This window comes from Acomys minous (assembly GCF_964271855.1).
Source record: "Acomys minous genome assembly, chromosome: 12".
NCBI classification, from domain to species: Eukaryota; Metazoa; Chordata; class Mammalia; order Rodentia; family Muridae; genus Acomys; species Acomys minous.
In genome coordinates, this window is record NC_140493.1 from 43,962,237 (window position 1) to 44,034,325 (window position 72,089).

At 38.9% G+C, this 72,089-nt stretch overlaps 1 long non-coding RNA gene across 1 annotated transcript; it reads right to left on the bottom strand.

Annotated features, from left to right (window-relative positions):
• Positions 1 to 2,762: 2,762 nt before the first annotated feature.
• On the bottom strand, positions 2,763 to 55,153 carry LOC311578720. Its single transcript, XR_014772942.1, has 5 exons — positions 55,107 to 55,153; positions 53,800 to 53,946; positions 53,030 to 53,209; positions 52,214 to 52,275; positions 2,763 to 2,979 (listed from the first exon to the last, which is right to left on the bottom strand). It is a non-coding gene; the product is annotated as an uncharacterized lncRNA (long non-coding RNA).
• Positions 55,154 to 72,089: the final 16,936 nt, after the last annotated feature.

The window sequence follows — 72,089 nt, forward strand, 5'->3', positions numbered from 1 at the left end:
AGTGCTGGGAAGTGGAGACAGGTAGATCTAAAGGACTCACTGGATAGCAAGCCTAACCAATCAGTGAGCTCCAGCTGTATCAAAAAACCAACATATTGACGTGACTGAAAAGTTACAGGATGTCAACTTTTGGCTTCTCCATATATACATATCTGCATGCATAGAAACATGCACACACACACACACACAGAGACAGAGAGAGAGAGAGAGAGAGAGAGAGAGAGAGAGAGAGAGAGAGAGAGAATAAATAAATATATGTCCAAATGTCTATTATAATATGTAGCTTATAAATAAGTCTTTTTGACTACCAATGTTTTCTATCCTCCCTTCTCCCTCCCTCTCCTATACTTACTTATATTTTTCTCTTTTCTTTTGTCCTTATGGCCAGATAAAAACATATAAGTCCTCTGATGAAAGAAACAATGAACACAGGTATTCTGTAACAATACCATTAAGAGTTTATTCAGAATAGGTAGCAAATGAGACATAAGGAGATCATACAGTTGTGTTGGGCAACAGAGACATTAAACTTGACCATTCTTCCTATTGTGAGCATCTCCTGTTTCTTTCAATCAAGCTGCCAGCCAAGCTTTTCAAATCATGCCGGGACTACAGGGCAACTGAAGACAATACAAGTAAAGTGGCCCAGAAGATGCTTGTCCTTCAATAAACGTAAACATAAAGACCTTGTCTTCCTCCCTATTCATATACTAAGGAATTTCAAGGTTTTTTTTTTTAATGACAAAGAATTTCAAACTTCTCTTTCTTTTTCTTTTTTTCCCTTTTCCCCCTCTCTACTCATTGGTTTATAGCTGCAGCTTCCTTGTGAGTGTCTCATCATCTCTTTGGTAACTTATGCATGTTTTTGCAAAACATATTTCCTTGGAAAGTGCTTCAAGCAAAAAGCAGAAACTTCAGTCATTTTGGGTAGAATTTAGATGATCTTCTTAGACCATCATCTGGCTTAAAGACAGAGGGCCCTAACATCAAGAGAGGTGTCACTGTTTTCAACACAAACTCAAAGCAAGCATGGCATCAGGCCTGGCTCACTGGTCTACTGGTGCGAGGCTGGCATTGCGCATATGCATTTCTGTTCTGTCTGTCAGTGATGAAGAGGAAATGCCAAGGAAAGAGGCTTAAAAAATAAGTCAGAAACTGAAAAGGATAAATCACCGTGGTAGTGTCATAACACTGGGACTAAAATATTAAGGATTCCTGGACAGCGTTCGGCAGATCAACAAGTATGAAGTGAACTCAAGCCACAGAGAGAAGGCTAAGAACAGGGACTTGGGTCCCAAACTGGTTTCAAACTCAGCTAATGGTGACTACTATACATGTTTGTTGGCACTTGGAATGCCCTACTCTGCGGCACCTTTGTACCCTGAATAGTTACCTGAATGGCAGCCTAAAAAAAATATTAAAAGCAATATCTTTCTGAACTTCTGCCTTTCTCCCTATCCCTTTCCCCAAGACAGTTTCTAAAGCCAGAGCTTCTTTGCCCAACGAAAACTGAAAAGTAGTATTCTAACCTTGTCTTGTCTTCCTTTGTGAGAACTAACCAGGAAGAAATTCTCAAACACATCCTTGTGTGAAGAAAGGTCATAGATGCGTTCCTAAAGGAGTCCTGTCATATACCTAAGATGAAGGATAATAACTTATGCAGGTCAATAAGAATATGAACAGACTGGGTAGTCAATAAGAATATGAACAGACTGGGAACACTGAGTTTCTTGCTTAAGTCTGTTACTACTTTTCCTGCTAGATCATGTGTCCACCTGGATGACTGTTACATTCAGCCTAAGCACAAAACAAGGAAGAGTTGTGGGGTTTTTTTGTTGTTGTTTTTTTTTAATCTTTGGGTCTTCATCCTAAAGCCTTCTACATCATATACAATTCTGACTGAGTAAGTGTGCTATGGTTTTCTCCAGTAACTTTGTCTTTTTCTGTTTTTGTTTCCAGCCAGCCAGGAACCCGAGAAGACTCCTTGTCTCCTACTTATGACATTGGACTTCATGACCTTATGTATAAAATAGAAGTGCTAATGTAGCAGAATTAACCTTCTGGGGTTATCAGGGAACTTAAACAAATTTGTTCATGCAAAACATTTAGAAGATTGCTTGCCACTCAATGCCGTCTAATTGCCACCTGTAATAGTAGCATTACTATTAATATCTTCCAGACAAGGTTAAAAGAAGCTAGATTATGAACAAAGGTTCTATAAGGGCTTGAAGTTTTTGTTGATGTGCTACCGCCCTCTTTTTTCACTCTACTTTGCTCCCACAACTTAACACTTTGATACTGGATCTAAAAACATGAGAATTGAAGAAGTAAGTTAGTGTTTTTAGTGTTGCTTATTATCCACTGCACTTACCTATCCTCACCCCACCTCCAAAATAAAATAAAACCATGTGTGCACAGATCAAAACCCTGCAATTAGTTTCTATAATATGGGCACATATATTTGAGTTCTTTACTTCCTTTAGTCTTTAGACGAAGTCTGTGAAGGACACTGGACAAAGGAAAAGAATTTGTCCAAGTATATCTAGCCATACAAATCAGAAACACAATTCCATCTCCACTCCTTTGTATCAACTTCAGACTTTACTCTCTCTGTGGTACATCACACACTATAGAGGATCGTTTATGGTCCAGCTGCTTGGATCTTTCTAAGAGGTGGCAATGATCTAGAAATAGGCCATCCATCAGAGAATGCCATCTGCACATCTCAGTGCAATGTTCAGTTCCAGTTGAGAAGTTTAGGTCCTGAAAGATCCTTGGCTATTCTTTTCCCATCTTCCCCAAGCTCTTACAACTGCTTCCATAGAGCTCCATCTAGTGCCCTAGGGCAGGGTGAGGCACAGGGGTGGAGAGAGGCAGAGGTCAGGATTCCTTTGATAATCCCAGGCTTAATGGAAACGCTGGATGACATGGGCAGCCTGGGCAAGGAGAGGGTATGGCTTCTACTTCCTGGTTTGTTTCCTGAAACCAGAAAGAAAACAAATTTGGATTCAAAACACTAATTGAGAACATATGTATTTGATTACTCACATCAATAAGCTACCTATCATCTATCTATCCCCAAATGTCTTTGTCCGTGCTATGTACTCCCTTATCCTGGGACAGTGTTCTTACCATAAACTTTTCATTCTTGGGGATTCTCTAAGCCTTAAGACTGTCTTCAGTGGTGCCACTCTGTAGTCATTAAGAGACACCCTGTTCTCTTAATCATTACAGAACATTCCATGTTGCAGGTGACTAAGTATTGTAAGCTTTCAGATATAGAAGATAGTCTAGAGACAGAATATAATTCCATTTATTACACAGATATGAAAAATGAAAGCCAGACAATTTACACTGATAGTCTTTACCTTCTTTTAACATAATAATATTGGTGTGGGAGAAATGACAGGAGTAGTAGGCATAAATAGTAGGCAGAAAAGTCCTTGTATTCTGTATTAGACTTTTTTCTTGTATGGTATACAAACACTGTTGCTGGCTAAGTCACACCTGTATTGGCATATCAAGGAACAACTAGGAATGTGTTTCTTCTGACTCTAACTGAATAGTTACTTGTATTTAGGTAAGGCCTATCACTGTCTCTGTGCAATTGATCTCAATAAATAGGCATTGTATTATATTAGACTATCTGTTTCATAGCTTTTTGTGGAATTACAGGTTATAAAATATTGATTAAAGGTATATGAAAATAAAAATACATAAGAAAAGTCAACAAAATAGTGACAAATGGAATCCAATACAGAATAAAAATAATTACATAGGTTAGCCAAGTGAGATTTACCTATACTATACAAATTAGCTTAACATCTGAAAATCAAATAATGCAAACTATGAGTGACATCAACCAGCTAAAAAAAGCAATCCTGTGATCATAACTGACAAAGCAGAAACATTTGGTGAATTTCAGTACTCATTCATAATACAATCTCAGGAACCTAAAACAAGAAAAAATCCACCACCTTTATAAAGGAAATCTACCTTTAAAACCCTTTATTATGAATTCTTTAAGAACTTCATAAAATGTATTTTGAACTTCAACTGCTACCATATCCACTTTCATTACCCTTACATCTCTAACTACCAAATCCTTCATTTGAGTGCTCTTCTCATTGACGCCTATTGTGTCTAGTATGTGCTGCCTAATTAGTCCTGGAAGTGAGGCTGTCCCCAGAGTGTAGTCCATCTACCAAGGGTCACATCATTAAATAATGCTACCTCTCCCTCTACTAACCACTATCAAATGCCAATAGATCTTGAGCTACTAGTGAGATTTTTATAACTGCCTCCCTGTCTCCATGCTGAATTTATTCTGGCTTAATACTGTGCAAATTTTGTGCATGCTGTCACAATGTCTGTAAGTTCATAAATACAAATGCATCAAGGGAAAAAAAAGCTAGTCATAGCTAATAGTGATACGTTAGATTCATCTCCTTAAGTTTGAGAACAAACCAAAATATCATTCCCCCTCAACATAGTATGAGATGTCCCCAAAATGCAGTTAAGGCATGAAAAAGGTCAAATATGGGGCACCAGAGTTCGTGTGAAAGTCAGTCTCCACTCTCCACTCACTGTGGAGAATGTTCTCTCTGTTGGCTAGATCTGGGTAGGGGTTTGAAGTTTTCTGCATGTATTGTCCTTGGCTGGTACCATAATTTGAGCAGGACCCCTGGGCCTAGATCTGTCCATCATAATGTTCTTCTTGTAAGTTTCTAGGGCCCTCTAGATCCTTCTATTTCCCCATTCTCCCTTGCTTCTCTCACCTAGAGCTCCAATAGGATGTCTTCCCCTCTGTCCCACTTCCCTGGTAGGTGAAGACTTTCATGGGACATGCCCCTTGGGCTAGTGTCCAGTTATAAGTGAATATATACCACGGGAGTCTTTCTGCTTCTGGATTAACTCACTCATTATGATCATTTCTAGTTCAATGCATTTGTCCACAAATTTCAGGAATTCCTTGTTTTTAATACTATGAGCATATACAGGGGGAGGAGGTCCCCTCAGTCACAGTCATAGAGGAGGGGAGTAAGGCAAAAATGGGAGGGAGGGAGGGAGGAATGGGAGGATACAAGGGATGGGATAACAATTGAGATGTAATATTAATAAATTAATAAAATATATTATAAAATAAAAAATTAAAATAGCTGCAGAAAACAAAACAAAACAAAAAGACATGAAAAAGGAAGGAAGAAAAGAAGGGAGGGAGACAGATTGAGAGAAACAGAGAAAGACAAGCACAAACACATAAAGAGAGACAGAGAGATGTACTTGAACAAAAAAAACCAACACTATGTTTGCAAACGAAACTACAAGATTATAAAATCTAATGCACAACAGTCAATTTCTATTGGAAATAAAAAATGCAACTCACATTTATATTTGCATAAATCAATGAGATACTTGAGTATATATAGCAACACATAGTAAAAAGTCAGATCATTCTAATAAATAATATCAAAGAACTGACTTAATAGAAAAATTTCTTTTAACATAGAAAGCTTTTATATTCTTAGTATCAGTTTTCTCAACTTCATCTAGACATACTCATTACAATTCCAATAAAAACCTAAGACAGTTATTTTGTAGATATTAGGAAATGATTTCTAGAGTTCATATGGAGATGAAATCTCTCAGAAGTCAACACACTACTAAAGCACAATGCCAGTGAAATAATACCACCTAATATAGAAATTTACTTTAATGATCCAGTGATCAAAAAGACAATGTGTTATTGGAAAAATAACTGACAAATGCAGTAATTAAATAGTTTAGGACCTTTGAAATCCACAGTGTAGTCAGTTGACCTTCAACAAGAAAAATGGAGGCAATTCAATGGAAAAAGCATTCTTTCTAATAAATGCCACTGGAATAAGTAAATATAAACCTAAGCATTCAGAAAAAGATCAATGTAAATAAGACAAAACTTGCTTAGCTGTCTCTAAGCTCCAAAGAACCTTCTTGCCATGGTACAAGCTTCAGGCAAAATTTAAAGAAAGAAACCCTGAGTCATAGAAACATTGCATGCTTATGAAAAACTAACCCTTATCAAGCCTTGTGCTTCTCCTGCATTGGTCAGGTAGCCTCAAAATCCACTCTCAGCATGTTTCTCCAATAGTTTCTGATATATGCAGCTAGGTCCTGAAAAACCATCGGTGAATGATCCCTTTCCTCTAAATTAGAAACAGTAATTCCTCAGGGTAAGGATGATAAAATTTTAATTATTTGTCTGCTAGAAGCAATGGGAGAAGCTGACTCAGATCTTAAAGACAGGCCCATATGTAGATCCCCTTGCCTCAAGTTTAGTCTGCAAACTCTACAAGCAAAAGGTACCTCTCACCCTTACATTCTGGTAAGGAGGATATTTGATCCATATAAAGGGTTCAAGAGAATCTGGAGATTTAAAGGCCTCAAGCTTTGTTGCCAACACGCCCCCATGCTGGATACAAAATACAAAATATGTAATAACGTAAAGTACACAATTTAATGCAGGGTAGCTGCTGTGGCTTTCGCCTCTATTCTCCTCATTAATTAGCTCCATCATAATCTCATATAGATATATATATATCTCCTCTGTAGAAAATTATCTGTTCAAATGGGGTCACTGAGACCATTCAAATGTCTTTCCATAATCTTAGTGTTTGTGGCTGGTAGGAGAGTGAGCACTAAAATATATACCAACTGAAATGTGTGAATGTGATTCTATTTGAATTTAATGTATTTGAAGATACAGATAAGGATTTTGTATTAGTCATTTCTACATTTAATATGAGTCTAGTCTCATCTAGTACAGATGTTGATCCAAGAGCAGAACACACAATGAGACCTTGGAAAGAAGAACATTTTGCAGCAAAGATGGAGAAATGATCATCAGATCTGAAGATTCCAACCAGGTGCCAAATATTGGAACTTATTTGGGGGAGTCTCAGGAACAAAGTGGGTTCCTTCTGTGAACATCTTCTGTGAGCCTGTGTAGAGCACACTTCCCAGGGTATTACCTTGAATAACAACACATCCCGCAGTCAGCTGTTAAGACTGTTCAGTGATGTTACCTATGCTTTGGTTCCATTTTATACTGTGTTGAGTAGCCAAAATCTAACAAATGATTCAAGTTAGGAAATAGAAAGGGCAGGTAAAAGGTAACCACAATGTCCTAAGTACAAGCATCAGGTGTCTCTCCACCACCCTGGTGGTTGGATTCCAGGATTCCCTGAAGATACCAAGATCTAGTATCTTCTACTTCCTTATATAAATCATATCCAGTAAACCCTTGAACATACTTATCTCCATATTATTTAGAATACTTAATAAAATATAAATTATACATTATGTGTTAGGTATGACGGTTTGAGTGAGAATGGCTCCCATACATTCATATGTTCAAATCCTTGGTCCACAGTTGTAGAACTGTTAGGAAGAATTAGGAGATGTGGTCTTGTTGGAGGAGATGTGTCACAGGGGAGGGGGGTGAATTTTGAGGATTCTAAAGCCCAAGCCATTCGCCATTTCTTTTTTCTCTGTCTACCTCTCTACTTCTTGCTTGTGGATAAGCTGCACATGCTTAGATACTACTCCAGCAACATGGCTGCTCTTGCCATGTCTCACATGATTATGGTCATGGATACTACAACCCTTTGGAACAAGCCTACAGACCTTCCCATAGTAAAGACTTTAAATCATAGAGTGAAGGATCTACATAGGCATCAGCTCCACCTCTGCATGTTCAATGAGTAGTGTGGGTGTTACCTCCAGCAATGGGGTCTGGCTGCGGTTTGTAGAGACCAACATATTCTCTTGACAACAACCTGGATTGTTTAGGGATTTCCATGGGGCCCCTTTGGCCACAACTCAATTGGATGCAACGCAGTCCTGGTACTGAAAGCTCATTTTGGTGACAAGAGATGGTCAGTTGGGACTCTGTCTTCCTGGTTATTTAGAAACTTTATTAGGATCACTTTTCATGTATTTTATGATGTTCCCACTGGACTAGGTTTTCATATTCCCTCAAATAACCCTTGGATCTTACTGTTTCTCCCCACATCCCCTGCCTCAACACAATATCCTTTCCCCCTTCCCACCTGATCCTCCCATTTGCAACCTCCTCATCCCCACCCATAAAATCTGTTGTTTCTCCCTTCCAGGGAGATCTATGTGTCTGTTCTAGTCCCTTCCTCTGTACCTAACCTCACTGAGTCTTCTGATTGTAGCTTGGTTCTCATTTATTTAATGTCAATATGCACATATAAGCAAATACATACCACATTTATTTTTCTGGGTCTGTATTACTCACTCAAGATGATTTTTTTCTAGTTCATGATGCATATTTTTCTAACAGCTTAATAATACTCAATTGTGTAAATATACCACATTTTCTTTATCCATTCTTCTCGTAAAGAACATCTAGGTTCTTTCCAATTTCTGGATATTATTAATAGAGCAACAATGAATATGATTTTTGTCTCTGAATTCATTGATATGATATTCAGAGAAGCAAGCAGTGGATTAAGTGTGTATGTGTCTGTGTGTATTTGTATGTGTGTGTGTGTGTGTGCACATGTGTGTCATGCATAAATGTTTGCAATAGAACAAATATGAAGGAGGTTCAATGTTCAGTGGAGATACATAGAAATTAATAGAAATAAAAATGGAGATAAAACATAACCTGTGAGGGCATCTACGATATTAAATAAGAAGTAGAGTATCAAAAAATAACGTCTGTATGCAATAATTAGAGAATAGCAGCCATTAGTTCTAAATTTTGAAAGTATTTCCATCTTTGGAATGTAAAGTACTATTTAGTGAACTCCAAAATAGAGAACAGCAAATGCTTAATCTCTAGGTTATAGATTATTTTAGATTTTATTTTATCATTTTACTTTTTTTACCCTTTGTTTGTACCTTGGAGTTCACACATGCAAAGCATGTACTCTACTAGTGGGTTGAATTCAGTCTTATATTTAAAATTATTTAATTTAAATGGAGATGAGAGAAGTACATGAAAGGGGTTGGATAGAAGAAAGGGAAAGGATTAATGATGTAACTATAGTATAAAAATAATAAAAGTATAATAAAATGATTAATTAATACAAGTTAGAGATAATTTATCTGGGGAAATTCAGATTGTCCAAAAATAGTCTTATTTTGTACTAAATCTGGACGTTATTTCTACTCATACATTTACTTTCTTGAATAGAACAGAAAGGTAGTGAATAGTGCTCCCATATAGAAAATGTATGGATGTTTCATTCCCCTTTAGCTGTGGCCCAATGTGTCATCTTAGACTGTTACTGTAACCCTCTCAGCCCTAGTTTCCAATTTGGAAAAATAAGACCAAGAACTCTGAACACCTCGTGTTATAGGAGAAATGAACCAAATGTGCTAGTCCATTACATAGTATTACCCATCCTCATATACACAAATGTGCTTCCACATATAAAATAGCCATAACCCTTTACTATTTAAAGGCAATTATGGTATATTTGAAGAAACTATTCAAAAGATACTCATAAGCATTTATAGCCCATTCTAGCCTTGAGAAACTTATAAACTGTGTTCAATATACATGCTGTGCTTCGCTTGATCAAGAATGACTATAACAATTATTATAATTCATTGGAAATGTTGTGGTTGTTGAACAAGGTCTAATGTCTTGTAGGCCAGCTCCAAACTTGATATTCAGCTGGGAATAACTTTGGACTTCTGATCCTTCCTCCAGCTCCTAAGTGCTGGGATTATGTTTTATAGACATACCAATGCCCAGTCTATGCAATGGTGAAGACTAAGCCCAGCGGTTCCTGTACAGTAGACAAGCACCTTAAGTTTTAGTGAAAATTCTTGTGCAAAATATCTTTTATCAATTTCATATTTCTCTAAATTCTAGTCCTATTTTAATAAAAACGAAATTAAACAAATTAGAAACTATGTCTCCTTTTATATACTTTAACCACCTAACTGTAATTTCTTTCCTTCTGAGAATTTTGGCATCCTGCCAACACTTGTATGGTTTCTGCACCCAAAATATTATGATAAGATATATTCTCTACTTGAAAAAAATAATGTAAAATAAAGTTAATTTTACAAGATATACGACACACCAGAGAAAATCTGAGCCATTCATACTTCATTTAGCACAATGGTAGACTATATGCATACTCAACAACTGCACTTGATTTTTTTTACCCCAGTCAGGTTCTGGTTTAATAGGAAGAAATGTGACATTCTAAAACAGCAGGACTCTCTTCTCTCTTCTGTCCTCCTCCTCCTCCTCCTCCTCCTCCTCCTCCTCCTCCTCCTCCTCCTCTTTCTTCTCACCCCACCTCTCACCCCCACCTCTCTCTCCCCTCAACATCCTACACCCTGTAAAGAAGCATCATTTAACCAAGTTGTCTCCATTGACTCCCAAGTCACGCATCTCCCTAAATGTTCTCTTTGATGTTAGACATTACAGTGAGAGCCCAGCAGCACAAGCAACTTGACTGTTTCTTCTTCTGATGCATATATTCTCTGCTATCAGACTTAGCTGTTAGTGTCTCATTTAATTTTCTTCTTTCCAGTCTTGTTGCTGTCATAGTCTTTTCAACCATTATGACTCCCTTCTAGTTGGTAGCAAAAATGTGGTCCAGCATCCTGCTCTAACATGTCTGTCCTAGAATATCCTTCCAGCTTTAATTATGTCTATTAATAGTTACATGTCTAATGTGTTCTTAATTCTTGCTCTGCATAAAAGTAATTGCTTTTCTCCAGGCACTGTGGTGCACACCTGTAATCCTAGCACTTGAGGAGGCAGAGGCAGGTGGAGCTCTGTGAGTTCAGGCCAGCATGGCCTACACAGCAACTCTAGGATAGCCAAGGCTACCCAGAGGAACCTTGTCTTGAAAAACAAAACAAAACAGCAAGAACAACACACGAAACAATGTACCTGCCGAGGGAGGGTAGAGCATCTATCATCAGTGTCCTAACTTGTATCATGGAGTGAGGAAGCTGTAAGCATGACTTAACCAGTTAGTGGTCAATGGGTGCTCTCTACACCAGAAAGTACTACAGGGTAAACTAAAGCCCATACTGTAATCCCATCAAAATTAATCACCCTCCTCAGTCTAATCATGCTTTCCTTATTTTTCCAGGTGCTATCTATTCATGAACATGTATCTCAGTAAATCTCCTGATGGCCAACTCTCTCAGTTTGGGTAGTCCATGGAGCTACCTAGTTCCATTTCAGGAATCATCTGAAAAAAGCAGAAGCTAGAAGACATATCATGGCTGGGCATCCACCAGTTAGCTGACAAGGAGGATTCCACCAGCCATGGCATAGAACAGAAGTGCTCTTGTGGAAGCAGGGAGGATAGAAGGACCCAGAGGGAGCAAGAACTCTACTAGAAGAACAAAAAGTCAATTAACCGAGGCCCATGGGGCCTTACTGAGACTCAAGCACCAACGTAGGTGCTTGAGGTGCCTAGCAGGCATGGACTGAACTAGGCCACCTGCACATATGTAACTGATGGACAGCTTGATCTTCATGTGGGTCTTCTGGCAAGGGAAATGGGGGTTGTCTCTGAGATGGATTAAGTTGCCTGGTTTTTAGATCGCTTGGCCCTACCTGGGCTGCCTTGTTTGGCCTCAGTGGAAGAGAATTCACTTAGCTCTGATGTAACAGGATGTGCTGAGGTGTGTTGGTAAGGAGCGAGGGGGGTGTGGGGGCAGAAAGGGGGCGCATCTGCCCTTTTCTGAATAGTAGGGGAGGTCAAAAGGGGGAAGAAGGTGAGAGGGCAGGACCTGCAGGGGACGAGGGAGGGGTGCTTTTGGGATGTAAAGTAAATAAGCAATTTTGTTTAATGTAAGGAAAAAACTCCTCACTTGTGTAGATTTGGAATGTAAGGCCTGTCAGAGGCAACATGCTGAAGATTTAAGATTCTCATGGGCAGAATAATCAGAAAAACTATAGAATCATATAGACCGTACTGTTGTATATAGGATTGATGTTTTCGGCTTACTTTCCAAATGCTTGCAGCTAGTATTAAAATACATACATATATACATACACATATACATACATTTACATATACCTATACATAGTATATATATGTAGATATATACATGTGTGTGTGATTGAAAACTGAGCTTTACATACTACCTTCCTTGTTACTTCATTTTATATCTACTATGTTATGTATTTTTCAACTTCACTTTATTCTTGAGTGATTGATTATCCTTTATACAATGTACAGTGTAGCCTTGCATTTCTCTCTACTATAAGGGGGTCAGATTTTCAACTCTTTGTAATTCTTAAACTATTACTGTTTAGTGTGACTATTTTTATTTTATTTTATTTTTTATTAATTTATTCTTGTTATATCTCAATGTGGTTCCATTTGTCTACCATCTTATTCTTTTCTCTTTGTGACATCTTGTTTTTCACCTTTTTCTTTTCTGTTATTGAATCATTTGAATGTTTTACATTTTAACCTTAAGCCATCTGTTAAGAATTTTAGCTTTCCTTCTTTGTATTATAACCTAGTGGTGAACCTAGAGGCTGGTCCACACATTAGTATCTCACACTATTCTTTAGTAAAGTGCTACATGAGAGTGTGTAGATCTTCCTCTTTTTTTTCTTTTCTTTTTCCCTTTTATTGAAAATAGATTTTTTTCTCATATAATTTATCCCAATTGCACTTCCCCTTCCCTCAGTCCTTCTTCGTTCCTTCCCAGCCCCTTAACTCCAGATTCATCCCCATTCTGTCTCTCATTAGAAAAATAAACAGGCTTCTAAAGGGTACCAGCCAAATACAACAAAATAAAATATAATAGGACAAAGAAAAAAAAAAACCAAACTCATCACATTGAAGCTGGACAAAGTAACCCAACAGAAGGACAAGCTCCCGAAGAACATGCATAGGAATCTAAGGCCCACTGGGTCACGCAGCGTGATCTTATAATAACCATCTAGTTTTACTTCTCAATGCCTTTGATTTTTATAATAGTCATTATCCTTATCATATCATGGTATAAATTTGAATTAAATGGTCATTAGTAAATCAAATAACTTGATGGAAAAATACTCTTTATTTTTAACTCAAACATTTGTTATTGACCCCTCATTCCATCTTGAAGATTCAAAGTTCACTCTGTCTTCTCTTCTGCCAAAGGTTTTTTTTTTTTATTCTCTCTGGGATGCAGGCTTTCTGCTTACTTAAATATGTTGCTTTCTTTAATTTCCTGGTTCTAAACGAGTGATATTTGTTCACTCTAAGTACAGTTTTCATATATTGTCATGTTCTGTAATATCCCCAATTTGTCTCTATGCATAGTTTCCAACACTCTGTCTGTTTGGAGATGATGTAACCAGACATGAGCCGTCCATGATGACCAGGTGGCAAGCAAAAAGTTGTTCAAGTCATAAACTCAAAGGAGCCGTAAGTTCCTCGGGTAGGAGGAGAAGGGCAGAGGTTCAGTTTGCTTCCCTGGTGATCCACATCCCCTGACTGTGTGGGAAGCAATGCCTTCGACTTTTATGGGAAAGGAGCTCTGCCCATGAGGGGAAGGTACTGGGATTTCCAGCTTGTTTGTTACTGTTTGCTATCACTGCCAAATGTGAAAAGTTGAAATATCACTGATACAAATCTTTAAGCTTGGACTTCATTCTAGATCTAACTTCTGTTCATGTGGAGAAGCCTCACTCTGCCCCTACTCCAGGACCAGCCATTCCTTTGCACACATCTGGATGTTTCTAAGAGCTCACTGGTAAGTGCTCTTCCTTTCCTGTGCTTCCAAGACTCCAAATCCACAGAAGACTCAAGAGTAAAAAAACGACCCCTTGTCTTTTACTGGCTCCTCTTATAAAGGCATACTGCTGCACTGGGATCCTTAACAAATGAAGGAAAGTAGAAAGTTTCATCTTTAAGCCAAATATGAAATTAAGTCCTTTTTAGTTTTTTTCCCTATATTCCCAGATGATACTGCTTTTAGAATTAAAGGTTCTGTCAGAAAAAGCCTTCCCAGATGCACTTGTGTAGGGGGTGTTTCCTCCTCTCAGTGGAGTACAGTCTGTCCCTACATTTTATTTTTCAAAATGGCTAAAGATGTGCTCCTCTTGTAAATAAACTCTGTAGCCTTAGTAACAAGAAGCACAGTGCCCCGGACAGTGATGAGCTCGGAGCACGGGATCTTTGCAAACAGGAGGGAATCTAGACTTTCATTTTTGTGTTTTTGCTCTTGTCTCTTGGCTTATTATGTTTTGCTTTTGGTTAGGTTTGATTTATACAGGAACTTTTGGGTTCACTTTAGGAAAACATAGATCAATGGAACTATGAATCAATGTGTAAATCAGATGAAATAAAAGCGTAGAGGTTTTCCTCATTTCTGAACTCCCTGCATTTGCTGAGGTAACTGAAACCCAGGAAACTAAGATGAGTAGGCCAAGGGGAATGGAATGGAAATGCAAAGAGTCATTTGTGGAGGACTTGATAACAGCTCAGTCCTTCACAATAGCTATCATTTTTAATCTAAGTGCCTTAGGGATAATTATATCTGTTTTCTCTTTAGATATAACATTGAGGCTCAGAGATGCTATGGTCACATACACATAATTCACATATGTATAGTCTGTATATTGTTGTAAGGTGAAGACCAAATCAAATGCAATCTCTGTCACTTGAAAACTCTTGTGTTTTTTTAGGCTTTTAATTTGGTCCTATTGTCACAGAGTTCTGAAATAGCAAAATACATGTTTACTGACTATGTCTTCAGCAATTAGCACAGTGTTTAACTGTGTTTAATAGGTATTTATAAACAGCTCATGAAAGTATACTTTAGATCTTTCAAGTATTATTATAATAGTTTATTCCCACAAATACCTATTATTCTTCTATAGGGAATATACATATTTTTGTCCTCAAGGAACCTAGAAAGCATCCTGCATCAAGCTGTGTTATTAGATATGGAAATGAAGTGAAATCTCAGCAGCTTTAACAAACTTGGGATAAAGTGAAGTCCAAGACAGACACAAATAGGGTGGTAGATAATCCAGTTAGTGCTAGAGATGGGCATGAAGAAGATTTCATGTTGTTATAAACATTTTGAGGTAAAGAAACTGTATTAATTACTTTGTACATTGCTATGACAAAATACCCAACACATACAACTTAAGAAACTTAGTGTAAGGTTTGTTTCGACTGACCATTTGGGAGTGCTCTCTATAACTGAGGAGAAGGAATAAATCAGGAACATTAGATATCTGCTTATATTGTGTGCAAAATCAGGAAAAAAGAAGAGGGAATGTTTGTGTTCCACTTACTTTCTCCTTTTTATTTAGTCATAGATCGTATGCATTAAGTGGTGCCACCATATTCTGGGTCAACCTTGTTTTCCTGTAAACCTTTTAGGAAATACCCTTACAGACATATCCAGCGGTGTGTTGTTTCCATAGTGATTCTAAATCCAGTCGAGTTGACAATAAGTAGAGTAGAACACATAATACTCAGAAAAGTGCTACATGAAATCAAACTGAAAAAAAAAATCAAAGGCATTCATGAAATAGTTGAACATAGGAATTCACAGATTTTGAGACAATGTACACAAAACATGTGAAAGCTCAAGACAGGAACAATTCCAGCATGGCTGGTAAGTATCTGATGCTTCCCAAATCTCTGGGCCATCTCTACACTCATAGGCTTAGCTCTAGTTGAGAAGCAACTGTCGCAGCTGTCCTTCCCCTACCTTCAGTCACAAAGTTCCTGCACTGGCCTAGCCTATGACAGGATAGCCTCTTACACCAGATACATACCCAAACAGTGCTATCCCCATGACCAGGTTACAGAGCCAAACACAAACTACGCAAAAGGTCAAGATTTCATGTCCTCTTTCAGTCCAACTAGTACTATAGAAATACTCTCCAGGGAATATGACCTATATGGACCCCACGGCACAGAATGTAGAAGAGTAATCATGAAGTCTATCAAAGAATATAAAGAGTTAAAAGAAACCATGAAAAGTTGCTTAATGAACTTAAAGAAGATTCAAATTCATGTCTGAAGCTTAGCCAAGAAGATAGAAAATATGGCTGAGTTAAATGATGAAGACAAGCCCAGACTTAAAAATTGAATTCAGGGAGAAAATAGAGATATTGAAGTGAACTAAAGGTGAAAAGCAGATGAAATTGAAAAACTCAATAACTCAAGTAAGAATCTAGAAAAGCATCTTTCAGTAGAAAAAAGGAAAACATAAAATATCAAGATATAAAAATAAAGTATAGAAATAGGGTCATTTAGGCAAAAAGAAAAAGAAAAAAGATAACAGAAGAACTGTGAAATACCACAAAAAGGATAAACCATTGAATTAGAGGCAGAGATGAAAGAGGTAAATGGCACAGACCAGATTATCAAAAACAGTATAGGAGAAAACTTCCTCAACTTAAGGAAAGACATACACAAACAGCTACAAGAAGCAAAAACACCAAAGAGATGGGATCAGAAAAAAAAAAAACTCCCCAAGGCATATTATAGTTAAAACAATAAATCTATAGAACAAAGTGAGGGTAGCTAAAAGAGCGAAGGAAAAAAACACAAGTCATATATAAAGGAGAATCTATCAGAATAACTTGTGATTTCTCAATGGAAACTTTTAAAGCCAGGAGTATGGAACAGTGCACTTTAACTCTGAAAGACTATGGATACCCATATGCTAGAATCAGAAAGGCTGTCATAGCTCAAATAGAAAGAAAAACTTCCCATGCTATAAGCAAGCTAATTCATTTCCACCAAAAAACAAAAAGAAAAACAAACAAAAACAAAACACAAAACACCACCAAGAGCACTGGAAGCAATACTGAAGACTGAGTGGAGGAATAAGCATATCCAAGAGACTATAGCAATGAAGTCCTAGGCTGGAGAGAAGACTCAGCTGTTAAAGGCTAGTCTCACAACCAAAAGTATAAGAAATGAAGATCTATTTATTGAAACAGATAATAGAACTAAGAGTACAAATATCAAACAACAAGAAGACAATCATCACATATCTTCAATAATAGTTTGATGTATTTTAATGAAAAGGTTAATCATAGCTGAATTAGAAATAAAACTCTATGTCTATTGCCTATAAGAAATCTATCCTACATTCAAAGATAGGGTCCCCATTAAATCAAAAAGATAGAAAAAAATAATTCCAAAGTCAATGGAACCAAAAAGGAAATAGATATCATTTTCCTAATAAATGGCAAAATAGGTCTGAAGCTAAAACAAATCAAAAGAAATAAAGGACACTTCATTATACTCAAGGGGACAACAAAACGAAGAAGACATTACAGCCTTACACATACATGCACCACACTCTGCTGCACCTATTCCACAATAAGCACAGTACTGGATTAAGCACACTACACAGATTAAGGCCAACTCAGTAATACCAGGTGAGTCTAATAACCAAGTTATGCAAGAGATGGGCCATCTGGACAAAGACTAAACAGTGAAATATCAGAATTAAATGAAATCATATATCAAATGGATCTAATGGATACCTGAAGAATATTTCACATAAATACCAGAGAATATACATTATACTCAGTAGCGCATAGAAGCATCTCTAAAGAAATGCTTCTATAAAGAAGCATCTCTAAAACCCCAGTCAGAATGGTTAAGAATGGAGAAAGGGGCAGAAAGATTGTAAGGGCCAAGAAACAAACATCTGTTGTGAGGTCGTGTCTCCTAGAAATCTCAGAGAAGCTAAACTCATGGTACTTCATCACTATGGCTACAAAACAAGAGCTGATGATGACAACACAGATATACACGCTGACGTAGAAGGGGAAATCTCAGAGGGTGCTATCCGTGCACAACTATAGTCAACTAACACCGTCTGAGAGAGGGAGACCTAGTCAGATTATTCAATTCTGCCTGGCCGTCCATGAAATCACTAACATACAGAGAATACTGAACAGACTCAGCAGGTGGTAGCTGTTGATGCTTCATTTATACACATATGCAATAACAACAATAGAAGGAAAAGAGATGATGAATTTGAATATATGGAAGAATAGGCGAGATATTTGGAATGGATAAAAGGGAGAAAAGGGGACATTAAATAATTATATTTTAATTTTAAAAGTAAAAGAAAACAATAGACGAAAATGCTGAAAAGAATATGTCCCCTGGATGGGGAGGCCTGGTGGCACTCAGAAGAAGGATAGCAAGTTACCAAGAAGAGACTCAATAATCTTAGAGCATACATAGGGGGAAGAAGTCTCCCTCAATCACAGACATAGGGGAGGGGAGAAGGGGGGAAGTGGGAGGGAGGGAGGAATGGGAGGAAACAGGGGAAGGGCTAACAATCAAGATGTAATATGAATAAATTAATTAAAAAAATAAAATAAAATTAAAAAAAAAAAAAGAATATGATGAAAAAACAAGCTCCTTTCACTATTGGTAAGATTGCAAAATTGTGGCGCTATTATGTAAACAGTGTGGAAACTTCATAAAACCCTAAACACATCTACGTTGTAACTGAGCTACACCACTCTTTAGCATATACCCAAAATATTCAACATTCTACTCTATAGATATTGGATTAGCCACACTCATTGCTGAGCAACTCACCATAACTGGGAAATGAAAACAACCTTAATGTCCTTCAACAGATAAATGGATAATGCCAATATGCACATATATAAAGTATAAATAAAAAAGAAAGTATGACATTTGTAGGCAAATGAATGGAACTAGAAAATGTACTGTGATGTAACCCTGCTGTGAAGGGAGAAATGGGTAAAGAAGGAGATGGTGGCCATTTCCTCAGGAAGGAGGAAGGTGGGTAACACCGAGGGTGAGGGAAGCAGGAGGAATACATATCATTAAGGATGCTCACAAAAGCTATGGGGAGTTATATCATTTTATGTCTACTTAACCTAAATATTTTGTGTTTGTGTATGAATATATATAATGAGTATATATATAATGAATTTGTACCACTTAGGATAGCAACACTACTCCAAAAAGAGCATATTAGGCTGATAATCCTCCCCCAAATCATATGACTTTCTAACAAAAAAAAAGTATTGCCAAGCATGAGAAACTTCTTTTCATGTTGTTCAGAGAAGTCCAAGAGACCCTCAAAACAATCCAGAGTATTGCCATTGCACTCACTTGCTTCTTAGAAATTGATGGTAAGATCCTATTGCTCCAAATCTCCAAACATTGGGGAAGAACCTCGTAGGAACCTAGCTGAGCCTGCTTGAGAAGCCTTCTTCTTGAGGACTAGTTCTCGTGATACTGAAAGGAGTTCTCAAGCTACAAAGGGAGAAAAGCAACCAGCAGTCCTACCGAAATCTAAGTCCTACAAACCACAACAATTGTCAAAATGACAAGACAATACTAAATGTGCAACAATGGTACTTATATCATGGAAGTAACCAAAAACCATTTAATTGAAAATAAGGCCCATTTCTTAAGCAGAAATTAATGTCTGGTATTGGAAAACTAGTTTACTACCAATGGTTGAGGAGGAGATCATGGCCACTAGGGGATAACATACTATTGCCTAAACCAGGACAATTTTGAACTGTATTCTATAACTTTTTTTTTGAGACAGGGTTTCTCTGTGTAACCTTGGCTGTCCTGGACTCACTTTGTAGACCAGACTGGCCTCAAACTCCCAGAAATCCACCTGCCTCTGCCTCCCAAGTGATGGGATTAAAGGCATGCGCCGCCACCACCTGGCTTGAACTGTATTCTATTTTTTTTTTCAGGAACAGTCATAGGGGAGGGGAATAAGGGAAAAATGGGAGGGAGGGAAGAATGGGAGGACACAAGGGATGGGATAACCATTGAGATGTAACAAGAATAAATTAATAAAGGAAGGAAAAAAATTGAACTGTATTTTAAATATTCATATTTATATCCACAAATTAAGGTAGCTCTCACCTCTCATCAAATGCATTCCTTTTGCAGCCAACTGAAACCATTACAGAAGATCTAGCCATCAAAATGCAGAGATGTGCCCAGCTACAACTTATACCTATGTGTAATACTTTCATCTAAGGCTCATGGAATATTACAGATGATGTGCAGAGAAAATATAAGAGCCATAACACTAAAACAACTGTTTTGAGACAGGGTCTTCTATATACATTAGGGAAGGTGCATCCATGAAGTCTCAAAAATACAGTTGTCTAAATAAGACCTGTAAAATGATGAGACCAACAGACATGCCAACTTGGCGGTGGGAAGGGAGGAATCTCACAAAGCCTCCTCCTTGATGGATATCTACAGGAGAGTAATGGTTGTTGAAAGAGGGTGAATGTTTTCTCCAGGGATGAATTCCTGATAGATTATCCAATACTAAGAGGTCAGTCCTAAACATACATAGATATGAACACAGAATGAACTCAGCAGTGTGTGTGTGTGTGTGTGTGTGTGTGTGTGTGTGTGTGTATGTGTGTGTCAGAGAGAGAGGGTGAAAAGAGGAGTATGTGAGAGAATTTGGAAGGAGGGCAGAGGAGAGGGGAGATGTAAACACAGAACTCATATATGTAATTCTCAAAAAATGTTTTCAGCATGAAGAGTGGAGGTGGGCTCCAAGTCCTATGCTCAGATAAGGAACTATTGTCAACTGACATATGCTAGAAGAGGAGTCAGATTTTTTTTGAAGGTATGGCCCCTAGTGTCCACACATTCAAGCGCATACTTAAAGACTGAGGAATTTTTTTTTGAAGGACCCAAAATTACATGTGTAGGGAAAGGGGTTAGATCTGGCATCACTGGTAAGAGGAGGTTAAGATAATCAAAACACATTGTACACTTTTTTTTCAGAGAACAAATAAAAAAATGAGGAGAAAAAGAAATTCCCTTAACTCTAAGCATTGCATTTTCTTTTGAAGAAATCATTTCCTGGCTTCCCAGAAACCAGACCTTTACTTTGTTTTCTTTTTGGGAAGAGAGTTCAATATATTACGCTTCAAACTCTTGGGAGGAGCAAACAAGGATCTTCTAGAATCTTTTCTTCTCTATTACTTGGGTCCCTTAGGGTTCTGAGCTCCACTGCAGAGTTAAATTGAGGTCCTCTTCAGATTAGATTAACAGATGTTACCAAATCAGGTTTAAGACACATAGACAGGGAAACAGTACATGTATTTAGATGTGTCTTATACAATATTTGGGATACACGTATGCTAAATAAGCTGTTTGTTATTTAAAGTTATTTAAATTTTAACTGTGTAATTTGATGATTGTTGTTATTTTATAACAGTTCTATTAGAGAGAAACCTCTTATTTAGGGTTATATTTGACAAGTGCTCTGTGACTATCTAGGGCAAGCCTAGGAATAAGCTTGCACATTAATTGGTGTCTTGATTCAAAGATTCAGCTTTGGGAATTTGACTTATGGGTGAACAGTATGGAGCTGCTTAGAAATTAATGCTTGTATTTAGCACTTAGATAAAATTCTATCCTTACTTACAAGGTAACTTTACCCCCCAACCTGGTCTTTTCTATCAGTCGTTCTCAGACACAACACAAAACAATCTATTTTAGCTCTCACACTGTGGGAGTTCCCAGATACCCACAGATCTTATAAGTGCCTCAGCCAGGACTAGCCTTCAGACATGGGTGGAGGTTGTATATTCTGAGTTCTGACTTAGTCAAATATAAGCTGATTAGAATTTAACCTACGCATATTCTGCTTTTACTAAGATAACCAAATGCATTTTTTAAAATACTTACGTTAGAATGTATTTTATTTGTGTTATTTTTAATTTTCACACATGCAAAGCAATGTATAATGGGCATATCCATACTCACTCCATTCTTCTCTTCCTCCCTTCCTCCCTCCCTCTAGGTCCTCCCCTGCCCCCCAATAACCCATACCCCTCATCTTTCATCCAACTTCATGTGATTCTATTTGAAAACACACTAAGTTAAATTAGTGCTGTCCACACGCACACGTGTGTAAGGTTACCATTCCACATGGGCAAGCTACTCCTGGCTGCTCTCTTCTCCCAAAGAAAGGTACTTTCCCTCCTGTTCTGTAGCTGTTTCCTTGGAAACTGAAGCATTCCATCCTGCTGGGAAGACCCTTAAGACAGAATATATATAAACAACCCAAAATAGTTCAGGAAGTCCCTGAATCTGATCAGATTCCCTAAATTTCTTTCTCTGGAGAATAAGCAATATAGTCTCTTAAGAGTCACTCTCAGATGAACCACGGTGCAAAAGGGACTCTGAATCAAGGAAGACTAGGTGCCTAGCTGAAGCAGAAACCACTCAAGCTGCCTGGGAGAAGTTTAGACTTAACAGAATCATTTGAAAAGGACTTTCTTCAACATGTGCTAGCTGTGGGCTGAGCAATGTGCTCCAGGTTTCCATCTTTTGTGAGCTTTTACCGATGTTTGAATGGGCTTTGGTGATGCAGCTGCCTTTAAGACAATTCTGGTTAAGAGACCATGTCCCCTTGATGGGGAGGCCCAGTGGTACTCAGAGGAAGGATAGCAGGCTACCAAGAAGAGACTTGATACCCTATGATCAAATAGAGTGGGAGGATGTCCCCCTCAGTCACAAACGTAGGGGAGGGGAATAGGGTGAAAGCAGGATGGAGGGAGGAACAGGAAGATACAAGGGATGGGATAACAATTTAGATGTAATATGAATAAATTAATTTTAAAAAGACAATTCTGCTCCTACACATAAGCTTTCACCTACATTATTGCAATTATCATTGGTTCACCATGTTGGACTTTGTTGATATCCACATGTTGGTCTGTTGTGACCATCTTATCTGGGGTGAGGAGACATATATGCTGTGTCTCCCCGGTAAAAGCCTGTCACACAATACTCCTTTGGTAGTTACCAACTGCCAATAGCTTCTCAAATAGGGTGAGGCACTGAACGCTTACCCCAACTCTATGCTGGAGTTTTCACTCTAACTCTTGTGGAAGTCTTGAGCTAGTGACCACAACTGCTGTCACCCCATGTTTGTAAAAGTAATATATTTGTTGAAGCCAGACTTCTGTCATATTCCCCCTATCATCTGGCTCTTATATGTTTTCTGCCTCCTCTTTCATCATGAGATTTCCAGGGAAGGAGTTGACTTATATGTCCTATATATGGTTGAGCATTCATAGCACTTATTCTCAGAATTTTGAACAGTTATTGCATTAACCACCATCCCCTGTAACAAGAAACATCTCTGAATAAAATTAAGAGCAGCACAACTCTGTGGCTAGAAGCATAAATATTCAGAAGGGAATTTTGACAACTAAGCCACTTAGGAAAACAACATCAGTAGTTTCTCCCCAGGGGCCTATGGCTTCCCTAGCCATGGGCTTTGATTATGATAATAATACCAAGAATGAATTCCCTTCTTAGGACCAGTCTTTAGATAAAATCAAGAGAGACTTGGTTGCCCCCAATTAAATAGTGTTGCCAATATTGTGCCAACAGGTATGTCTTGCATAGTAGGTCAGATTATAGTATGCAAAGTCCAATGTTGCATAAAATTGTTTATGTATCTTTCTCCCAGGGACCAGAAACTACATTCTAATACCGTGGAAGCTAGCTCTCTTCCTGCTCCGTTCAAGGTTAATTTCTCTATCTTTCACCCATATGTGCAGTGTCTTCAGTAGCAAGGTCTTCTCACGCAGTTATGATGGACAACCAAGAGAAATGCCAGGCACTGTGGTTTTCATTTAATAACCTATGTCTTCTGGGAGCTGCACTGTCCATCCATATGGGATATCTCTATTCAATCTCCTTTTCTAAAGCCTTAAGTAGTTTACAAACTCATTTGATTTCATATTGCTTCTTTACACATCCTTAGTTTTAGATAGCCCATGCCTCACCTTTCATTTGCCCTGCCCCATATCCTTAATCCCATTCAGACCTTTAGCTTCCAGGATTCCTGTGCCATGAGCGTTTTTCATGGCACATATATTCTACTGTCCCTATTTATTATATTTTTTACTTGTTATAAAACCATAGGTTCTTATGTAGCTTGCTGATACACACTTTATTTTTTTTAAACATACTTCTCCTGCCCCTCTCATTTCCCATTTCACTCATGGAACTATATGCTTCAATGTTTCTGCTCATAGTATTTTCCCTTTATCCTTTTACCACACTTCTAATCTTCAATCCACTGTGTAGATGCTTGTCCCCACTGGCCCTTTCCTAACTTCCTGAATTTCACATGTGTTCAAGGTTCAAAATACCAAATGCCATTTTTTTACAGGCAAAGTAAAATAAAAATGCAATTAAAAACTACATGATGGCAATAAAAATAATCCCTAGAAATAAGAATACTGTCGGAGGTATCACCATGCCTAATTTCAAACTGAATTACACAACAATGGATATAAAAACAGCATGGAACTGGCACACAAACATGCACATAAAAAGTGGAATAGAATCATATATAGGATCTATATATGAATCCAAGCAATTATACCTAAGTGGTAATGGACAAAGATGTCAAAAAGTATACATCAAAGAGCAATGTCTTCAACAAATGGAAAGAGAAGCTCTTCCTCAAAAACACCAGACACATTTTTAATACTTAAATCTACGTTTTATTGAGTGCCCTTTCCAAATTCCAGAAGTCAACCTCCCTGGCTTTGTAAACCTAACTGGTATCCAAGAGGGCAAGTGGTATTCAGAGGAGCAACAGGTGCTGGTGACAAGGGTTTATGGAAAGGTCCTTTGGGATTGTCCAATAGCTACATTTGGGATTTTGCTACTCAGATAGAAAATTTAGCTTTCTAGAACATGATTTGACTATAGAATATTCGACTGAATTGAACAATTTAGCTCCATTTTATCACAGACTTCTCAAGGACCCCTGCTTCTCCACCAGTATCCCTGCTTCTCCACCAGTACTCCTGCTTCTCCACCAGTACCCCTGCTTCTCCACCAGTACCCCTGCTTCTCCACCAGTATCCCTGCTTCTCCACCAGTATCCCCGCTTCTCCACCAGGCTACTTGTCACATTTGTACTTAATCATGATAATCATTCTCCTGCACTAGCAACTTCCTATAATAAAGGACCACGTTCTTTTACTTCTTTTGTGTATTGTTTTCCTGTCCCCTGTTATTGATATAGGGCATGGAAGTGTATAAGCTTAATTCAGTGTTAATAGGGTGAACTACTTGTTTCTTTTTCACCCAGTACATATTACTTAGGGCAGGAAAAATCATTTATCTTAGTTCCTATGTGCTTACTAGGATATAAAAGGGATAACTATTCTGAGAGGCTTTGAAATTCCTTCCATTGATACAGTTTGGAATTTTGCTGTTCCGTTCTTTTTTCAACCTTTTCCTTCCTGTGGGCCTCCTTCCCTTCCCCTACTTTCTGTCCACTATATAAAACACATTGGCAAGTGACATTATTGATTAAAATCATCTCAAATAGAGACATTAGGAACAGTAAGGGAGGAAGTTGGTTTTGAAGCTAAGAGATCCTTCCATGTTTTAGTGATTATTTCATCGCTCTCTTCAGAGCAATTTATGGATATACACATGTCTCTAAATTCCAGCTATCCCTACAACTGCACAAAACATGGTCTTCCTTCAATAATATTAATAAGAGTCCACAAATTCACACTATGGTCTTCCCCCAGAGAAAGCCAGATGGGGTAAATGCACATACATATTTCTATCTTTGGATGAAATAGGAAATTAAAAACTAAAAAACAGCCTTATTCTTGATTGTGGTTGTATTGACCTGATTATATCATTTACTCTCTACTGACTCTAAGTTCTTTTCACTTTTAACCAAGGTGTGACATTCTTTTTTTTCTTTGTCTGTAAGGGAAACTAAGAGAGGAGATGTTTGAAACTACTTTCAAAGCTTAGCACCAGAGAGAACCTGGATCAAAGCTGGCTCAAAAAAGGTGTCAGTAGCTGTTGGTAAGGGTAATTCTAGGCAAAGTGACATTTCCAGCACCCTCCTACTTTCTGAATAATGATTCACAATGTAAATGTACTATACTTTTTTATTTAATTAATTAATTTATTTATTTATTTATTCATTTTGCTTCCTAATCATAGGCCTAATCATAGGCTCTTCTCTCCTCCAGGTCCCTCCCTCACTCACTCTTCCAGTATGCCCCCTCCTTTATCCCTCAGAAAAGGAAGCCCCCCCATCACAGCATATAAAGTTGCAACAAGACTGCACACATCCTCTACCATAGTTGCATGCCAAGGGAGCTCTGCCAGGGGAAAGTGATAAAAAAGCATGCAAGAAAGTCCTTGTCAGAGCTAGCCCCTGCTCTACCTACTAGGAGACCCACATGAAGACCAAGATGCCCATCAGTTACATATGCGTAAGGGGCTAGGTCCAGTCCATACAAGGTCCTTGGTTGGTGTTTGAGTCTCCCTGGGCCTGGGTTAGTTGTTACTCTTGATCTTCTTGTGTTCCATCTGGGTCCTTCTATCCTTTCTCCCATTCTTCCACAAGGCTTTCCATGCCATGCCCAATGTCTAACCTGAGTCTCAGCATCTGTTTTGATCCATTGCTAGGTGGGGCCTCTCAGAGGATAGCTATGCTAGGCCCATGTCTGCAATCATAGCAGAGTATCCTTAGTGTCAGGGGTTGGCTCTCTTGCAGTGTGTGGGTAAGAATCATTATTCTTAATTTCACCCAGTAGCCACAGCCTATACCATGTAAATACAATGTAGCATTGATGTCAGAATCACACTGAAGATGATGATTTCCTCCCTGATACCTTCCTTCCTTTTTTCTGTTTTGTTTTGGTTTTTGAGACTGGTTTTCTCTGTGCAGCCCCGGCCACTCTGACTGTCACTCTGTAGACCAAGCTGGCCTCCAACTCAAAGATTTGCCTGCCTCTGCCTCCCAAGCGCTGGTATTAAAGGCCTGTGACACCAGAGCCCACCTGTGATAGCTTCATTTCTATTGAAACACTATTCATTTTTACAGATCAACTGACTTGATCTTAGTTGGAATATCTGTTACCATTACATTACCCCAGTTTCCAGTGACTGTGCCTCAGGCTTTTCCATTTCTGTGGCCTCTTTATCAAAAGGTTTCTATTCCTTGGATTCTTCTTCAAGGCCTGAGTATAAATATTCAAGCAGTCTGGTAAAGCAGGTTGGTAAATTTGTGACTTCTAAAATGATTTTCATAGTTGTACTTTTAATAATGCAGTTATTTCTGTCTAGGATTATCTTTTGTTGCCCCCAGGGGTTCTCCATTCCTCAAACAAGTGTGTATCACCCTCCTCTGAAAGCCAGCATTAACAGTAGTACTAGGAACCAGGGCCTGTTCCAGTTCACAATTATTACTACTCGCCACATTTTGTGTGGGCTTTACTCTTCCCACTTTCCTCCAACCTTCATGAACTTCTTCAGTGTATCTCTTGTCCATTGATATATCAGAATTATTCTAACCACAATTGCGCTGAAACCTTGAGGTTAGGAGACGTGAATGCTTGTACATCCCAGCATAGTAATAAAGCCTCCTTCTATAAAACTCTTTTCAAAAAAATGGGAGCAACTGTGAACCGCCTGGTCAACATGCACCATTGGTCTTCCTACACCTCTCTCTGGGCTACTATTTTGATCAAGATGATGTGGCTCTGGAGGGTGAGGGCCACTTTTCTGAAAATTAGCTGAGGAGGAGAAGCACAAGATCACACTCTCCCAGAATGTGCAGAAGCCAAGATGGTGGGGTAAAACCCTTGAGGCCATGGAAGTTGTCCTCCTGGGACCTGTCCTGACTTCCTTTGTGATGGACTGTGCTGAGGAACTGTTAGCTGAAATAAACACTTTTATCCCAGGTTGTTTTTTTTTTTCAAGGTGTTTTATCACAGCAAGAGAATCCCTAATTAACCTAGAAAGACAGCCAGAGCATGTGTTTCTAGATTGTCTTTAAGCCAGAATTCTGAAATAGTTTTCTAGATTTATAGAATTTTAACAGTAAAGTAAAAAAAAAAATCCTCTACTTGATGGAATCTACTCATCTCAATCCAGTGATACTGATTATACATTCATTCCAGACTCTGTGTTTCATTATGAAACAAATAGATAATGCAGGTGGTGAGGTTTTTCTGGGCAGAGGTCTGAGTTAGCTCCTCTTTGGAGAAGACAGTTTTACGTGCGCACTAATAATGGGAGCAAGTTCCTCTTGTTTCCAGAAAGAAACAAAAAAATCTAATTTGGCAGGGAGGTGTGATTATTCAAGTTCCATTTGGACACTTCAAAGCATCCCTGAATTAACAAGAGGCCCCAGGAATAGGCACCTGGGCGATATTCTGGGGCTGTCTCTTTTAAAACCTAGGGTCCTGAATGAGAACTCTTTTTCATCACTTCTCTCTGTCCTCCAGACCCTAAGCCTTTTGTCCTTTTTTCTGTTCTCCTAGGCTTTTCTTTACCTTTCCTTTGGTCAGCCTGCCTCTAGACTAAGTGTGAAAGACTTAGTGCATGAAATAAAACCTAGTTGGTTGTCTCTTAGCTGCCTTATTTCAAATAAGCATGCTTTTCTCCCCTAAGCGTCCTAGAGCCTGGGGTTCAGACTCAGCTAGAAGGACCCAGAAGCAGAGAGCTCACTCCCGACAGAGGAGAACTTAAGAACCTGGCTCCCCAATGCCTAAGAACTCACAGCTGCCTACATTCACCCTCTTGATTCTCAGCCCTCTTTGTGACTGGTTAGTAAGACAAGCCTTGCCCAGCCAGCTTCCGCAGAGCTTAGAGGGGCAGAGGCTGAGAGAAAACAACACAAAGTGGACTCCATTCAACAACAGGTGTTGCCTGAGCCCTCAGGGAATTTCATGCTGAAGAGCATGCAGATACACATAGCTATAATATGATATGGTATACATAAAAATATACTTTTATGCATGTCATAAAGAGTTAGTAGTAACGATGTTTATCCTATTGTGAGATTATGTGTGTACACGTGGGGATAAAGCTGCAGTGTACAAGATATCTGAACTTTTGAAAGTTCACGAAAAAGACAATAGCAGATGGCAGGAAGGTGGAGGGACACTTCATGCCACACAACAGCAGGGCAGTCATGTTTATATGGAAATACATTTGGCTGAAGAGGTTCCAGATCATTAATATTTACAGAAAAGTGCCTGAGGATGGTACGGGTATGAAGAGCTACTTCAGAGAGATAACCTGACAATTTCCTTAATCAGCGCTGAGGAGAGGGACTAGACACGCAGAATGAATTGTTACAAAATGAAGCTTACTCGCCCACTCAATTTTGCATATGGTAACCAAGAAATTCATTGTTTTAGTTAAGGTTTATATACCATAAAGAGACACTATGGCCAAAGCAAGTCTTATAAAAGGAAAACATTTCACTGGGGCTAGCTTACAGTTCAGAGGCTTGGTCCATTGCCATCACTGGGGAAAGCATGGTGGCACACAGGCAGACATAGTGCTGGAGGCAGTTGAAGAGTTGTACATCTGGACCTGAAGGCAGCAGTGAGGCTTAAACACTAGACATAGTTTGAGCATCTGAAACCTCAAAGCCTGACTTTAGTGACATAATTCCTCCATTGTTGGAGGAACAGCTACTCCAAAAGAGCCACGCCTTCTAATAGTGCTACTCCCTAAGGCCAAACATTCAAATCTAGGAATCTATGTTGGTCATTTTTATTAAAAGCCCCACAGTTATCCAATATCACATCTCTATTAAGAGACATGATATCTAGTTGAGTTTTCACAAGTTAACTAGATATTTCTTGTTTGTTGTTTAACCCCTGAACACATGAAGAGCAGATGCTCATGAACAAATAAAAATGGTAGTTCACATTCCAATTTCATTGGAAGGTACATCTTAAATGTTTTTTAAAATTCTCTCCAGCACACATGCCACACAGATACATACACACATACCTGTGCAATATATAGAGAGCATAAATATCTGTGTCTGTGTCTGTGTCTGTGTGTGTGTGTGTGTGTGTGTGTGTGTGTGTGTGAGAGAGAGAGAGAGAGAGAGAGAGAGAGAGAGAGAGAGAGAGAGAGAGAGAGAGAAAAGAGAGAGAGAACTACTCATACATATCTTTCAAGATGGCCAGAAGTTTAAAGCTTCCTTACAACTTGTATTGACTAATGCAAAGACATCTTTTATTTAATAAATGTGATCACTCCATATCATTAATTCCAAATCATTCCAGTTCTAGTACCTAAGTGTCTTCAAGCATATGAGATACTGTAGTAAATAATGTATACCATCAATATCATTTTTTAAAAATTTTACAGATGGGGAAAATAAAGATAAAAGAAATTAACTAACTTGCCTAGGGTCCTATAGCAAACAATGAGCAATGACTAAGACTTGCACTAAGGCTGACTTGGTTCACATGCAGAACTACCCCACATTGACATTCTTACTTCCGTGTTCTCAACCACCCAAGGTGAACCATGGACTGAAATGATTAGCTAGAGAATTGCATAAATAGCTAATTAATGGGCTTTAAAACATCACATTTTACTTTATTGTTGTCAATCTGTTGTACCCAATCTATAAGATAAACTATACCATAGTCATGTATGCATAGAAAAACATGGTTTATATAGGATTTGGCTTGTATTCCCCTCCTTATCCTATAGATAAAGGCAAAAATTGTTGTAGACTATATTAAGCAGAAACAGAATATATGAATTGATCTGCTGACTTCTGATTAGGTGGGTTAAATAGGTAGTAAGTATTCTACTTAAACTAATAGCCCAGCTTGCTTTGTTCCCTGCTCTGAGCAAACCTAAACAAGGTATGATATAATGCTGTAGTGTCAGCTTAGGAAGCAAGGGGCTCTCCTATTTTTTGAGCACAGCTGCAGGCATGACATAATATTGGAACTTCCTTTAAAGTGGACATTTATACAATGATATATCAAAGTCCAAAGTTCTAGATAAATTTTCTAGATAAAAATCAGCGTGACCTAAAACCCTCTTATCATCCTGCAGTCTGTTGTAGAGTCCTTACTCCCTCCATGATGGAAGGAACTGTTTACCTGTAGTCAGTTACCATGGTAACTACCTCTCCTCTGGCATACTTCCCTTTTCCTAGAGGAATTGCTAAAATGATTTTAAAAAAATACATATGGAAACTAAAAGTTTCTGCTGAATAGGTAGGGGAAAGTCTAGAAGGTTCTGTAAGATTATAGTGGGAATCATAGCATTGTAAACTGTTTTATTGATAGGATATAACTTCATACCCATAATGGAGTACAATTTCCTGTCTCAGCTATGCAAATGTATGTCTTACCATTTTTACTCAAGGATGCTTCCAAGAAGTGGATGAAAGAGATTTCAAAACCATTATTTTAGAAACCAATGTTATTTCTGAAAGAATAAATTTTTGCATCCAAGGTATTTCATGTTGATCACCGCAGCATCTACAAAATTAATTCATTCCTTGTTCATTTTTCGTCAGGAAGAACAACTGAACAAGATTAATCTCAAGAGTTAGTATTTAAAGACAGACACAGTGACATACACCAGTAGTCTCAAGACATGGAAGTCTGAGACTGGAGAATGGTAAGTTTAAGACCAGGTGAGGTTGCATAATGATACACAATTTCAAAAAGAATCTATTTTGCTGTGAATTTAAACTACTCTAAAAGTAATGAAGCTTATTACAATTAAAAATAGAATCTGGCACTGGAAATGTAGTTTAGCAGAGTGTTCATCTAGCATGTTCAAGGCTTAATCTTCAACTTTACACAAACACAAAACAAACAAACAAACAAACAGAACAGAACAAAACAAAAACCCTAACCAGCAGAACCATACATCAACTCCAGGTCTTTGTAACTATAATGTAACCATAGGGTTCTATTCTACACTAATCGCAGGAAAGAAAACAACAACTGATTCCTAAAACTTCCATGAACAAGCACATAAAATATACATGATTGTTTTTCATTTTTTTAAATCATGAAACCCAATGTTTTGAAAAAAAATCCTATTGTCAGGAAAAAAGATTAAAGTGTACCATCTTTGTACTGTATATGTGTGTTCCTTTTGTTTCCCACCCACACTGCCATTTCCCATTCCTCCTACCTCCCTCTTGATGGTCCTTTTCCTTCCTTACAAATTATTTCCCTTTCTGCCTTCATGCCACATATAGCTCGGCATTCTTTCATGCATGTCTGTGAGTGCATGCATACATGTATGCATGTGTGTGTGTGTGTGTGTGTGTGTGTGTGTGTGTGTGTGTGTGTGCAATTAGGAATTAGTGGAGTAGATGTATCTGTGTGAGCTGAACCTGGATTTGAACTAAACAAGTTCAGAATTATTTCTTAATTCATCAGATTCCACCACCTAAAGATAGGAATATTCAGTGGTGAAGTTTGTGATAATAGGGTTTCTGGGACCTTTGCACCTACAGGACAGCTTGGTTCCTATTAGACAACCCTGGTAACATTTGTATAAAGCTCTGGGAAGCAGATCTTCTATTTAGAGTTCTAGACATATGACAATAATCCACTTTTCTACACCTCTACTCTATTGCATCCAGATTTCTCTCTAGCACAAAATGTAATCACTCTTCTGAATATCCCACATATATCCAGGGTTGGCATATCTCCCACTCTTTTAGAATGACACCATCCAATCATAAAAAGTATAGATATAATATTATTTGACACATTTTTGAAAGTATATAGACTTAGAAAGGTAATCTTATATATATATATATATATATATAAGCTACCTTTGAATTCCTATTGGAAACATGAAGACAACTCAGCCTATGAAGTTAATACATTTTGAAATTAATTAGAAACAAGTGTAGGCTTCTGTGTTAGAGATTCTCAGAAAATAACTAGATCTAAGAAAATATAATCAATATTATTAAAACATTACCTTCATAGACTGACACAGTAATAGGTAGAGATAAAATAAGAGACCTCCCAAGGCAGCTTCCTAATATGTGGTTCTAATAGATGTCACAGAATGAACAAAAAATGGAATACTGAACCAAAGCTTGTGACATGTGGTATGAAAACAGACAGAAGAGAATGTTCTATAGTTTTTATGTGCCTGCTGTTTAGAGCAAAATGAGTGATTTTCAAGCCAAAGACATAAAACAGATGCACTTAATAGAGAAATTAGGACTACAATCTGTGAGAGTTGGGAAGCAAGCTACTTATTCTTTATAATCTCTCTAATGTCCAGATAGAGGCAAGTTACACTCCAACACATTGTAAGGCTTTGTTATTATGAGTTCAAGGAACTGAAAGATAATTTTCACAATAATATTGATAAGAAAAGGTTCTGAAAATAGTAACACACCTCACTATGAACACCCCAGCCTTGATTTCTTGGACAGTTTAAAAGAATTATTAAACTAAACAGAGGAAAACTGTTGCTTATACTGTCTTGACATTAGTAGTATATATGATGAATTTTCTTTTTAGAGTCCAACAAACCTGCTAAAATATTGGATATAACACTAAGTGAGTCATAGCTAAAAATTCAATGGAAGAAAATGCTTCTTTATTCCTTCTAACAAACAAGTTATGGCCTACAGTAACACAATAAGAATTGGTATATACAAGAGTTTTAAACCCAAGGAATCGGCCATCAGGTTCCATGTACTATGTAAGATGTCAACGGCTTTTTGTAGAGGAATTTTAATCCATCAACATGGCTGTACTGAACACATCCAAAGACCTTCTAGATCTGAGTAATCCAGCTGGAATGAAAATATGCCCTTAGCACACACCTTTACTCCCAAACAATGAAGATAAAGTTAGTTTGTAGAAGGAAAAACCCATGTCTAAAAGTGATGCCTAATTGAGGGACAGACAAAGTGACAAATCACAGAAAGATCTGACATAATGAGTCAGAGATAGGATATGCTCAATTCTCATGAGGACAGACAGGAAAGAGGCAAAAAATAATTTTTTTGTTTTACTTATTTTTTATTGAGAATGAATTTTATTTTTATTTTTTTATTTTTATTTAATTAATTTATTCAGACTACAACTCAATTGTTATCCCATCACTTGTATCCTCCCATTCTTCCCTCCCTCCTGCTTTCACCATGTTCCCCTCCCCTAGGTCTATGACCAAGGGGGACCTCCTCCCCCACTATATAGTCATAGGCTATCAAGTCTTATATTGGTAGCCTCCTTATTCTTTCTCTGAGTGCCACCAGGCCTCCTCACCAAGAAGAAGGGGTCAAATATGGGGCAACAGAGTTCATGTCCGAGTCAGTCCTCACTCTCCGTACAACTGTGGAGAATGTCCTATCCATTTGTTAAGTCTGAGTAGAAGTTTGATGTTTACTGCTTCTATTGTCCTTGGTTGGTACACCAACCCCTGAGCCCAGATCCACCTCTCATGAAGAAGAATGTTGGATCTTGTTTATGCATCCATTCAATTAGTCTGTGCCTTTTTATTGGAGAATTGAGACCACTGATGTTGAAGGATATTAATGACCAGTGACTGTTATGTTGTCCCTTGTTTTTGATGTTGGTTGCAGTAGAGTGTTTGTGTGGTTATGATTTTGTGATTGTGTAGTTATCTATTTCCTGTTTAGTTTTGGTTGTAGCTTGTCACTTTGGTTTGGAGGTTTCCTTCTAGTAACTTCAGCAAGGCCAGATTTGCAGATAGGTACTGTTTGAATTTGGTTTTGTCGTGGAATATCTTGTTTTCTCCATCAATGATTATTGATAGTTTTGCTGGGTATAGTAGTCTAGACTGGGATTTGTGGTCTCCTAGGGCTTGCAGAACCTCTGTTCAGGCTCTTCTGGCTTTTTATGGTCTCTGCTGAGAAGTCGTGTGCAATTCTGGTAGGTTTGCCATTATATGTTACTTGTCCTTTTCCTCTTGCTGCTTTTAATATTTTTTCTTTGTTCTGTATGTGTTGTGTTTTTATTATTATTTGGTGGGAAGATTTTCTTTTCTCGTCTATTCTATTTGGTGTTCTGTTGGCCTCTTGTATGTTTATATGCATCTCCTTCTTCAAATTGGGGGAAATTTCTTTTATGACTTTGTTGAAGACATTTTCTGGGCTTTGGAGTCACATGTTTTCTCTTTCCTCCATGCCTATTATTGTCAGGTTTTGTCTTTTCATGGTGTCCCTGTCATTGATTTCTTGGATATTTTGTGTCAGCATTTTTTCAGATTTAGCCTTTTCTTTGATGATTGCTTCAAGTTCTATGATTGTGTCTTTTAGACCTAAGATTTGTTCCTCATTTGTTGGATTCTGTTAGAGAAGATCACCTCTGTGCTGCTTGAGGCAAATTAAGAGAGCAGGGTGGAGAGATGGATAAAGCAGTTTTACCAGGATAGTTTTACAGAGACAGGGTGAAGAGAGAAAAACCTAGACATAGGTGAATACAGGAGCCAGAGAATGAAAAGGAGTCAGAAGTTTGGAGAAATTGTGAGAGTTAATTTGAGGCCAAGCAGAGCAATTCAGTGAGAAGCTGTGAGAGAAACCAGTTTGAATTGGTCAGCTTGGAGAGGAGTTTGCACCAGAACGGCTGAGGTGAACCAGCCAGCAAGAGTTTAGAAAGAGCTAGAAAGAGTGTGCTTATTCAGCAGTAAGGCTCAGAGACTGCAAACATTCTAGGCATATATTAATTGGTACGGAGGCAAAAAACTTCTAGGACTAAGCTTATGTTAGCAGATGGTGATAGTAAGCCTCCGAGAAAACAATTACTTCAGGCAAATAAATGATACTTTTACAGCTTTTTTTTATCAAATTTGCAGATGGCATAACACCAAAAAAGAAGGGAAAATGACAGAATCAATATTCAAACAAATAATATGAATAAATTAATAAAATATATTTAAAAACATAGTCACTACCAAAAAATTATTCAAACAAATAGACATGCCTGGAATTAGGTTTGAGGTATCACCAAAAGAAAAAAGAGATTTAGAACTACTCATTTCAGTAATATAACTGATAGTTCCTGAATTCTAAGTATTGGTATTATATTAGACACCGTTAAGAGGCAAATCTAATCATTAAATTATTTCCGTCTTCCTGTAGTTTCCACATAGGACAACCCATGCTTAAAGATTAAGATATCATAAGGTGCAGATAGCAATAGAAAGCATGGACACTGAAGCCAGCCAGAATTTGATGAGTCTTTAGAGAAACCATCAGTCATATGACCTCATCCATATTATTAAACTGTAAAAGCAAATGCATCATCTCTGTATCATATCTGTTCCTCCAAATCAGGTAACCAGGACCAGTGTGACACATATAAGGGATAACGTTCATCTCAGGATGTAAAATATAGTCTAACCATTACAATGGTGAAAAATTAAAGCTAAGGCTGATTCAATATCTTCATTACTGTGAATAATTCTGAAATTAATAAGGCAATTCACTACCCCTTCTACACACTAATTTCATTTTCTTTGGCTGTATATTCATGTCGGGTCATGGAATCATATGGTAGATCTACTTATGATTTTCAAAGGAATGTCACTACTGACTTTTAATATTGCTTGTTTATATATTCTAGTGTTTCAAGGCAGGGATTCTCTGTACAACAGTCCTGGCTAGCCTGGAACTCACGAGAGATTAGGCTGTCCTCAACTCACAGAAATCTGCCTGCCTCTGCTGGGATTAAAGGAATGCATCCCAATCGCCCCTTAACCACTACAAACTTTATATTACTGTATAAACTTACTTTCCCACTAATAATGTGCAAATATTACCTTTTCTGGGAGTCTACAATAACACTTCCATTCTTTCCTCTTAAAAAAAAAGAGCCATTTGAGAGAACATGAGCTGGTATCATGTTCTAGTTTTAATTTACACTTTCCTGATTTGTGGCTTTAAGCATTTTTTTATGTGTATGTTGGCCAGCCATTTGTATGTCTTGTGAAAAATATTTAGTCAAGTGCTTTGCCCATGTTTTAATGTGGTTATCTATTCTCTCTCCATGCACTGAGATCCTTGCATGTGTGACTATTAGCGCACTATCAGATGTCCTTTGCAAACATTCCTCCACTTTGTTCAAGTGCCTCTTTTCCTGAGAAGAATTCATATTAGTTGCCCTACTCCATGTGGTGGTCTTGTTTTACCATCTGCTGCCTGTGAAGGGCTAAAACTCATCCTAGACCATGGCCTTGCAACTTTGCCTCTATATTTTCTTTTATGTTTTTACAATTTTAGGTCTTACGTGTATGCTGAAAATGCATTTTCAAACTGATTTCTCACGTATTGTAAGAGTCTAATTCCGCCGGGCGAGGTGGCGCACACCTTTAATCCCAGCACTCGGGAGGCAGAGGCAGGTGGATCACTGTGAGTTCGAGGCCAGCCTGGTCTACAAAGCGAGTCCAGGACAGCCAAGGCTTCATAGAGAAGCCTTGTCTCAAAAAACAAACAAAAAAAATCTAATTTCATCAGTGTGTAAGAAGCATGTGTGGTACATAAACATAAGGGATCACAATCAACATTAAAAGATAATGAGCACTGGGCATGGTGGCATGCACCTTTTAATACCAGTACTTGGGAGGCAGAGGCACATGCATCTCTGAGTTCAAGGCCAGCTTGGTCTACAGAGCAAGTTCTAAGACATTCAGGGCTACACAAAGAAATGATGTCTTGAGAAATCAAGATAAAATAAAATAAGGAAATCCTGTTACTTGTAACAAAATGGTTGATTAAGCATTCATGTTAAGCAAATAAACCAAATAAGGAACGGTACATGTTATACCATCCTATTTACATTTGCAATCTAATGAAGAAGAAATTAGGATGGTATGTTCTAGAAACTGAGGAGTAGAGATGGAGAAGAAAGTCACCAACGATTACAAAATTTCATTATACAGAAGGAATAAGCTTCAGAAATCTATTAAACAACATGATGAATGTAGTTAATGTCTTATATACAAATAAAATTGTTCTGAATAAATATTGTGTCTTCTTAACATTAAATTTATGTAAATATGAATGAGGACTGAACATATTAGTTAACTTGATTGAGACATATCTCAATTTATAATTATTTCAAAATCATCTTGTATGCCACAAATATATATAATTTTTATTTGTCAAAAATGTAAAAAAATAAATATAAGCTGTGGTATTTCTACTGATAATTAACTTTTACTGATTACAGGACATTTCCACCTTATAGAATTTCATGCAAGATATATTTTAATTCAAACCCAAATTTCAGATTTTCATACTCAGACTAAGTATGGGATAGACATACAAAATGGGATGAAAGGCAAAATCTGATAAATTACTTCTGTGCCTTTGTATTACAGCCATATTGACTAGATTCATAATAACAGCAATAATGAAATTGCTTATGGAGTTGCTTCCTTTTGTAGAATCTTTTTTACATATGTTAATTAGTTAAGACTGGTAGGTGATCTACTATGTACCCACTACAATAAGGTACATACATTTAATTACAAGTAACAGATAATCTGTCATTAAGTGGAGGGTGACAAAAATGAAGGGACTTACCAATCACTGGTCATTGTCTCTCAACGTCAATGGTCTCAACTCTCCAATAAAAAAACACAGACAAACGGAGTGGATGCATAAACACGACCCAACATTTTTCTGCATTCAAGAAACACATCTCAACCACAAGGACAGACATTGCCTCAGAGTAAAAGGTTGGGGGAAAATATTCCAAGCAAATGGTCACAAGAAACAAGCTGGGGTAGCTATTCTAATATCTAATAAAATAGACTTTCAACCAAAATTAATCAAAAGAGATGAGGATGGACACTTTGTACTTGTCAAAGGTAAAGTTAACCAAGAAGACATCACGATTTTGAACATCTATGCTCTGAATACAAGGGCTCCCACATTTGTAAAAGAGTTATTAACAAAGCTTGCCCCACTCATCGATACCCACACATTAATAGTGGGAGACTTCAACACCCCACTTTCACTCAACGATAGGTCTTTGATTCAAAAACTAAGCCGGGAAATAACCTCATTAACCAATGTCATGAATCAAATGGATCTAACAGCTATCTATAGAACTTTCCACCCAAATGCGAAGGAGTATACCTTTTTCTCAGTACCCCATGGAACATTCTCTAAAATTGTTCACATAGTTGGTCACGAAGCAAACCTCAACAGATACAAGAAGATTGAAATAATACCTTGTATCTTATCAGATCACCATGGTCTAAGGCTGGACTTCAACAACAACAGAAATAACAAAAAGCATACTAACACGTGGAAACTAAACAACTTTCTACTTAATGACACATCGGTCATGGAAGAAATAAGGGAAGAAATAAAAGACTTCCAGAAATTCAATGAAAATGATGGAACAACATACCCAAATTTGTGGGACACATTGAAAGCAGTGCTAAGAGGAAAATTCATAGCACTAAGTGCCTTTAAAAAGAAAATGGAATCATCCCACATAAACAACTTAACAACACATCTGGAAGCTCTAGAAAAAAAGAAGCAGAAACACCCAAGAGGAGTAGACACCTGGAAATAATCAAACTCAGGGCTGAAATCAATAAATTAGAAACAAAGAGAACAATCCAAAGAATCAACAAAACCAAGAGCTGGTTCTCTGAGAAAATTAACAAGATAGACAAACCATTAGCCAATCTAACTAAAAGGCAGAGAAACACTATCCAAATAAACAAAATCAGAAACGAAAAGGGAGACATAACAACAGACACCGAAGAAATACAAGGAATCATAAAAACCTACTTTAAAGGCATTTATGTCACAAAATTTGAAAATCTAAGGGAAATGGACAATTGTCTCAACCGATTCCACTTGCCAAAATTGAATCAAGACCAGATAAACAAATTAAACAGCCCTATTTCACCTATAGAAATAGAAGCAACCATTGATAGTCTCCCAACCAAAAAAAGCCCAGGGCCAGATAATTTCAGCGCAGAATTCTACCAGTCCTTCAAAGAGGAGCTAATACCGATACTATTCAAGCTATTCTGAAAGATAGAAATGGATGGAATATTACCAAATTCATTCTATGAGGCCACAGTCACATTGATACCTAAACCCCACAAAGACCCAACAAAAAAAGAGAATTTCAGACCAATTTCTCTTATGAACACTGATGCAAAAATACTCAACAAAATACTTGCAAAGCGAATACAACAGCATATCAAACACATCATTCACCATGACCAGGTAGGCTTCATTCCAGGCATGCAGGGATGGTTTAATATATGGAAATCCATCAATGTAATCCACCATATAAACAAACTGAAAGAGAAAAACCAGATGATCATCTCTTTAGATGCAGAAAAAGCATTTGACAAAATCCAACACCCATTTATGTTTAAAGTTCTGGAGAGATCTGGAATACAAGGCACTTTTCTAAACATAATAAAGGCTATATACAGCAAACCAATAGCCAACATTAAATTAAATGGAGAGATACTCAAGGAAATCCCTCTAAAATCGGGGACCAAACAAGGCTGCCCACTTTCCCCATATCTCTTCAATATAGTTCTTGAAGTTCTGCCAGAGCAATAAGACATCAAAAGGAGATCAAGGGGATCCAAATGGGAAAGGAAGAAGTCAAATTATCCCTATTTGCAGATGATATGATAGTGTATATAAGTGACCCCCAAAATTCCACCAGAGAACTCCTACAGCTGATAAACACCTTCAGCAAATTGGTAGGATACAAAATAAACTCAAAAAAGTCAGTAGCTTTCCTATATACAAATGACAAACAGGCAGAGGAAGAAATTAGGAAAATTACTCCCTTCACGATAGCCATAAGCAATATAAAATATCTAGGAATAATGCTAACTAAGCAAGTGAAGGACTTATTTGAAAAAAAAAAAACTTTAAATCTCTGAAGAAAGAGATTGAAAATGATATCAGAAGATGGCGGGATCTACCTTGTTCATGGATCGGGAGAATCAACATAGTAAAAATGGCCATCTTACCAAAAGCAATTTACAGATTCAATGCAATCCCTATCAGAATACCTACTAAATATTTTGAAGATATTGAAAGAACAATTCTCAACTTCATATGGAGAAACAAAAAGCCCAGAATAGCAAAAACAATCCTATACAATAAAAGATCCTCTGGAGGAATCTCCATACCTGATCTCAAGTTGTACTATAGAGCAACAGTAATTAAAACAGCATGGTACTGGCACAGCAATAGGCTAGTGGATCAATGGAATCGAACTGAAGACCCAGAGATGAATCCACACACATTTGGTCACTTGATTTTTGACAAAGAAGCCAAATCCATTCAATGGAAAAACGACAGCATCTTCAACAAATGGTGCTGGTCTAACTGGATGTCTACATGTAGAAAAATGCAATTAGACCCCTATTTGTCACCATGCACAAAACTCAAGTCCATGTGGATTAAAGACCTCAACCTAAAACCAGAGACATTAACCCAGTTAGAGGAAAAAGTGGGGAAGAGTCTGGAACACATAGGCACAGGAGACAACTTCCTGAACAGAACACCAACAGCCCAGGCCTTAACGTCAACAATTAATAAATGGGACCTCATGAGGCTGAGAAGCTTCTGTAAGGCAGGTGACACTATCAAGAGAACAAAGCAACAGCCTACAGACTGGGGAAAGATCTTCACCAACTCTTCATCTGACAAAGGTCTAATATCGAAAATATATAAAGAACTCAAGAAATTAAACACCACCAAACCAAATAACCCAATAGAGAAATGGGGCACAGAACTAAACAGAGAATTCTCAACAGAGGAATATCAAATGGCTGAGAAACACTTAAAGAAATGCTTGACCTCCTTAGTCATCAGAGAAATGCAACTCAAAACGACATTGAGATTCCATCTTACACCCATCAGAATGGCTAAGATCAATAACTCAACTGACACCACATGCTGGCGAGGATGTGGAGAAAGAGAAACACTCCTTCATTGCTGGTGGGAATGCAAACTAGGACAGCCACTTTGGAAATCTATCTGGCACCTTCTCAGAAAAATGGGAATAGGGCTTCCTCAAGACCCAGCTATTCCACTCCTTGGAATATACCCAGAAGATGCACTACCACACAACAGGGACATATGCTCAACCATGTTCATAGCTGCCTTATTCATAATAGCCAGAACTTGGAAACAACCTACGTGTCCCTCAGTAGAAGAATGGATAAAGAAAGTGTGGTACATTTACACTATGGAATACTACTCAGCTATTAAAAACAAGGAATTTCTAAAATTTGTGGACAAATGGATTGAAATAGAAATTATCATAATGAGTGAGTTCACACAGAAGCAAAAAGAGCTAAATACCCACTTATATCGAGACACTAGTCCAAGATGTACGTCCCCATCAAAAACTGTACCTACCAGGAAAGTGGGTCAGAGGGGAGGACACCCTATTGAGACTTTAGATGTGAGAAGCCTGGGAGAATGAGGAAATAGAAGGATCCAGTGCATCCTGGAAAACTACAGGCTGGTCTGGGCCCTGGGGTCCTCTGCAAACTATGGCAACAGCCAAGGAAAATATAGGCAGGAAACTTCGAACCCCTACTCAGACTAGCTGATGGACAGGACGTTCTCCACCGTGAAGTAGAGAAGGAGATCTGACTTTCACACAAACTCTGCTGCCCCATATTTAAACATGTCCCTTGGATGGAGATGCCTGGTGGCACTCAGAGGAAGGATAATAGGTCACCAAGGAGAGACTTGATACCCTATGAACATATACAGGGGGAGGAGATCCGCCTTAGTCACAGACATAGGGGAGGGGAGTAGGGGGGGAAGCAGGAGGAAGGGAGGAATGGGAGGATACAAGGTATGGGCTAACAACTGAGATGTAATATGAATAAATTAAAAAAAGAAAGAAAGAAAAAGAAATAAAGAAAGAAAGAAAGAAAGAAAGAAAGAAAGAAAGAAAGAAAGAAAGAAAGAGGAGGGCGACACATCTCAAAGTAGATATTTGCTTGGAAATGCTCAACCACACATTCTCAGCAGAAAACAGAAGGGACTTGGAGTCCTCTTTACTCACATGGCCTCCCCACTTAACACTATGGAAATCCTCCAACAATATCTCCTATTTTCAAAACAGACCCTCCTTCCTTTCTGGCCTTCTGAACTTTTTGCTCCTTTTTACTAATTCTTACTGGTTCATTCTCATCAATACCAGCTAATTCTTTTTCTCTTCTTCTGTCCACTTCACCACCACGCCCAGAAGTTCAATAGCATATATATTTGAAGCCATAGAACGAGCAATGACTTAAGGCAAGGCAGTTACAGTCACTTCCTGACTGAGCCTATTAAAAGACAGTTAGAAGACTGTGACCTTGGAAACACCTCTAACCTCCACAGACCTCATACACTAAATAAGATTAATCAGTATTGTAGCAGCTATATAATGACTCAATGTGGTTTTATATCGAGAGATTGATCCAGAAGTTAGTTAGATTGAGATAAAACTTGCCTAATTACCAGCAGCAAAGCTGAGTTAGACACAATGGTTTTAACTCTTGCCAGAATCAGAGTTTCAACATAATTTCCAAAGCACAGATATCTCTACAGAATCATGGTCCCTTCAAACAGTCAAGATTAGTGCAAATAGAAACTTAAAATGTGTGCTTTTCAATGAAGTACTACTCAGAAAACATAAAGACTCCTAGGCAGCATATACCTAACACTTTAAAAGGTTCAGGGACTCTCTGAATACTTCTTCCTCCCATGGAGAAAAATGAAAGTAGAGTTGAAAGAAAGGCAGGACATTGTTCCATGAGAATAGCAGAAGGATGTTTCATAGGCCCAGGCATGAACTTAAGAAGCTAACATTGGGCTGGAGAGATGGTTAAGAGTAATGGCTGCTCTTTCAGAGGTCTTAAATTCAATTTCCAGCAACCACATGGTGACTCATAACCATCTATAATGATATCTGGTGCCCTATACTGGCATGTAGGTATACATGCCAACATAACATTATATATATAATAAATAAATATATCCAGAAGAAGAGGAAGAGGAGGAGAAGAAGGAAGAAAAAGAAGAAGAAGAAGGAAGAAGGAGTAGGAGGAGGAACGAGAAGGAGGAGGAGGAAGAGGAGGAGGAGGAAGAGGAAGAAGAGGAAGAGAAGGAGGAGGAGGAGGAGGAGGAGGAGGAGGAGAAGAAGAAGAAGAAGAAGAAGAAGAAGAAGAAGAAGAAGAAGAAGAAGAAGAAGAAGAAGAAGAAGAAGAAGAAGAAGAAACATAAGCAGTTAACATTACCCATTACCTGAAAAGGCAACAAACTGAAAGCAACGAGTGACAAGTGACATGCTCTTCAAGTTTAGTCACAGAACTTCTCTGGAAATGGTCATCCTTAGGCAAAGGAGAAGATGAGATGGCATCAATGTTTGATATTCTCTGCACAAACAGCAAAGTCGAGAAGTACAGATAAAACTAAGGATTGCACAGGTCCAAACCAGCAAAGCCCTTCATTTACAGGCAAGAGAACTATAGATGTACATTGGAAATCTAGAGAGAGGAAGATCCTTACAGCAGAGATCAGCTGTTTCTGTTGCTCTACTAGTGACAGTTACTAATTTTGACCATCTGCTCTTGGGATGCTCAATAGTTTTCCAGCAACACTATATCTTAAAGTTCCCATTTACCTAATAGTTCTGCTATAAGGTCCTTTATCAAAAGGCATGATTAAGAGAAAAAGCCACTGAAGAGAGACGTTTTTGAAATGCCAGGATATCTAAAACAGTGTAAGCCTAACCACTTCTTAGCAGACTGTAACTTTAATATTATTTTGCCATGCCTTACTTGGTATTTTGCTGCAGCTAGTTTCCATCATTTGTTGTTTTGGGATTACAATAGAATATAGTGGTTCCCACAGACAAAAAAATCAATGTACACAGCTAAAAATACTTTGGAGTTATCTCAGTTTGCAGTTCTAACAACTCTAAAAAGAAAGGAAAGAACAATGGTGGTAGGTTTTTAGATCTTGGCATTTGGGTTTCTATTTGATGACTTCTAATCTAATACACCAGAAATATTCCCCAACATCTGTCTCTAAAGACATCCTTCCTGCCTTGTTCTGCAGTAGCATAAAATCAATGCTAAAAACTACTGATGTGATCCAACTGTTCCTCTCCATGCCACTTGTCCTGTCCCACTTTGGATTCTTGCTCACATGGCTGGATGTGGTGACACTCCATGAAATGGGTGTGTGCCTTTTCATGTTAAGATCTCAGGAGGCACATGTGCTCCTACTGTTCCCAGAAGCTTTTGTTTCCAAAAATAGAGATGGCCTGGGGCTATGTCCAGATGTAGAAGAAATTCTTTTTTTAAAAATTATTTATTTATTCGCTTTACCTCCTGGTTGTACCATCCCTCCACATCTCCCAGTCCCTCTCTCTCTCTCTCTCTCTCTCTCTCTCTCTCTCTCTCTCTCTCTCTCTCTCTCTCTCTCTCTTCTCCCTTTTCCCCCTCCCCTATTCCTCAGGAAATGGAAGCCCTCCCCCCTTCCCACTCAGCCAGCCTCATCAAGACTGAATGTGCCCTCTTCCCCCTGTGGCCTGGCAAGACAGTCCAGCCAGGGGGAAGTGATTGAAAAGCTGGCAAGGGAGTCTGTGTCAGGAGACCCAACACTCCCCTTACTAGGGGAGTCACATGAAGCTTGAGCTGCCCATGAACTACATCTATGTAGGGGGCCTATGTGTAGTCCATGCAACACCCTTGGTTGATGCTTCAGTCTCAGCAGGCCCCTCTGGGCTCTGGTTAGTTGTCTCTGTTGGTTTTCTTGTGAAGCTCCTGTCACCTACAGGTCTTTTCTCCTTCCCCACACTTTACCACAAGGACCCCTATGCATCACACAAAGTTTGACTGTGAGTCTCAGCCTCTGTTTTAAGGTGTAGCTGGGTGGACCCTCTCAGAGGACAACTCTGCATGGTATGCATTCACTTACACACAGATTTTAGCCATATAGTACAGGATAAGCATACAATAATGCACAGACCCAATGAATATAAGTAACAAGGAGGACCCAAGGGAAGATGCTCAAATCTCACTCAGAAGGGGAAATAGAATATACAGAGGTTGTACTCGAAGAAAGGGAACAAAGTAAGAGAGGAAACACAGAGAAATATGAGGGTGGAGATCAGACATGAGGAGAGTGGGCACAGGAAAACAAACAACCTGTAGGGAAAAAAGAAACTGTAGGCAGAGACATCTCTGTGACAAGCTGGAGACCTAAGTCAAGGTAGGTTCCCAGGCAGATATGAAAAGACTCTAGCAGAGACTCCTAGTAACAGGGGCCATAGAGAATGAAGAGGACACTCTAACTATAGAAGCCCCCTAGTATAGATAGGGAAACACCAACCCTCCTACAAAAACTTTGACTCAAAAACCCCCTGCCTACAAGATATGCAGGCATAAAGATAGATTAGATATAGAAGAGATTAAGGGAATGTCCATCCAATGCCTGGTTGGACTCAAGACCCACCCTATGATAGAGAACCAAACTCTGACACTATTAACAATACTCTACTATGCTTACAGACAGGACTATAATAAATTCTTAAATCCTCCTTTGTTCAGAGCTCATGCAGTCATAGGACATTTTGCTCATTTGGATGAGTGCATCTGTGTTGCATGACTGTTTTCTAATCAGTATCACTATTTATTCTAGCCATTAGAAGAAACTAAAGTGTAAAACATTTAGTATCAAATTTAATAGGATTTAGTTTAAAAAGCATTTGCCAAGTCCTTTCCAGGGAAAAGACACACACACACACACACATGCACACACACACACATGCACACCCATACACACACATGCACATACACACATACACAAATACCACAACTACCACCGCCATCATCACTACCAACATCAAAAACGATGATGATGATGATGATGATGATGATGTAAAATGCTATGACTCTGATTACGTGGAACTTTAACATATTCATAGCTTGCATCAAAACATAAAATGTGGATACATTTATGCACTACCAAGTTCTTGTGCAGGTGGTAAGTATGTTGATACATTAAAGATGGGTTACTATCTGAACATAGTAGGACTAACATGTGAAGTATGATCTTTCTTCAAGGTTGAAAGTAAATAGAAGATTAACTTATGTGATGTTCTTTACGGCAGTTGCTAAAATGACATGTTGAGTCAAAGTTTAATATTGTTTTAAGAAAGTATCTTGGAAATCAGACAAGCCTGAGTTTTAAATCTGGTTTGTTTTCTGCAGTCATGAGAATGTAATTCACTATTATAATGCTGCAGTTTCTAAAGTGGGTAAATTATTGGCAACTACTTTGGAACAGATATAAAGAACTCAGAGGTTCTATCCATCAAGGTAGAAGTTTAAACAAGATAAGCAAAAATGATAATGGGAATTATGTAGCATGTGGTAAGAAATTAATAAATGACAGGTCTCAGTTTGATGTTTCCTGTGAAAGCTTGTGAAGAGGAAGTGAAGTGGTCAGAACTGTGATTAAGACACACACACACATCTTCCCTGTGGAGCAGGAATGGGATGGGCCAAGAGTGCACAGGTTATCTCTGAAGCAGAGAACCCAGGGGAGAGAATTGTACTACAGTTGTGGCTACAGCTGTGAGAAATGCTGAGGGGTAAAAACATGCCACTTAAAGCTCCTCCACTTTTTCTGTTAATTTCAATTCACCCATACTTGTGCATATTATGGAACCCAGTGTGTTTCTTCCTACATGTTCATGTGTGCATTGACATGAACCGAATATTTGTCACACTCCTCACTACAAATATGCCATGCCAACATATCAGGCAATAGTTCCGTGTGTGTAGCCCTGTCCATCATGAAAAAACTACCCCTAGATATTCTCTTGGATGTAAATTAAGGTATCACGACCTTTATTTACTTCTAAGAGCAGCAATTTTCCTGGGATTGCAGTTGGGAAATCAGCTTATAAATAAACCATTTTGTTTGTTCCCTGAACTACTTTGTACCTGGCAGCGATGTGCTGACTTGGGTATTGCTGAGTTGTAATGTTTACACAAGGTCTTGGAGGGCAGAGGTGACATTCTTTCTAAGTCAGAGGAAGTCAAATTTCGGAGACTGATTTCAGTTGGATATATGGCACACAGTGCATTCATCAAATGTACTGTCAAGAGTTCTATCATTGACAAGAGAAATTTCCTTTCTCTAACGGTGTGCTACTTAGAGCAACTTCTTTCATGAGAACTACAGGGCTTCTCAAGTTTTGAGTCACATACATACTTGGAAGAAAAAAGCAGTAACTATACCAAAAACTGATTCTTGAGTATTCATCTTTCAAATGGGCACTATATACATATATGTCCATCAGTTCCATTTCACAGAGAGAATCTCTTTTGTGTGTTCACTGTGATGAGTCTTAAACTAGGAGTAAAAGAAAAGCCTCTCATCCAGGAAATGTCAACTTTATCCTGAAGTATAAGCTCTGATGGCAAAGCCAGCACATAACCAACGGAGGCCGGGAAACAGGCAGGCCCTGGCTACTTCATCCAGATTTCAGCCATTTCCTAATTGCCTGAAATCTCCCAAAGAACTTGAATTTTTTACTTCTTCTTTCTGTCCAACACATCCAACACAAGACACCCCCCCCCACATACACACCTTTCTATTTTCATGATCATTTGCTCCTTCTAGTCCATCCTTTTGTGTTCACTCCCTTTGATACCTCCGTCCCAGGGATCTCAAAAGTGTAACTGGATTCAGCAGTGAAGGGAGCACTGGCTGGGGCAGTACAGCAGAGTCTAGATCTTAGATTTGACCTCCATGACCTTGAAGATGACCTGTAGTCTCTGTAAGTGTTACAGCTCTGAAGAGAAAGGTATCTTGGCAGTTGGGAGCCAAGGAATACCATGAAGTCACACTGCAAAACCAACTTCACACAAGAGATGTATTGGGAGAGAAAAAAAAAAAGGTGGCTGCCTTTGGTTGGTCAAGAAGCAACAGAAAACTGAGCAGAAGACAGGGATTTTATATGAGATTTCTTAAAGGGGCAGAGCCATCCAGAGTGATTTCCAGGATGGGGATTTGTGGGATTTCAAGCTCGGGGCTTGGAGCGAGGTCAAGGATTGGGGAGAATTCAAGTCCTCAGCTTGGGTTTTTGCTCTGTAGGGTGTAGGCCAAGTCCAGCTGTTAGAGCAGGTTGAGTGTTCTTGTGGGTGGAGCCAGGCAGTTGGAGGGCCTCTAGGGAAGGGCATAGCCATTGGCAGGCCTCAAGTGGCTTATAGTCACGTTATGATAAGGAATAGTTTTCTCCAAAATTTGTGTGATGAAGATTACATACACATACATACACACAATCAACACTGAAATGTAGCTGTATATATGTGAATATGAATATAAAGGTACTAAGTCTATAAATACATTCATATCTACACACATGGCTACTGACATATAAATCATAATCTGCATTTATATCATTTTAACACTAGCCCTTCCTCAGTGCCTAAAACCGTGCCTGCCACACAGGCATTCAATAAATATTTTTATCATGAGTGAATGGATGAATCATTGGAGCTCAATAGATACCAGATTCTTCCTAAGCTTCATATGAACACTGGGGAGTTTTTGCTCCTGTTCCCCAGCTGTGACCTATTAGAGGAAAATTGTGTAATCATGCTAATTGACTTCATAACAAATTTATGATTTCCAATCTTAGCCAGGCTCTAAGTATTTCTGCCGCCTAATCCTTCAGCATGTCTCTACCAAATTCCCTTTCATTTTCCCGAAGCAGCAGCTCCTGGTGCCACCTTTTCCCCCTGAGTTCATTAGGGCCTTCATCACCTTCTCCCTTTACCCAATCAGCTGCAGCCCTGAGGTTCCTCACTTCACGCATCCCTTCCGTCTTACTTCCACCACCTTTTGACCTTGCTCCAACTCTCTCCTTTGGCTTCTATATTACCCCTTATCTACATATTACCCTCTGCTAGTTGCTGACAAAATTCTCAAGGTCATCAGCTCTCCTAGGCCTCACATACCTGTGAAGGGAAACAAACAAGGAATCCATCCATACCCAGCTTTGCTTTCTCTTCCTGTGGTAAAGCATTCTGACCAAAAACCAACTTGGTGAGGAAAGAGTTGGTTCTCATCTACAGCTCACAGTCTTTCACCAAGGAAAACCAAGACTGAAACTCAAGGCAAAAACCCAGAGTCAGAAACTGAAGCAGAGGCCTTGGAGGGACACTGGCTCCATGGCTTTCTCAGCTTAACTGCTTATATCACATAGGATTGTCTATCCAGGTGTGGTATTGCCCACGGTGGCTAAGCCCTCCCATGTCAGCCATTAGTCATTTAAACATCCCCTGAGCACACCTACAGTCCAAAATGATGAAGAGAATTATTCAAGGGAGGTTCCCTCTTCCAAGATGATCCTAGTTGTTCAACTTGACAAGAACTAACCAGTACAAAGTGATAGAGACACAAGGATGGGTCATTTGTGATTTATCAGAAATGATAGCCTAATGTGAAGAAAGCCAAACTTAGGCAATTAGAGAACCCTTGGCTCCACATAACCTCCGGAATGTCGAATTTTAAAAAATACAAATATTAGGTGGCAATTAACATAGACTTGTATAGCCCATTGAAATAATGTTTGTATGCCATTAAAAATAAGAGAAATGTTTAAAGAATGTGACACATACTGTAGTTACCTGATAATGAAAATGAGAGGGTAGAAGACTGAAATGAATTATCCAAGGTCACAACCATCATTACTTCACTGTTTCAACAGAATCAGTCCTTACATTAACTTCCAGGCTCTGCCTAGGAGATCATGTCGATTTTCACTGGCCTTACCCCACATCAGCGTCACAGACCCTTACTTTATGTTTTCCTTTTGCCCTAGTCCTTTCGTCCACGACTTTATCCCTCAGAGGTTATGATCCCAGAAACATGCAATGTAATGGCTGAGAATGTGGTGTCAGGAACCAGGCAGACACTAGCTATGTAACATTTGGCAAGTTTTTAGTCATAGATAGATGAGGATAATAATGCCCGAATATCATTCATTCAGTGGAAAATAAAGTGAATCAATACATGGAAGGCACCTAGAACTATGCTTGATGTACATAGAGTGAGGACTCAGTACATGTGGACTGTTCTACAGGGACTGTGTGAAGGTTTTCCTTTTCCTTCACCATGTAATATCACATTATACATGAATGGCAGCTTGTCAGGTCCATCAGTCAAAACCTATTGAATGCATCTCATTTTTCCTTGCCCTCCTGATGCTTTATCTTTTTTTCTTCTAAGTAGTGATGTAACTCATCTCTTCTGCTTTGGCAATTTCTTTAAAAGCCATTGGCCACTACTAAGATGTGCCTGGGGTAATCCCGTTTATCTCTCTAGACTTCTGTTATATCCTTGCCCTCAGCTTTAATTAGTGGCAATCAAATTACTAAGAAAGACTCCCAAGGTCCATTGCCCTAACCTCAGGAACTTGTAAATTGCTCCAATAATTGTCTGGTTTTACATGGCACAACTGATCTTCAAAGGAGGGCATCTAGGTGGGCATAATCTAATCATAGGTGTCCTTAAGAAAATTAGGCATTCTCCAGCTACTTAAGAAGATGAAGGGAGGGAGGGGGGAAAGAGAGCTACAAAGTGTGGCAAAGATGAGCGATGCAAGGAGGCACATGGGAAGGAATTGTGGGTAGCCTGTCACAGCAAATAATAATTGCTGACCAATAGTCAGTCTTGGGCTCTTCATACTAATGGAGAAAAATACTTGAGACTAGATAGTCTATGAACATCAGTTTTATGTCTCATTGTTCAGGGATCATAAGTCCTAGGTCAAAATATTGGCTGCTTTCATGTATTTACTATTGTCAGTTATGAACTGCTCTGAAACTGGTTTTATAGGGCATAGTTGACCTTCAAAGGAGAGTATCTAGGTGGCCATAATCTAATCATATGGGTCCCTATGAAAAGTAAATTGGAGGCCTAGTCCTACTTCCAAGATGTCACACTGAGAACTGCATCCCCCATAGGTAGAGAACAACATGTTTTGATAAGACAATTGGCATCGAACGATGGAAGGGGCCTAGTTTGTTTCATCCGCCCTGCAAAAACACTTATCCATTTGTGAGATTAGAGCCGTTGTTACCCCATCACCTTCCAGAGGCACACTTCTTCATGCTCCACTGCATTAGAGGCCAAGTTTAAATGCAAATTTTCCAGGAAACACGAGTATTTGAACAATAGAAGCCAGAAAGAAAACAGACATCCATTTGCAACTATGAAGAGCTAAATTCTACCAACAACATAAATGAATTTAAAAGTAGGTGTTTTCTCAGAGCCTCCGAAGAGTCCAACCAGTACTTACCTTGAGCTTAGCCTCAGGTGTCTCCAAGCAGAGCCTTGCCCAGTGTGCTTGAAACTTCCGACCTGCAGAAATACAAGGCAATAAGTGAGCAGTACTTGAAAAAAATGCCAAGTCAGTGATAATTTGTTCTGGGAATGACAGGAAATTAATACAATATCAGATGAGGTGGTGCATACCTCTAACCTCAGCATTCAGGACATAAACAAGAGGAGGATCATGAATTTTAGAACAGGCTGGCTACATTGAGAGCTGGGGCAGGGGAGTTAGGCAGGGAAGGGGTGGAGGCTAAGGACAAAGAGAGGGAGGAGGAGAATGAGTGAGGAAGGAAGGAGGAGAGGAGAGAGAAGGGGAAGGGTATAGCAATGGTTATATCCAGGGCTTTGTAAACGGAGACATACACAGGCATGTGTTAGCACGGAAGTAGTGCTTCATAGGAGTCTAACGTGTTAGGGCATGTTCGGCCAACTATAGAAGCTAGGCCTTATGGAAACGGCCATATGGAAACTAGGGAGTCTGTGGACTGAGCAAGCCTGGATCATCTGGGATAGGTATCTTCCACTAGAGATGCTGGGTTCTCAGAACCACTGGCCTCCATGCCACTGTTACCCAACATACAATAACATAGAAGGGAGGGAGGAATGGAAACATCAGTTCACTCTTTCAGAAACTTCTGTATCGTTCCAAAAGAGAAAAACCAAGGCTCTTGTCCCTATCCACCACAGACGCACAATCTTTACTCTGAAGCCAATGCCTCCTTGAGTAGCAAATAAAGGGGGATACAGGGCAAAGACAAGACACTCAGTAATGAAGACTCACAAATAGGGCTTGCACCTCAGCAATGACACCGTGGTCTCTCCATGGGACAGCTACAGAAGTGTCTTAGCTTTGTACTGGAGAGGATGAGCACCAGCTCTGGGATGAGAGGCCGTTCACTACCGCTAGCCAGGCGACCATCTTCAGTGTAACACAGGGCCTGCAACTCTGCTCTCGTCACATCTATGAAAGTAGGAGAGCAACAGAGCAACAGCAACTCACTCACTGGCTCAAGGTGTGGGTTAAAGAAAAGAATGGTTTATGAAGCATTCCTCTTACTGCCTGGCACTTGCTAAGTGCTGACTAAACGGTCATAATTAGAATTATTCATGTGTTCACTCAAAAAGTATGTATTAATCATCTTCTCTATGCCAGCCCCTGCTAGGCAATGTGAGAATACAAAGATGGATGAGGAGGAGCCCCTATCCTCAATACTCTCCATGCATTATGTCCATATGTAACCTTTGCATTTATTCATATATGTAAATTATCCTCTGTGTGTGTGCCTGTGTACTTTGGGAGTGCCCATGGCATGAATTCTGCACTCAGTGCAAATTGCAGTGAACAAAGTCCTGCTTTGAAACACAAGAGAAGAAGGGTGGGGGTTGCTGATCCAGCCATCCGGCTTTCTCCTCCTCAGAGGTGGGTGGCTGTTTGCTCTGGGAACACTGACGATATGACCATTAAATCATTTCAGAGTGGTGGAGCTGGGAGGTCCTAGCAAGGCCTTCCCTCACACCCACCCTGTTCTGGCACAAAGAAGGGTGTTATACCTCATACCCAGCGACAGGCAGGCCACAGGAAAAGAGCTCTTTGTGCCAAGTTGTTCTGCCCAATCCTCCTCCAAGTGGGGAAGCAAGAAACGATCCATCAGCCTGGTTGTCTGGGAATCACTGAACTCCTCAAAACAGACCTATTAGCTAAAAGGATAAATATTTACTCTGAGTTCATCTGAATAACCAAGAAAGGGAACTCTGTTTTTTGTCAGTAATAAAAAAAAAAAAAAACCACTCCCACCTAAGTCTGGAATTAGAGCTTTTTGTCTTTAAATCTCCTCTGCCTAGAATCATTCAGACTTCCTGTGAGAGACTAGATCAGGATTTCCTTCTGGCCTCCAGCACAGCTGGGGCTGGGGAGGTAGAGGAGCACCAGGGGAGGCAGGGGTCATCCTACATGGGGAGTGTTTCCTTTTACTGCAAAAGTATGTGTGGCCTCTGCCTGGCCCTTAGTACACAGGTAACTGAAAGAGTTGCCCTCGGGAGAGAAGGTGCAGAATGTTCTCTTAAAATGCTCCAACTGGTGAAACAAGAGATTTTAGATAAACAGCTTTCAGAGGACCCCATTTCCTGAGCTATGCTTTGATCACATGATGACACCACCAGTGAAAACACTGTTGTTATCCTTCCAAGGAAGATGTTCCAGAAAGAACTATTGTCTGAGTCAGAGAGGGGAGGGTTTGACTGCCATGGGGGAGGAGGGAAGAGTGGAGGAGGAGGCTGGGGCAGAGGGATGGAAGAGATGGGACATGGATCTTACTCAGATAAACCTAGGGTGTTTGGTATGACACAAGCTCTGGCCCTATTTTCCTCTTTTTTGTTCCCGCCTCTTTTGTGCAGGCAACACTTCCTTGACAGAAAAATGTTCAGATTCTGAAAGATATGCCTTTGTCCTCAATATCAGATACAACTCAAGGCCTGGAGTACAAAAGTTATTCAGAAAGTATTAAATGAAGGAGAATGTTCCATGACGTTCTCTCCTTCTATCTCTCCGACTTCTCATGTCTCTATCTGTTTTATGGAGATAATCATATATTCTCTAAAGTTGTATAAAAATAAAAATGCACATGTATGTATTACCACAGAGATTGGTGAGTTATTCAAATCTAAAAAGTGTTAGCATAAATCTTTATATTAAAGGACATTCAACTAACAAGGTATAGAAGCTAGATCATGTAGAAATTGTCATGTCAAGGGCTTATATAGTTAATGAAAGTGCAAGCCTCCAATGAGCTGGGATAAGCAGCCTATGCCAGAGATGCTCAAGCTCCCTGATACCCATCATACAAGACAGCTAACTTTACCTGGGCTGAGCAGAATGCTGCCTATGCTCTCAGGACCAGTTGGTACCCTGTAGACATAATCAGAGAACCATCAGTGAAGAGGTACAGCTCAATGGGAAGATGATGCTTCTCTACTGTTAGTCTAACCACAAAAATATACTGGGCCTTCTCACTATGAGTTTGCTGCCCTAATCAAAATAATATATAGACAAAAGAAGAATGACATATCTGTCTCTTGCCACAATGGAAGCTGCTCTACTATTTCCCTCATGTCGTTTCTTCCTATACAGTATAGACATAAGTGCTCAATGCACTTTGGAGATAAAATTAATGAATGTGTGAATGAATTAGTGGGAAAAATGGGATGATGAGCCTCAGTCACCTCTTGGGTTGCTGGGGGCTTTCTGTCTCTTATTCATTCTCACAGGTCATTTATCTTTCTGGTTGTTGGGGTTCACCTTAACCACTTTGCAATCACCTGTGAATGTTAAACCACCATGAATCCAAGGGGAAAAAATGAGGCAGAGAGGCAGACAACCTCGATCTTAAATGGCTGAGATTATTTTATTGGAACAGCAAAGGGCTGCAACCTTTCCAGGGCATAAAAGTTGAATGTATTTAAAGAGGCTGGGGGTGGGGGAGGCATATATATATGTTAAGCAGAAGGATCAAGCTGGGGACAAACAATTCTTTATGGCCAGAGGCTATTGTCCAGTACAGCCTGAGTCAATTCTTTATGACCTGAGGGTATTATCTAACAACAGGTACCTGAAAAATAATTTTTCATTGCACAATCTACACTTCTGCAGTGTCTTGGAAAAGAGGGGGGAGGGAGTGCTTGATTCTCTCTACGTTATAGACACTGCTACATAAAGATGCCAGTCTTGCCCTCATCCTTGTGTCTGCTGTGGTCCACATTCATGCTCTTTCTACAGCAGCTGAGAAACTGACAGGCTTGGTCCACCTGTGATTCCACACAGGATAGGTTTATGATCTCTGATCTTCCCACCTCATAATAAAAAATTGTTTCCTTAAGAAAAAGAAGTAGACCCAACCCATATTTGAGGAGAGGCCACACCCTCTCTCAGTCTGGATATAGGTAATTTGGGTGAAATTTGAGGTTTGGTCCTAGAAACTATTATGAATATAGACAGTATTTTCCTTTATTGTGTTTATATTGTTGATCTATAGATAATAAAATATTCCTCAATATATATTTAGTTTATATTAATATATTTGGTTTTTATTTGTTTTCAAAGATTTATTGGGCACTCTATTCTGATGGTTGTTTTTGGCAAATACTATGAGAGAAACGTCACTTAGCTATTTGTTTATGATTGCTTTGGTCATTAATTTTGGATGCTCTTGTGTTTCATGTTTCCTCAGAAGATGGACAGAAATGCCTATTTATCTCACAAAGGATACCTACACGCCAAAACTGTCTTTCTATCCAAGGTCAGATTGGTAAGGCAATGAGTTCCTGGGGTTACTTAAGAACCCCACCCTCATTTTCCTCTGAAGTTCCTCTCTTATAGTGTCCTTCTCTTTAACCACTTCCACTGTCTATTGTTTCCCCTTCTGAGAGAGATTCAAGCAACCTTCCTTGGTTCCTCCTTGGCTTCTTTGGGTCCTGTACTATACGGCTAATATCCACTTATAAGTGAGTACATACCATGTATGTTTTTCTGTGTCTGGGTTACCTCACTCAGGATTACCTTTTCTAGTTCCATCCATTGCCTGAAATTTTCAAGATTTACTTGTTTTTAATAGCTGTACCACAGTTTCTTTATCCACTCTTCAGTTGAGGGACATCTGGATCCTTTCCAATTTCTGGCTATTATGAATAAAGCTGCTATAAACATAGTTGAGCAAATGTCCTTGTTGTATGGTGGAGCATATTTTGGGTATATGCTCAGGAGTGCTATAGCTGGATCTTGAAGTAAAGCTAGTCTCAATTTTCTGACAAAGTGACAGATTGATTCCTTAGAGAGAAGAGAAACTGTGGGCAGGGCATCTCTCAGACAAGTTAGAGGCCTATGACAGAGTAGGTTCTTGGGAGTATATAGTGATGAGTCTAGCTGACACTCCTTGTAGTGGGGATCATGGAGCCTGAAAAGAATACCCTCTAACTAGACATGACTCCTAGTGGAGGGAAGATAACACCAACCCATCCATCAAACATTTGACGCCAAATTTACCCTCCACATGATGTTCAGTGATATAGAGGAGAAATTGAGAGAATGTCCAACCAATGCCTGACCCAAACTGAGACCCACCTTGTGGAAGAGAGCCAACCCCTGACATTATTAGACACTCTGGTACCCTTGCAGATTGGAGCCTAGCATAACTATAACTATTTTATGATAGACCCCACCCAGCAGTGGATTGAAGCAGATGCTGATGAGGAGCACTGGGAGCATTATGGAAGAGAGTGGAATGGGGGGGGGGAGGATATAAGGACCCAGAGGGGACAGGAGCACCACAAGAGGACCAACAAAGTCAACTAACCTGGGCCTAGGAGCCTTGTGAGACTGAATCACCAACCAAAGCCATACAAGAACTGGACATAGGTGCCCTACACATATGTACCTGATGGGGAGCTTGGTCTTCATGTGGGTCCCCTAATAAGGGGAGTGGGGTCTGTCTCTGCTATGGATTCCATTCTCTGCTTTTTGATCACTTCCTTGTGGTGGCACTGCCTTGCCTGGCCACTGTGGAAGAAGGTGCCCTCAGTTCTGATGTGATTTTTTGTGCTAAGGTGGGTTGGTTGGGGAGCTCTCCTTCTCTGAGGGGCAGGGGAGGGGAGATAGGGGGAAGAGGGACCAGAGGAGAGGATGGAGGGGGCTATGATTGGAGACTAAAGTAAATAAACTAATCAATTAATTAATTTAAGGTAGTAGTAGAAGAAGAAGGAGAAGAAGGAGGAGGAGGAGGAGGCCTGGGTGAATCAGACAGCCACACCATGGAGAAGCACATCCCAGTGTGAGTTACTCACACTAGCTATATTATTGGAGCCATGATGCAACTTGAAGGCAGCTTCAGTAAAGTGACCCCCACCCCACAGCAATTATTTACTGAGTCTTCTAAATTTCATGATCCTTGATGATTAACTTTCTTGTGAGCTTCCTGAGCTTCCCCTAACCCTCCATTAGGAAATTTTTCCAGTGGACCCTGCGGTAGTTCACTTGGCGTCTGCATCTTCCCTTTCTCTCACCAGGAGACAGCATGCCCTGAGGTGGACTGCTACCAATGTAAAGTTGATAGCTAGGTACCTAGATATGTAACGTTGAACCAATTCCTAAAATAGAACTTATGATCTTTGAGAATGTTGAATACATGGCAAATGGAAAAGTGGTGAGTAAAACATTACCAATTTCTTATACAACAGTGAATAGAAATTTATAATCTCAAGAAATGCTAAGGAATCTGCCTTTGAATGCTGTAAACCAGTCATTGGTGTTCCTCAGCTGCCACATGAGTTAGCTGGAAGAGAGACGGGGTCCCAAATGTACTTGTGGATCTCAAAAAGGAGATTTCCAGGAAAGATGATGAAAATGAATTGGCACTCGTTAGCTGCATGTGCTCACTTTGTAAGCAGAATTCAGAGGAGGTGCAAGTAGCTGGGATGTTCTGACTTGGAAAATAAAACATCACAGTTTCTGTTTCTCCAGAGAGCCATGCAAATCTTAGCAATAAATAAGGAAATAAATAGTCACAGATTCAAAACAAAATCAAGAATTTGTGTGATTCTTGGTAGTAAACATCACTAAAATGTTAAAGCTTCTCTTCATATGCCCTCTTATCTGGGTAAAATTGCTTCCAAGAATCTTAAGGGCCTATTTAGATGGAACTATTATCTCAAAACAACCCTGAGTACTTCTTCCAGAGGGTGCTTTCAAAAGAATCATGGGAGTGGATTTGGACTAACACAGTGAGTATACTGTGAGACATAACAAATTCAAAAAAGCTTAGAGACAGGTGTACAGTCTGAGGACAAAGATTATAGCTCTCTACTTTTAGAAAGCTAGGCAAGCTAAAAATCATTACATTTTCTTGAAGAAAGTGGTATGTTTACAAGTTATATATTGGAATGGTAGAAGAAATAGAACAAAGCACCTCAGCCCCAATGAACTGATGTTTATGGTTTCTATATGTCTCAATGCATCCTCTCTGACATCCATTCAAATAAAGGTACACATTGCAGTGTGCATCTGGCCTCAGTATTGTATGGCACACATCTGGAACAGAGAAATTGTCTTAGATATCTCCGCATCAATACGGAATATAGTCAAAGTAGGAGTTCTGTATATTTTTGGACCTGATACATATATGAGTCTGATGCCCCATCTGAATCACATTTCAGGGCTCTTGATAGAGGATTTGTAATTATGGCAAGCAAAAAACACTGTGGCAGGCTTATTTATATGCTGTTAAGAAATCCCCACCCCATTGTTAGTCTGGGCTTGATCATGTGACTTGTACCAAAAGAACACGGGGACACATGATACAAGAATCCACTTCAAAAGCATTTTGCAACAAAATTGCAGTTTTGTTCTGTCTTCCTCAGTACTGAGATTCTTGAGCCCATGTGAAGAAGCCCAGTCTACCTTACAGGAAACATGTAAGTCAACTAAAAGCAAGTTCCACACATGTGAATATTAAGCTGACTCCATTGATCTTCCGGATAACTGAAACTGCAACAGTGAACTATGGCATCAAGTCTAGACTGCCCAGCCTACACTGTTGACTTAGTGTCATGGGATGAAATGGTTATGCTAAACTACCAGGCTCTGAAGTATTCTGTTACTTGTCAAAGGCAAGTGTGTTTCTTTTGAAATAAGACTATTTACATTGAGATATGAAGACCCAGAGGAGGGGCATATGGTAAGTCAAATGAACAGTATACTCAGTGGAAGGAATAGCATGGGTGAAGAAGGAATCCTAAGGAATGTTAGCACAAGCTGAGCAAGAAGAGTGACAAAACTATCGAATTAGCCTGGTGAATCAAGAGTAACCAAATTATTCTGTATTTATTCATTGTGGTCAGGAGTTGAATCTTTGCGGGTTTTCATGTGTAAGCCAGGTTGATGGGGGCAGAACATGGCTTGAATACTTCTGGAAGTATGACAAAGAAGCAAGAGAGAGCTGCCTGTGCACGGCAAATACTGTTGCATCTCACCCGTTCGCGTCTTACTGGCAAGTGTTTGTTATGTGGATGAGGCCAAGGACGGTGAGAAGACAGAACATTCTGCTCAAAAAAATTACAGAAAAACACATCCCACAAGACCAAGTTACACCTTCATAGTGGCACTGATCATTGTGGCCCCAAATTGGAAACACTCCAAATGCCCATTTTCACTTGTGAGTGGATGGTAAAAACGAATTTCCACACAAGGGGATTGTTCTTGGCAATGCAGTAGTTTGCTTTGCTGTTGCTAAGATAAAATGCTTACCAAAATCAATGTAGCGAGGGGAAGGGTTTATTTGGCTTACACTTTGACATCACAGTCCATCAATGAGGAAAACCAGGGCAGAACCTCGAAATATGAACCTGGAGGCAGGAACTGAAACAAAGACACCAGAGGAAAAAAAAATGCTTATTGGCTTGCCTCACAGTCAGCTACCTTTTTAGCCTACTCAGGCCCTCTTGTTTAATGATTATACTGCCCACAGTGGGCTTCCCCCCCAACTACATAAACCAGCAATCAAGAAGATACCTCTCAGACATGCCCACAAGCCTTCTGATGGAGGCAACTCATAACTATATAAAGGCACAGGAAAGCTAGCTTGATGGAAGTGTTCCGAAATGATTAAGGGGAATGAAAATCATTGAAGTATTTACTTACAATAAGCAAATTTTATGGGACATGAATACCATGCCATGTAGGTATTAACTAACTAATGGTACAAATGAGACTCTGGCCTTACACCTAGCCATGGTTGTAGAGGCACTATGAAAGGATTGGTTAGATACATGAGGAAATATTTACAAAACCTCTCTCTGACGACTGTCTTTCTTGAAACCGTCCCTGAGAATAAAGTTGTTTCATCGAAAGTATCACACAGCATTTTATAATTTTTTAAGCTATTAAACTTTATCCATAAATAACAAACATCTTTAATTTTATCCTTTGAGCTACTGCATTTTAAGTTGGTAACCGTGGTTAAAAAAAAAAAATTGGCTCACATACAAGCAACTGTAATTAATGAAGCATGCCCTACTTATTGACTTTTTATATAATATGTACAACAGAAACATGCTCTTATAAACAGGTCAAGAACTATAAAATGTTCACTAATTGCTGAAATTTGCTCTTCTCTTTGGAATGAAAATGGATTTAACAATCAGAATCACTATTCGAGGGGTAATAGAAGCAGGAAGGAGGGACCTCTGTTATTAGCTAATCTAGCAATTATTCCCAAATCAGAGCTTGTGTTCTACATGAATATCAACTGAGTTGGTTGAGGAGTTGCAGCTGGAGAGGTGAAAACAGCTGCCTGCTCTAATACAAAATTCCTTTGGTTTTGGAGCATACACTAGCATTAATCCAAGAGATCTAGGATGAACCACATTCCCTAAGCAGAAAATGCCTACTTCTATCATAGGCCAGCAGCAATTCCTCACACTTCCTTTCCAGCACATGGGGAATGTGCCTGCTATGACTTCATCCCATTTAAGAACTCCTACAAGTCAACGTTTGAAACTTAAGGAAATCTCTGTTCTGAAATGTGGTGACTGTAACTGAGCTCCTGGGCCTGGGGTGAGATTAGGGAATTCTCTTCTCACTACCTTCCTTTTTACTGAAGAGACTTGGAAGAAAGTTACAAAATGGAGAAAAGACACAATAATAATTGAATGTCACTTACAGCTTATAATACATCACAGGCGCCGGTTGTAAGTTAAAACTTATTTCACAAATATCCATGAAGTCCTTTGGTGAGAGCCTTTCATTTGCTAGGTACTGTTTTTGTTTTACTCAAACAGCTGCCTTGAAAGATTATACTACCTCATAGCTTTTTTACTCTGGCCATTTTTCTCTACAGTTCAAAGCCCAGAGTCCTCATTTAGAATATTTCATATACATTTCTTGAATTTAAATGAGAAAAATTAGCTTGAGTCCTCTTCAACTTCCACATAGTGGTCTATTTCCCTTTTTACAAATTAACAAGCAAGCAAATAAACAAAAACCTTAAACATGTATGCATTTAATCTCTAATTTTTTTCCTGAAATGTTCCTTGATCCTACTTAATTTATAGAACTTAAAATCACTGCAGGACTTCTTGCCAGAGTTAACTCTGACCTGTCCATTGCACAATGTCAATAAACTTCTTGCTTGTCTCTGACCCTCTGTTAAACTCTGTGAATCAGGCCAACAACACCCTCTCACCAAAACCCTCCAATGATGCTGGTGTAGTGGTGTGTTTTGTGATCCCACAACAAGGTAGATGGACACAGGGTATTTTCTAGTGTGCGCTGGCTATCCAATTTAGCTTGTTAAACTTTTGGTTAAAGAGGCCTGGTGGTAGATGGCATTCCTCAGAATGATACTTGAGGTTATCTTCTGGCCTACACACACACACACACACACACACAAACACACACACATACACACACACACACACACATATACACACACTTCCAATAGCTTATACTGTATACACACTAAAATAAGTGTTACCATGATCTACAAGACTTTCATTGAGCCACTGTCTTCTCTCATACTTTATTCCTTGTCGTTTATTCTGAGCTCATGCATTTTGACTTCAGCACTTTGCTGTTGCTAAAATATGCCAAAGGCCTTCATACTCCTCTCTCTACACAATAGTTTACTTTATTATTTTATTTTCCTCAATGTTTATTCTTTTTATAATTCATATACATGACTCCCCACCTTCTTATGCAAATGGAAAATTTTCAGCAAAGACTTCTTGACCACCCTATTTGAATCTGCACTCCCCATGTGCCATTCTTGGAATAACTGTCTCTTTACTTTTTTTTTTTTCATGAGATTGCTTATCATCTTGTGATGCATTACATCTCCCTTGAATGAGAGCATCGCAGAAACAGGGTGTTTGAAGTTTTTAATTCATTGTCAAATCCCCCCTCACTATCTAGAAAACCCCTGTTTATAAGAGGAACATGTATTTTGCACAGTGTGGCAAATACTGAATACTTGATAAATTGGGAGCTATTATTATTACTGTTAGAAGTATATTAGATAGAAAGCAGAAAAATTGAGAGAAAATATTAAGCACAAAAATAGACAGTGAAATAACTGCTGTGAATTTCCAGAATCCTATTTTGAACTTTATTCAGAACATCACTATGCAATCATGCTTTTGTGTTCACCTCTGCACATTTCTGAAAAAGTGTCCTGCAAATTATAGATGGCTTTCTGAAATCTCTGCCTAATGCCCTCTCCTAGTCACTGGGTGACAAATGGTTTGGTGAAGCTCTCTATTTTTCTCACAGAAGAACACTGTGCACATCCTCGGCTTTACAGAATAGTTTTACTTTTTTTTTTTTATTCCTGTGGAGCATCTTGCAGGCCCCATTAACTCTTAGCTTCCTCAAGTCCTCTCCCATTGGCAAAGTTCAGTCGTGGGTTTCGTAGAAAGAACATGGGACAAGAAGTAAAGGTCTATAATAGAATCCTGTGTGATGACAGGGAAGTAAGCCACCTTGCTGAACTTCCATTTCTACACAAATGCATTTTTTAGATCAAATTTCACTAGGAACTCACGGTTGTTATATAATTGTCTTAGCTGTTCACATAAGAGGCTACATTATCTTCATTTCTAACACAGTTCTGCTATGTCAACGTAACTGACAATCGCAGGGAATGAACTATTTATCTCTGCAGTTGTATTTTGACTAATTTCCTTTTTCTGGGAAGAATTGTAAAAGGGGGCCCCTAGAATTGTCTTTAGCTCTGCGGTGAACAACTAATTTGAAACCACAGGGTGCACTCCGAGAAACTGCAGGCTCACATCTGATAGCCATTTTATGGGAATGTGCACTGGCCCCTTAGTTGTGGTTCTCCACAGAATCCTACGATGAGCGACATGCCTCCAGCAGATGAAAGCTACATGGTGGCCTGTGCCAGAGACCTCTGACTATAGCACTTGGCATTTGCTGATTTCTGCCTGTTTGTCCTATGTGGATATTTAAATCTTTGGTATTTCAATGAAAGTCACATGTGGCCAAACGGAAATGCTATCTCCAAAATAATGTAAAATGGTCTGAGAAAATTAAATTCTGGCATTTAAAGATGTATATACAGGCAATCTTTTCAAGCACAAGGCCTTTTTTTTTTAACTTTAATTTTTTAGGAGTCTAGGACCTTACCAGATGTCAACACCTTTATCATTAGTAGGTTCTTATTTTCTATCCATTTGGAGAAGGGGGGAGGTAAAGTTAGAACAAAAACACGGCAGAAAAATGACATAATAGCTGCCAAATTAAGAAACATAGACAAGTGCATCTTTGAGAATAAGTAGGGAATCCTGAACCAGATTATTTAGGACATATCATTTCTCTGCTACTTTTAAATGGCAGGACTTTGGGCAAATCATTTCACATATGACCCCCAATGTTTCAGATTAGTAATGGCAACATAAGTGTTTCAGTAAGAATAAAAAGCTCTCTGAAATTATGGAATATTTAGGATTACCCTGGAGTTTGACTTTCCTATGGTCTTGGGTCATTAGAGACTTGAAACTCTTTCTGAGCAAGGGATATTTTCATTTTCTCTGTATTTCCTGTTCTGTATCAGATAATATGCCAGAGAACCTAACAGCAATGTAAAGAAAATACAAGGCTAGTTTTTTTCACAGTGGAAGTATTATTTGTAGGAAGAATGGATTATTTGGGCTTCACAGAAGAACCAATACTTTTATTTTACCCAGAAGACTGTTTACAGATTTTGTATTGCACATGGAAGAGATAGCACTAAAACACAGAAGCAGGAAAGTATATGGTGGCATAGAGGATGTTTACAAAAATAACTTTGTCATTTGTTGGTCAGTTGAAGGAAAGCCTTGAGGATGGTATTGAATGATCTCAAATAGAGAGGTGAATTTTTATCTCAGTGCTTCCATAGCGGAATGTTGTCATATCATGCAAGTGTAAGTACTGTTCATGGTCTGTGAGTGGGTAAATGCACCTGCCACCAAGACTGACTGAAAACCTGAGCTGGATCTGCAGGACACAAACGCCAGACCGACAGAACTGACTCCAATGAACTACTTTTGACCTCTACACTGGTGCACCTATCTCTCCACAATAATGGAAATAATAAATAATTTTAACAGTGAAATCATCATCCTTTTTAATGTAGAATCTGAGGTATAGGTAACATCCAGATGTGTCACAAAGGAAGGAGAGGAGCCACAAGAATTCACCATGAAAAATGACTATCCCATGAAGATAGCTAATATGACCTCTATTCGATTAAAAACAAACATCAGAAAACTCCACACAAGCATGAGTGTCCTGTCTTATCAGGAACAAACTAAAAATGATAGAGTAACCCTAGATTTAGTGATTACCTACTACTTTCAATGTATTTTCGGTACATTCATAACCTTTTACTGACATATAACTTAGGTATTCATACAACAAATGTGTATCTGACAAATTTGATGTTATACAGAAATCCACCATTGTAATACCCATAGAAACATACTGAAAAAAAAAAGCATATGATCATCTCACTAGATGCATTTGACAGAATCCAACATCAATTCATTTTAAGTCTTTGAGATATCACAGATACAAGACACATACCTAAACACACTAATGGTAATGCACAGTAAGCCTATAGCCAACTAAATGGAGAGAAACTTAAAACAATTCCACTAAAATCAGGGACACGACAAAGCTACCTACTCTCTATCCTTTCAATATAGTACTTGAAGTTTTAGCTAGATAAAAAAGACAACTAAAGGAGATCAAAGGGATAAAAACTGGAAGGGAAAAAAAACCCAATTGAGAAATGGGGCTTGGAACTAAACAAAGAATTCTCAACAGAGGAATATCAAATGGCTGAGAAACACTTAAAGAAATTCTCAATCTCCTTAGTCATCAGGGAAATGCAAATCAAAACAACTCTGAGATTCCATCCTACACCCATCAGAATGGCTAAGATCAAAAATTCAAGTGACACCACATGCTGGCGAGGATGTGGGGAGAGAGGAACACTCCTTCATTGCTGGTGGGAATGCAAACTAGTACAGTCACTTTGGAAATCTATCTGGTGCTATATCAGAAAAATGGGAATAGGAATTGCTCAAGATCCAGCTATTCCACTCCTTGGAATATACCCAGAAGATGCTCCAGCACACAACAAGAAAATTTGCTCAACCATGTTCATAGCAGCCTTATTCATAATAGCAGAACATGGAAACAGCCTAAGTGTCCCTCAGTAGAAGAATGGATAAAGAAACTGTGGTACATTTACACTATGGAATACTACTCAGCTATTAAAAACAAGGAATTCCTGAAATTTGTGGATAAATGGATTGAGCTAGAAATGATCATAATGAGTGAGTTAACCCAGAAGCAGAAAGACTCAAATGGTATATACTCACTTATATCTGCATACTAGCCCAAGGGGCATGTCCCAAGAAAGCCTTCACTTACCAGGAAACTGGTACAGAGGGGAGGACATCCTATTGGGACTCTAGATGAGAAAAGCATGGAAGAATAGCGAAGTAGAAGGATCCAGAGGGTCCTAAAAACCTACAAGTAGAACCTTATGAAAGGCAGATTTGGGCCCAGGGGTCCCACTCAAACTAAGGCACCAGCCAAGGACAGTACAGGTGGTAAAATTTAAACCCCTACCCAGATCTAGCCAATGGTCAGAACATTCTCCATAGTAGAGTGGAGAGTGGGATATTACTTTCTCACATACTCTGGTGCCTCACCTTTGACCATGTCCCCTGGAGGGGAAGACCTGGTGGCACTCAGAGGAAGGATAGCAGGTTACCAAGAAGAGACTTGATACTCTATGAGCATATACAGGGGGAGGAAATCCCCCTCAGGAACAGTCATAGGGGAGGGGAATAAGGGGAAAATGGGAGGGAGGGAAGAATGGGAGGATACAAGGGATGGGATAACCATTGAGATGTAACAAGAATAAATTAATAAAAAAAATTTTTAAAACCTTTAAAAAACTGGAAGGGAAGAAGTAAAAGTATCAGTATTTGTGAATGATATGATATTATTCATAAGTGAACCAAAAGTTATACCAGGGAACTCTTACAGCAGAAAAACACCTTCACCAAGGTGGCTGGATTAAAAATAAACTAAAAAAAAAAATCAGTAGCCCTCCTGTATACAAAAGACAAAAGGGCTGAGAAAGAAATTGGGGAAACAACATCCTTCACAATATCCACGAATATTACAAAGTATCTTTGTGTAACTCTAATCAAGCAGGTGAAAGATGTATAAAAAAACTTCAAAGGTTTCCAAATGTGTCCTTATTTTGATTATATGAGACTCAAGTAGACCCATATTTATCACCATGCAGAAAGCTAAAGTCCAAGACTATTAAAGACTTCAACATAAAACAACAGACACTAAATCTGTTAGAATAAAGAGTGGAGAAGAGCCTAGAACTCATTGGCACAAGAGACAACTTCCTGAACAGAAATCCAACAGCTCAGGCCTTAAGGTCAACAATTAATAAAGGATACCTTATGAGGGCAGGGCAGAGAAGTTTCTGTAAGGCAGGAGACACTGTCAACAGAGCAAAGCAAAAGCCTACAGACTGGGAAAAGATCTTCACCAATCCTACATCTGACAAAGGTCTAATATGCAAAATATATAAAGAGCTCAAGAAATTAAACACCACCAAACCAAATAACCCAATCAAGAAATGGGGCTCAGAATTAAACAGAGAACTTTCAACAGAGGAATATTGAATGGCTGAGAAGCACTTAAAAACATGCTCAACATCCTTAGTCATCAGAGAAATGCAAATCAAAATGACTTTGAGATTCCATCTTATGCCCATCAGAATGGCTAAGATCAAAACCTAAAATGACAGCACATACTGGCAAAAATGTAGAGAAAGGGGAACACTCTTTCATTGCTGTTGGGCTTGCAAACTTGTACAAACACTTTAGAAATCAATCTGGTGCTTTCTCACAAAACTGGGAATAAGGCAACCTCAAGATCCAGCTATTCTACTCCTTAGAATATACCAAAAAGATGCTCTACCACACAACAAGGACATATGCTCAGCCATGTTCCTAGCAGCCATACTCAGAACAGGCAGAACCTGAAAACAACCTAAATGTGCCTCAGTGGAAGACTGGATAAAGAAATTGTGGTACATTTACACTATGGAATACTACTCAGCTATTAAAAACAACGAAGTTCTGAAATTTACAGGCAAACGGATGGAACCAGAAATGACCATACTGAGTGAGTTAACCCAGACCTAGAAAGACACATGGTATATACTCAGTTATAATTGGACACCAGCCCAAAAGGGATGTCCCATGAATGTCTTCACTTACCAAGAGATTGGGATATATGTAGAGACTTCTTATTGGGACTCTAGGTAAGAGAAGTATGGGAGAATGGGTAAATAGAAGGATCCAGAGGGTTCTAGACACCTACAAGAAGAACATTATGATAGGTAGATCTGGACCCAGGAGGTTCTGCTCAAACTACTGCATCAATCAAGGACAATACATGCAGTAAACACTGAACCCCTATTCATATCTAGCCAATTGCCAGGACATTCTCCAAAGTTGTGTGGAGAGTGGGGGCTGACTCTGACATGAATTCTGGTGCCGCATAGTTGACAACTTTCCCTTGCTTGGGAGGCCTGGTGGCCCTCAGAGAAAGAATAAGCAGGCTACCAGGATGAGACTTGATAGGCTGTGACCACATGGTGGGAGAGGAGGTCCCCTTCTGTCACAGACCTAGGAGCGGGGAATAGGGTCAAAGAGGGAGAGAATGAGGAATGGGAGGATACAAGGGATGGGATAACAATTGAGATGTAATTTGAATAAATGAATTAAATAAAAAAAACTCTTCAGGATACTGAAGAAAGAAGTTGAAGAAGATATCAGAAGATGGAAAGATCTCCCATGCTTATTGATTGGTAGGATTAACATAGTAAAAATGGCCATCTCACCAAAAGCAATCTACAGATTCAATACAATCAGGTATCAACACAATTTTTATAGACCTTGTAAAAATAACTCTCAACTTCATAGGAAAAAAAAACAAAAACAAAAGAACCCAGAATAGCTGAAGCAATTCTGTACAATAAAAGATCTTCTGGAGGAATCTCCATCCCTGATCTCAAGCTGTACTGTAGAGCAACAGTAATAAAAACCACATGGTAGTGGCATAGAAACAGACTGGTGGTTCAATGGAATTGAATTGAAGACCAAGAAATAAGCCAAAACACCTACAGACACTTGATTTTAACAAAGAAGCTAAAACCATTCAATGGAAAAAAGATAGTATCTTTAACAAGTGGTGCTAACTGGTCTAAATGGATAACTACATGTAGAAAAGTGCAGTTAGATCCATATTTATTATCCTGCACAAAACTAAAGTCCAAGTAGTTTAAAGACCTCAACATAAAACCAGAAACACTAAATCTATTAGAACAGAGAGTAGGGAAGAGCCTTGAACTTTTTGGCACAGGAAACCCCTTCCTGAACAGAACACCAACAGCTCAGACTCTAAGATCAACAATTAATAAATGGAACCTCATGTAATGGAAAAGTTTTTGTAAAGTGAAGGACAGTATCAATAAAATGAAATGGCAGTCTGCTACAGACCGGGCAAAGTCTTCACCATCCTTATATCTATAGGAGGGCTAATGTACTACACACACATACACACATACACACACACACACAAACACACACACACAATCCAATTAAAAACAATGAGGTAAAGAGCTAAACAAATTTCTAAACAGAAAAATAGCGAATGGCTGAGAAGCACTTAAAGAAATGCTCAAATCTTTAGTCATAAGTGAAAAGCAAACCAAAATGACTCTGAGATTTCATTTTATACCCATCAGATTGGCTAAGATGAAAAACTCAAGTAATAGCATGTTCTGTTGAGGATGTGAAGAAAGTGGAACACTATTTCATTATTGATGAGAGTGCAAACTTGTACAACCACTTTGGAAATCAATCTGGCATTTCCTCAGAAAATTGGTAACAGCTATACCTCAAGACCCAGAAATACCACTCCTGGTAATATACCCAAAAGATGTTCCACTATACAACAATGACACTTGCTGAATTATGTTCACAGCAGCCAGAAACTGGAAACAACCCAGATGTCCCATAGCTGAAGAGTGGATAAAGAAAATGTGATACATTTATACAATGGAATACTATTCAGTTATTAAAAACAAGGAAATCATAAAATTTCCAGGCAAATGGATGGAGCTGGAAAAGATCATTCTGAGTGAAGTAACCCAGATCCAGAAGCACACACATGGTATGTACTCACTCATAAGCAGGTACTGGCCATATAATACAGTGTAACCATACTACAAATCACAGATCTAAAGACGCTAAGTAACAGGGAGGACCCTAAGGAAGATGCTTACCTCTCATTCAGAAGGGCAAATAGAATAGACACTAGAAGCAGTTGGAGAGGCAACAGGATGGGAGCCCACCATATTTATCTTCTGAAAGACTCCACCCATCAGGGGATAGAAGCAGATGCTGAGACTCACAGCCAAGCTTTTGGGTATGCAAGGAGTCTTATGAAAGAGTAGGGGCATGGGAGAACACATAGGAAATAGGAGCTCTATGGTAGGACCAACAGAGACGATAAATCTTGGCACAATGGGGCTGACAGAGACTAATGCACGAAAAAAGGACCATGCATGGATTGGAGAGGACCTGGGCATCCTGCTCAGATGTAGATGCTGGGCAGCTCAGCCTCAATATGGGTCCCCTAGTGAGAGCAGCAGAGTCTGTTTCTGCCACGGATTCTGTTGTCTGCTCTTTACTCACGCCCTCCTAGTTGGGTGCTTTGCCAGGCCACAGCAGAAAAGGATGCAGGCAGTTCTGAAGAGGCTTGAAAGGCTGGGACCAGTTGGTGGGGGAGGTGGGCTCTGCCTTTCTGAGGACTAGGGGAGGGGCATAGGGCAGGAGAGGGACTGAGGGTGGGACTATGAGGAAATGAGTGAGGGGGCCTGGATCAGGATGTAAAGAGAATAAAAATTTAAAAATAAAATATGTATGTATATACATACACTTATATGTGCTATATATCTATTTTCACACAAACATAAAATAATATATTTTTCTATGACTTCATCAAATACTCTTAGTCTTGTTTATCATTTCCCCTCCTTTCTCCTACATTGCACTTCTTCATCTCTTTGGTGAAGATTTTTTTGCTTGATTTTTGTTGTTGTTTTATCGTTTCTAGAAGTTTTCTGGTGAATTTTAGGGGGCTTTTAATGTTTCATATCATCTGCAAAGTAGATAATTTGGATTTTCCCCCTCCTATTTGTATCCTTTTTATTTTATTCTCTTATTGCTATAGCTAGTGCTTTACATACTATATTGAAAATGATTCAGAACAATGAGCAGCCCTAACTCATTTGTGATCTTAATGCTATTTCTTCAATATTTTCTTCATTTAGAATATTGTATTAGCAGTGGGTTTATCAAACATAGATATCATTATGTAAGAATATTTCTTACAGTCCTATAATCTTAGAACTTTTATCATGAATGTATACTGTATTTTATCAAAGGATTCTTTTGCATATATTGAGATGATGTCATTTTTTGTCTTTAAATCTACTTACATGAATCATTAATTCCATTGTGTTATAAGTTGAATAACCCTATATTCATACTGCAAATATTTTATTGAGAATTTTTACTTCTGTGTTCATCATGGATATTGGTTTATGGATTCCTTTCCTTTACTATCTTTATGTGCTTTTTGATATTAGAGTAATATTAGCCTCATAGAAGGAGTTGGATGTGTT